This window comes from Channa argus, chromosome 8 (genome assembly GCF_033026475.1).
Source record: "Channa argus isolate prfri chromosome 8, Channa argus male v1.0, whole genome shotgun sequence".
Classification (NCBI taxonomy): Eukaryota; Metazoa; Chordata; class Actinopteri; order Anabantiformes; family Channidae; genus Channa; species Channa argus.
The window spans coordinates 7,382,614-7,454,702 of NC_090204.1; the positions used below are offsets into that span (position 1 = coordinate 7,382,614).

General features: G+C 41.3%; 3 protein-coding genes across 12 annotated transcripts in view; 1 reads left to right on the forward strand and 2 right to left on the reverse strand.

Moving 5' to 3' along the window:
- Positions 1 to 8,999: 8,999 nt before the first annotated feature.
- Positions 9,000 to 36,061, reverse strand: midn (midnolin). Its single transcript, XM_067512678.1, is given in 9 exon segments — positions 9,000 to 12,664; positions 19,051 to 19,374; positions 19,512 to 19,621; positions 21,008 to 21,116; positions 21,119 to 21,419; positions 31,295 to 31,357; positions 31,518 to 31,605; positions 33,284 to 33,512; positions 35,693 to 36,061. Coding segments are annotated over 9 exon segments (1,563 nt in total). The 5' UTR covers positions 35,769 to 36,061; the 3' UTR covers positions 9,000 to 12,401.
- Positions 36,062 to 54,788: 18,727 nt separating this feature from the next.
- On the reverse strand, positions 54,789 to 60,248 carry atp5f1d (ATP synthase F1 subunit delta). Its single transcript, XM_067513464.1, has 5 exons — positions 60,014 to 60,248; positions 59,070 to 59,223; positions 57,207 to 57,295; positions 55,334 to 55,463; positions 54,789 to 54,921 (listed from the first exon to the last, which is right to left on the reverse strand). Exons 1-4 carry the CDS (start codon positions 60,128 to 60,130, stop codon positions 55,341 to 55,343), a joined length of 483 nt encoding a protein of 160 aa, XP_067369565.1. The 5' UTR covers positions 60,131 to 60,248; the 3' UTR covers positions 54,789 to 54,921; positions 55,334 to 55,340.
- Positions 60,249 to 60,875: 627 nt separating this feature from the next.
- Positions 60,876 to 72,089, forward strand: part of cbarpb (CACN subunit beta associated regulatory protein b) — a 17,555-nt gene continuing 6,341 nt past the window's right edge. Inside the window, exons 1-10 of one of the 10 annotated variants that reach the window (XM_067513456.1) lie at positions 60,876 to 61,034; positions 61,941 to 62,122; positions 62,215 to 62,368; positions 63,149 to 63,221; positions 64,914 to 65,062; positions 68,427 to 68,488; positions 69,729 to 69,891; positions 70,341 to 70,512; positions 71,023 to 71,175; positions 71,640 to 71,877. In XM_067513456.1, coding sequence (XP_067369557.1) covers positions 63,174 to 63,221; positions 64,914 to 65,062; positions 68,427 to 68,488; positions 69,729 to 69,891; positions 70,341 to 70,512; positions 71,023 to 71,175; positions 71,640 to 71,877 — 985 coding nt within the window. In that variant the 5' untranslated portion in view covers positions 60,876 to 61,034; positions 61,941 to 62,122; positions 62,215 to 62,368; positions 63,149 to 63,173. Of the gene's footprint in view, positions 61,035 to 61,112; positions 61,135 to 61,940; positions 62,369 to 63,148; positions 63,222 to 64,913; positions 65,063 to 68,426; positions 68,489 to 69,728; positions 69,892 to 70,340; positions 70,513 to 71,022; positions 71,176 to 71,639; positions 71,878 to 72,089 lie in introns of those variants that run through there. The other 9 variants (XM_067513453.1, XM_067513461.1, XM_067513455.1 and 6 more) reach the window with 9 other exon arrangements.

The window sequence follows — 72,089 nt, forward strand, 5'->3', positions numbered from 1 at the left end:
GAGATTTGTCTGGATTATTATAAGGGCAAAAAAGCAGATGTTTGTCTATACGTGTGTGTGTGTGTATAAATGAAGCCGAGCCAACCATCACACAGATCACACATAGTCAATGTGAGCAGTGCTGGATTTTGGGTTTACCCAAACCCTCCTCTATCTGCACACATACACACCTCCTCTTAAGACCCCCTGTAGTCTGTATCTATGTAGTTCTAACTTGCCCTATTCACTATAAGCCCTCACAATGCATATACACACTTATAACCCCTCCCCCATTTAAAGGAGTGTTGTTTTCTATGGATTTAGTCTTTAGCACCAAATGTAACCTGATCCCTACCTTTCTTTGAAACTTCAATTGAAATATACAGGAGCAGCTTTAAGATGCAACAGCTAATTACGAAGAGTAAGGCTATTGAGTGTGGGAGCTGGATAAATATGTATAGATGCAGAGTTTTTAATTAGACAGCACGGGAACAAAGATGAGGCAGGCGGCAGGCCACAGGGGATTAGTTTTCTTGGTCCCAGGTGCTTTATTCTTTGACTGGCAGCAATTCACCTGCTTGAATTTTGGGTGGCCATAGCTCAAAAAATTCTAGTTTTGTGTCTTTACTGATTTATGTAGTAGCAGCAATGACCATTCAACATAAATAGGTCAGCAGAGTGAGTGAAAGAAGCCAAACATATTTAGCTGTATGACTATTGACACACTCACTTTGAGCTGTGACCTAAATAAAATTTACCACATGACGTGTATGCTTCTGTTTTTTTTTCTTCTTTTTTTTGCTCCATCCTAATGCATTTCCTATATTTTGGATATTTTGTCCTCTGTAGTTCACACATGTATCCGATTGCGCCAACATTTTTTCCATTATTTAGATAAAGTCCTGTATCCTCAGTTAGAACTGAGAAAGAACAGGCTAAGTAAACTAAGTGGGTTAGAACAATGAAACACTATGTATTTCACGTTTAAAACTCTGTCATGGCCATATTTTTAATATGGCTTTAATGCAGACAATGCTTTCTAATTTATCATTTTCAGTCAGACAGGGATTATTGTTAATGCTGTCAATACTTTAAATTCATTGTCCTGATTTTTATAAACGTATGGGGATTTTCCAGGACAATTTTTTAGAAAGGCAGGCAAAATATTTGTCTTGTTTCTTGTCATTTTTCTGTAAGCATCTGAAAGTTCCCTGTATCTTTGTTTGTTCTGTGTGTGCTCTGCAGCTGCTGCCTTTAGACGTAGCGTACTAGAAATGACGTCAAAACAGTGAGAGAAGCGAGTATCTCCGGCTCTCTCGCTGCTTTGGTTTTCAGTTTGTAACCATGGCAGCAGCTGCCACTTCCTGCCAGAGTGGGTCTTCCTGTATTCATTCATTTTTGTGTGTACGCTCCAGAGGGGTTACGAAGCGTTGTGTTTACATTACCATATATGGGGTTTTATGAACATTGGGCACAGGGCTTCCCCCAGAGTCAGATAAACACCATTAACGGTATCCACACACAAATACATACACACAAACATACACAGCCATGCATGCACACAGTTCACACACACACACACACACACACACACACACACACAGCCCTGTGCCGTGCTCCCTATCAGGCATTCAAAATTGCACCCATTTGCACAATTATCTCCACTTACAGTTAAATGGAATGTAAATGTGTATGCTACTTGACATGGGATTTCAAGGGACTGTGGATCAGAGGATAAAGCGTAAAGCAGTTTAGGTTAGGTTGGAGTTTGTTATTTGATCTTAATGGTAATTATGCTGGGGCTTTTATACACCACAGAACCCAGCAGGAGGGCAACCTAACAAGATAGCATCCAACCAAGAAGCATTTTTAGAGCTTTTTTCTTTTTTCCTGCCCTTCCTGCGTTTAACTTTGTCTTTCTTTGGAGGTTTGAAATTCACCTTTATTCTGTGGAAACTATTTTAAACCTACACATACAGCCGGTGTTTCGTCACTACGCACACTGCAAGGAAACTAAAGAGTAGTGGTGGGGGGTGGGGACTGAGAGACAACTGTCAAAAAGCATTTTGTCACATTGTTTTGTGTTTGATAGGAGTTGAGAGTTTGGCTCCCACACTGGGATCACTGTGTTTTTTCTAAATGCTGACTACTGTCCCACATACTTTGTGCTGATTAGCAGGATCCCTGCCCGGCCTGGTGTCTCCAAGGGAGGGGCTGACACGGCTCAGCTCAGCTCATTTACATTCAGTACACGAGGCTGCAGGCACTCTGTCTGTATCCATGACCTCAGCTGTTTCAGCACACTGTAAAGCCATTCCATAACTCTTTGCGCCACGCTCACAAATGGGGGCCAAGGGTGGATGGATGGAACGGTGGCCGAATGAGTGAGGTGAGAGAGATCGAGGAGGGGGGGTGCATGGATGATAGCAGGGTGTAAGATGCAAAACTGTACAGCTATCTGCCTCTACCTCTTCCTCTCTCCTGCCCTTGTGCCCTGCATTGCTCTAGCTGCCATGAATACCTGTTGGAGGGCATCCAAACTGCTGGCCTGCCCTTTTCTCTGAGTGCTTAGCACAAGAAATCACATTGTTTGTACAGGAAGCATGGTCAGCATGAAGCAGCAGCACTGCACCTCCTAAAAAATTAACTCAGACATAATTACACAAACAAACCTGAGTATCGGCTGTAGGTGAGGCTCTGGATACCAGGTTTGTGCTCAACTGCACCGGAAAAGCCAGTATTATCATCCTTAGGTTGTTTTGTGCCATACCAGGCTACAGAATATAATTATATATTAGACAATTTTATTGTATTGTGTTGTCAAGGTTCCTTAGTGCTGAGGTATGCTGAGTAATGTTCATATAATTACTTCAGTCTCATTCAGGCTGCAATCATATTTTTGAACAGTAAAGAAACAGTAAGAGCAAGAGAACTAGGATGAGGTGAAGGAAGCTCATTCAATTTCACCCCCACAGCTGCTAAAGGTCACTGGAGCAACAGAGGTCCCTGATCTTCTTCTCAGAGAGTGAGGTGGAGTACACCTACAAAAAGAACGTGTGACAGCTGCCAGGAGCCTCCCATGTGCTAAATCTGTAAGTAACACCTTGTGTGGGTAATGACGGCACACAGAGAAAGCCACAAACAGAAAGTATAAAGTTCTACTGAAAAATCACAAAAGTTGAAGCAATTCTCATTTTATGCTTCATTCCAAAATCAGATATTTTGGCAAAAAAGAATGTTGGATAAAAATTTGTTTTCTGGGAACATTGTATTGTCATTTTCAGTATCTATGTAGTTCTAACTTGCCAATTATCTTACTTGTCTACATATCCTCATTATATTATCAGACAATCTGCTTGGCGCTACACCCCTTGGAAAAATCGATTCATGTTTGTTGTTAGGTTGTATAGAAGGATAACTTTTAGAAAATGGAGTTGCAGTGCACAGTTGTCTGTGATCAGTAACAGAGAACTCCATTCGCTGTATGTAATACTTTGACATTTATAATTCACTCTCACAAGTTCACCTTTGTCTTAAAATAGACACAGAACAGTACATTTGATGAGAGAACACTTTGTAAGCTCCAGTAGCGGCTTTTGTTGCTACGCAGTTTGATCCATTTATATGACAGTACAGTAGGTTTGTACTAATACAGTACATTGGTGGCTTCAACTTCTTTTCCTCACTCAGTTGTGTTTGATTAGTAAGTGCCATATGTCTGGGTGGGTGTACACATCCTGTTTATCCAGTTTCCAGAGCTTATTTTAACAATGACCTTTCTGACATTTCCTCCGGGTTCACAAGGTCAAGCTCTAAGGTCAAGCTCCACACTGATGGGGATAGACAGCTGAACACCTTTGAGTGTAATGTGTGTCTTCATTTGTCCTGCAATGCCCCAATGATAGCCTGTGATAGCATAAAGGAGTTGTCTGTACGTGTTCTTGTGTGTGTCTGTGTGTGTGTGTGTGTGTGTGTGTGTGTGTGTGTGTGTGTGTGTGTGTGTGTGTGTGTGTGTGTGTGTGTGTGTGTGTGTGTGTCTGCGTGTGTGTGATGCCTGAAAAACATATCAAAGGTTCTCTTCACAGCCTCACAGCTGCATAAATATCCATCAGGTAACGTGTCTCACAGAAAGCCATTCTTCTCTTTCAACTGTGCAGGGAACAAACAAAAATAGACAAAAGACAACAAGGTCCCTGCTGACCATGTGTACAGCCCTGGGTCTTGCAGAGGAGGAGACAGTAAGGCCGAGCTCTGATGTTTATGCCATGACCTGAAGAAAATGTTTCTTTGGCGTGTTTGCTTCATTACTCTTTTGTGCAGATGGGGCTTTCATCAGAGAAAGGAGGTTGTTTGTTGTCCTTACATAAAATGATAAAAGCATGGTCTTAAACGAGGGAGCAAATGCATGAAAACAAAGTGTAGAAAGAGCGGGAAAGAGAGGGTTTTGGGAGAACAGTCCATTTACATAAAAGCACTTTTAGCCTTGCAGACAGAGGGCAACACTCTAAGGCAAAGAACCTTAGATGTAAAGCAACATAAATCTGATGATGGCTAAAGAAGTAGTACAGAAAAGTGAAAAGGTAGACATTTCTAAGGGACAAAAACACTTTTGCAGATAGGTTTCTTCACTTTTTATTTCAAAAGTTACATAAGAAGATTGACAAGAAGCTTACTGTCAGTTGGGTTACTTTTTGTAAAGATTAAGCAAGTCTGCTAGAAAGTGTATGTTAAACTTTAACCCTACTACCAAGCAGATGTAAACTTTACAGTAATGTACACATTATGATAGTTTTTGAGCAACACACGAGAAACAACCTGTTCATTAATGAATCACCTTAATAGTTATTGAATAACTGCAAATTGAGGACTTTAAAGTAGATAAGGATGACCTACTAAAAGACAGGTACATACTGTATGTACCATTAGGTCACCATTAATTCCTCAGTGTCTGTGAAACAGAATAAAAAACTAATGTTTATGAAATAACATTTGTGTTATTTCATTAAAATAACATTTTGTTTAATAATTGTTTTTATGGTTTTTATGTTTTTAGACCACTTAATTATTTGGAAGCTGTTGAACCATCTTGGGACATCATGGTTTCCTACAGTTTCCTCCAGATACTCTGGTTCCCTCCCACAGTCAAAACAGATACATGATAGGTTGACTCTAAAGTGGTGACTCTAAATTGCCTAAAGCTGTGCATGTGAGTGTGAATGATTGTCTGTCTGTGTGTGTCTCTCTGTGTTGGCCCTGAGATAGACTGGAGACCTGGTACACCCCACCTTTCACTGGGAGGAATATTTAGATGCACATCATGAAAGCGTTTTTTGGTCGGTCCATGTTTTATAATGACTTACTGTTTCATTCTCTGTTTCTAAAATTTTAAACTGCTGGCACAACAACATGCTGAAGAATATAGGATGTGAATATTCATTTATATAGATATTCTGAGATATGTGCTACTTACTGCCATTTCTACTACTACTACTACTACTACTACTCAGTATGCATAACTTTACAAGTAACTAATGATTAAGTAATGAGTACAAATTTGTTATTATAGTTTTTCCCAGTCTGTTTAGTGTACCATACTGTAAGGTGTTAATACACTTTAGAAAAAGACAGTGGGATAGATCTGCAACCAAGACAAAAATATCACAGCTTATTGAAATCTTCTTTGTTTCATTTGTTGTATAAGGGTATAGTCATAAAACAGGAGTTTTGAAATAAACTGGGGAATCACTTTTTTCAGTACAGTAAGTTGATCCAACCATTTTTGTTCGTCTTGGGTAAAAATAAAAAATATCCTCATCTTTCATTGGTTTTAAACCGAGCATACTACAGTGTGGTTCTTGCAGCATGACATCCTGAAATAATTTTCCATTATACTTGTGTGTGTGTTTAAGTGAAGGGAGGATACAGCTGAGTGAGTCTTATCTTAGATCACACAACAACGTGTGAAACCCCGACTCTGCGGAACTCCTCTCGATCCAGGAGCCACAGGGTTTCAGTTTGTGGTGGCAGCTGAGTCTCTCTCTCTCCTCTGTCTGCCTGCCTCTTTCTCTCTGTCTCTCTCTCGGTTTTATTTTTCTGTCTCTAAAGACAGTTACATCTACAGACAGCAAGCTTGCAGAAAGCAGCGGATAAGTGTGGAGGCTGAGACTGACAGTCAGATGCAGTCAGAAACAGGCAGTGACTTCTCAGAAGAGGCTCTTGATGGTTGCAGTATGACTGGAAGGCATGAGAATTCGTCCATGTGTTGCTGCATTTCTTACTCATGTAATGTAAAATGTAACGCAGAAAACAATAAACAGTCAAACAGAGCAGAGTCAGAGTCACTGGAAGAGGAGTCAGTTATCTACACCTGCAGCATTCATTGTGAAAAATGTGTCAACATTCTGACTTGTGGTTTGTTTTGTTTGAGACCTACCTAAATGAGAGCGGGTAACCTTCTAATCACAGGAGCATACTGGCATTGTAGAGTCGGCTTTGCCTTTTCCCCACATTCTCTTTCTGGCTTTCAAATTTCACAAACAAACAAACAAACAAACAAAAAAACTATGCTTGTCATATTATATGCATTTCTAATTATCAGCCAAGACTGGGAGTCAATCTGACCCCCAACTCAGTGTCACTGTAAAAGGCATCAAATGTGTGTTAATTCGTAGCTGAAAACAGTCCCCAACTCTGCACTATTACTGTCTGACCAATGCTTGGTGACAGCTATGGTGCTGCTTTAGGAAATTCCTTGCCCTTTTTAAGCACAAACGCAAACATTTGTGAGCCATTTTTTTAAGACTGACAGATTTAGAAGCAAAACCATTAGGGAAGTCAATGCAAGACAGACTAACACATTGTTTTTTGGGTGGAAGTATTTTTTGACAAAAAGAGAACTGCATTGGAACACTCGCCTTATCCTTGGCCCAGTGAAAAATACCATTATAGAAAACAAATGTCGCATTAATGGAAATAAGCACAATTCAAGATTGTTTTGTTAGAAACAGAAGACCTCAAAACACCTTAAGCACTTTTCTGTGCTTGAGAATAAAATAGGTATAGCTGTTCATTTTAGCTTACAATTACATTTAGTTCCACTTTTCAGTCTGTTCTGAGATTCACACTGTTCGATTTCCATGCGCGATCAACGTTTCCCTCTGACATTTCCGTTCACACATGCACTAACTCCTGAAAAAGTCCAGATAATGTCAGAAATCCACTGCATGTCTGAAAGGGGCTTAGATATCTATGTGTGTGTAGCTCAATGACTCAACTGTTTAACTTTCAGTTAAAAATAATCATGGTAGCTGTGTAAAGAAGCCACTACACAATATTAAACCAGGTTGACTAACAAAGTGACAGATGTTAAACTAACCTTAGAGAGTTTGGGTTTACCTAAATGGATTGGAAGCTGATAGCATGGATTAGTTTGCTCAATATTTAGTCTTTTTCTCTATCTCTCACTGTGGGTTCAGTGAAATGCATGACCATCGACTAGTTATGAACTAATCAATGAAAGAGTTCTCATCGATATTCTCCTTTGATCAGCCTCCCCTTATCAAACTTTGCTGGCCTTGTTCTCTCCACAGGCCATGGACACGGAGGATGTGTTTACATATGTGCAGAAGGCCACTGAGTAGGAGGTCTTCATTATCAGAATCATCTTTGCACAAAGAGGAAGGGTGGCCAGGCATTAGAAAAGGCCAAGGGACACATTGCTTGTCCTTGTTAATTATGCACACAAGACACCTGGCCTCTCTGGCTTTAAACTTTGGGATTTTTCCAGCTGGTCTTAATAAAAACTGGAGTTCTTCAAATTTACCCACTTTATCAATGTTTTCTAAGGGAGCACAACTACACTGTAAGAAATGAGGGCCACGTGTTCACAGCCTTCATTCTGTCTGAAAAATGCACTTCTAAGTTTACCTGTGGAAAGCAGGAAATCAGGAGGGGCATCCCACGTAAAAACTGTGCCAAATCAAAATGCGGACAATGATCCGCTGTGGCGACCCTGAACTCACGTGATAAGCCGAAAGGACAAAAAAATAAATAAATAAAAAATGCTCCTGCTGTTAAGAGGCACAACTCAAGTTTCTATTAATGCTAGCTTAAAAATTTCTGAACTATTGCTAATGTAGAACTAATGGAAATTGGACTGGTAAATATACATATGATTACTCAAGGCTTCTGGCTAATTAATCCATCTTGTGTAATTCCAAATATGTAAATTAGAGTGCTATATTGCAGCTTCTCTTTGACATATAGTAGGTTTGTGCTTTCATGTTCAATCCTCTTTCAGCTATTTCTTGATTCTGCAAGTCAAGCTCTGTTCTCAGCTTCACTGGTTGCAATAGCGGGGAGCTACAAGTGCTGCTTCAAAACACCTTTTGCTTTAAGTACATGTGTCAGGAAGCGGAGCTTCACATAAGGCACAGCTCTTTCTCCTTCTCCTATCTGTCACTTCACTTTCACACTGTGTCTCATGTGCCGGGCTCCACTCACAAATGTGGAGAATATTTTTTTGGCTCTTTCGTTGAACCGCCTCCCCTATTCAACCTTCCACCCACACACATTTGGTTTCTGGGCTTTTCCAGTAACATTTCACAGGTTAACCAAAAGTACAAACGGCTGCCGTTTGTTATAACGGCATATGAACTTGAGGATTTTGCACTAACATTATATGTGCTAGAAAAAAATTATCTGATTTGACTTTGTATAAGTAGATATCCAATAATAACAGGCATGTTTCAATATTAGAAGGATACTTATATTCTGACTGAGCCCACTGACTTTCCACTTAATGTCACACAAAGACCTCATCATCCCTTCAGAACCTGTATCTGGTTGGCAGGTGGGTCCAGTAATCATCAATTACATTAGCTTTTAATATAGTGTAAAGTAATATTTTATCATTGCAATCTATATCATATTGCTTTGTGAAAAAAAATCTCATGAAATATTAGACTGAATAGGAGCTTTCACTCAATGTAATCACATGTGAAATAATCACTGAGACAACCTGATGTTCTCATTTTGCTTTTTATTTATTTATTACCTAAAAAAAGAAAAATGTTCTATCACAAGTCACACTGAAATGTATTGCTTAAGAAAAAAAAATATATTCATGTTTTTCCATTTTTTTGTTTTTTGTTTTGTTTTTTTCTCTTTTTCAGAAACCAGTTGTTTCCATTATATTCCACCAAAAACAAAATGTTTTTTTTCCCCCCGGACACGAGCGCTGGCTGCTGCCATGTCCGACAACCATCTCCCCCACTTTTTAAAAAAATGCACAAAGAAATACATAATTCACAGTTACCATTTTGGTTTCATAAATTAATACAGTCACACATGTGCTACACCGGTCTAGAGCTAGAACATTGTAAATTGTATTTTGAATCCTGTTATTTTCAATAGTTGGCTACAAGAAAGAACAGGCAACTTAAATGACGTGATCAGAATTCCACCAACATACTGTTTTTTATCCTCTCTGTAATGCTTTTGTCATCTTTTTTTGTTTCATCTTTTTGAGTTTTACACAGAAGTGAGGCACACACAGAGTATAGTTCATACATATACAAAATAAAAAATTAAACAAAAATTTGGGAGGGGCTGGGGATAAATTGTCCTTTAATTATGTTGTTACCAAGGAAACAGGAAGTGCATGTAGTCTGGAGTCCTTAGAGGACCTTTTTATTTTGAATCTGGGCTGTTTCTTACAGTCTGTGGTGTAAACTTATTCAGCTAACATAAGTTACACAGATTTGTTGCTTTTGCAGCTCATTGGTAGGAGGACTGAGTAAAGAGGGATGGATGAGAAGGTCGGACAACGGAGACCAATAAGCATGGCAACACAATGAAGAGGTGGGACAAAGTATTTGAGAAGCAACACCAGTTTCTTAATAGTGTTGGATCCACTCAAACAAGCTTCATGCCTAAAATCTACGACTCTCATGGCTGCAAATACTACAGTGGTGTGTATTAACCAATGAAATCAAGCTTAAATGACACTGACACTTCAAGGGCAACATTTTAAGGCACAGAAGCCTTGACATAATAGAGACTCCACCAGCTAAAAGCACTAAACAACAGATGCCCAGAGTCCTCAGTGACAAAAACTGCGCCTCAATGACAACAAGAGTGATAACGATACACACACAAAGTTGAAAAATAAAATAAAATCCCGCCCCCATTGTCCCCAAGTGTCTAATTTTTTAGTGAAAGGTAAGGCCACTTAAAAAAAAGATGAGGTTCACCAAAAAGGTAATCTCTCACTGCAATCTCTGGGAGTGCAATTGTGGTAGGGTGGTCGATCAGACAGACAGACAGACAGAGACAGATCAGATGCTTGTCTCCAGTAGGTTTGACGGACAGTACTGTAAATCCACTAGTCTGTTGGTTCCCTGCGAACGCTTCCACGTGTCTCGCTTGGCGTTCAGGCTGGGAGGAGGCTTAACAGTTTGTAGGGCGTCTGGGTCCTTGAGAGTCATGGGGGGTAAAACTAGCGTTCAGGGAGTAGAAAGAGTCAGTTGCTCTTTGCTCATCGTCAACTTCATTGTCACACAACAGGAATGTTCAGTGCTGAGCAAGACGCGAGTCCACACTTAACTTCATCTGTTTTGGTTTGCGTTGTAATACTTTAGCAGGACACTGTTGTTCAACATTGAAAAAAAAAAATCAAAAGTTACAAAAACCTAACCAACAAAAGCAGCATTGTTTATTTTCTTCACAAATTCATGCATGTTGTTAACCTTCATTCCCACAGCACCAGTTTCTTTTTTTCTTCCATCATTAGAAAAAGGATGAGTGTAATTTCACACTTCTGCATGCAAAGAAAAGTCACTTTTTCCCCTCCTGCTTTTTTATTATTATTATTTTTTTTTTCCATCTGAAGTCCCAGTGTGTAGCAGCAAAACTGTGAAAGGCCTAACCTGATATGTCAATGAATGTACTGGTGGAGGCACTATATAATGATGCTGGATACAGATCCCACCTCTCGATCTTAGCCAATAAAAAAATAGAGTTGTCTTTATGAGGATTTAGGGCCTACAGCTGGGAGGTTTAATTCTGTTATGCTATAGAGTGGTGACTGATGCATTAACTGCAGCTGATCTTCATGATGTGGGAATCTATAAGGTTATTTAGGAGAAGACAACTTTGACCAAAACATGGGATTTTCGGATTTAATTTACACTAGTAAAGTAAAACACACACACCCTTATCAACCTTTGCCAATTGTCACATTTATGTACATATACGAATACAAAATCTCAACTAGTCCATACAGTTCTGTACCACATGAGGCGGGTTTGATGAAATTCACTTTTAGTAACATTTTTTGTGGCTAGACAACTATAATTGATGAATGAGCTAATGAATGATTAAATGGATGTATTTGTTGGTAGTCAAAGACTTGACTAAAGCCACAGAGGGCTGCTGTTTTTTTAAAACAGCAGATAGGAAGAAAAATAAAAAATAGATTTTTTTTCCATATACATTTAGATTTGTTTTTTAAATCCTCTAAAGCACTTTCTGTTAATATTAATTCATTTTGTGTATTCATTAATCATTCCTATTGATACCCTATGTCACTGAGGTTAATTAATTATTAATACTTCCATATTCATTTTTTAAAAATTCTATGTGAGGCCCCACCTCCTCCTTCTTGCACACTTTGACCAGCTGTTATAAATCAAGAAAATGTGCAAATCAACAACTACTTTGAACTGTTATATGAAAACCTGAATGCTCTGTGAACAATGCTACATATTTTTTGTTTTATAAAATATAATAATATGTTTTAAAATGGAAAAAGGAACAAAAGTTTAACCACCCCATAACAGGTAAAAACTGGACTCTGCTTGGTGAGTTTGAGATCAATAAGAATGCCCATTGGAGTTATCCATAGTTAGGCAGTTCTGCCTTTCTTGCAACTAGGAAACACTGAGGCCTCTGGAGCTCTTGTGCTGTTAAAAAGTCCAGTGTGGATCTCTTCATTGCTGTCCAGAGTGCGCATAAAGAAAAAAAAAAACAATCAAAATCTGACACCACCACCACCACCACCACCCACTGAATTCTGCTATGCTCAAGGTCGGGTACCATCTCTGTGATCATACCCTTCAAAGTGTAGTACACTGTTAAGTCCAGGTTTTGCCTGTCCAAATCCAAGCATTACAAAAAACGTTCTGTTATCCTTGCAGTTTTTCACAAGGTCAACTGTAATGGACAGGATGGGATATAAGTCTGCACGGAGCCTTTTTCCATGTGAATTGATGCCTGTCACAAGGACAACTTTGATTTCCTCTTTGCACAGTTTTTAAATCAGCTCCTGCAAATCCACTTCCCCAAAATATATCTTTAAGTAAATCCCAAGCAATGTTTTACACATCTTTGATTCTAACACCGAGCATGTGGGATCAGATGGTTCAGGCCATGACAAACTCAGACTTCAAGTCAGCTTTGACATCGGGCTTCCACACTGAATCGTCAAAGTCCAGGTCCAGGGAGCCCTCACTGGACATGCTGCTGTTGCTGTTACTGCGTCCAGCTTTACGGTTGGGCAGCCACTGATAAGGAGCACGCTGGTCCCTCCTGGCTTTTCTGCGCAGGCGCTTCTGCTGCATCAACAGCTGCAGGCGTTCCACCTTACAGCGAGTTGCACGGTTCTCAGTCTGACGTACACGGTCACCTGGACAAAAGACAGGAGAGGGGAATATGGTCAGTAGGGTAATTCTTTTTGCATAGGGATAGGTCTATTTAGAGTTAAGAGGTTGGAGAAGAATGTCAGTCTGTGTGTGTGAATGTGGATCAAACAGGCAGGAGATACAGCCCTACAACCTTGATGATAATAACCTTAATTCCCACACACACACACACACACACACACACACACACACACACACACACCTCTGGTCCTCTACCTGCCCCACTGAGCATCATTAGCCAAATCATTACATTTCAGCCCCTTATCATTGGGTGGAGAGACATTCTTAAACATGAATCTCTCTGAACCAATAGCGAGGCCAAACACAAGCCAGAGATGACACATTCAGATAGCTGCCTATGATGTCCGCACACATAATTGCAAATGGCAAGCCGCTGTGACTCGATGTGCTACAAAGTGCATTTCTAGCTGTTGATGTGCCTATAGAGGAATTCAGTCTCGAGGGACAGGCCTCACATTGCACTGCAAATGCTTTCCTACAGTGGCTGAGTCAAGTCTAATTCCATTTGTACACATATTCAGGAGCTTGGAAGGAAGGTAAAGCGACCGCAATCTATTAGCCAGCTGCATTAGTATCTGTCTGGGAATTAAATAATTAAATAATGGGCTAGAATGTCAATAAACCGAAGCACAGCGGCCATTTCGGCTTCTGCTGCACACCATAACACACACTAACACACACACAGACACCAGCATTGGACTACATCCCATTTTCACACAAAAACAAATAGACAATGTGTACGCCAGTGTGCAAATACACACAGCGAAAGACACAGCTGTGCACAAGCTCACGGGTGCGCACACATACAGGCACAGCAACAGCCGCAGTAGCTTTTAACATGGATCGATGGCAAATTAAAAAGACCTATTGATTAAACCTTAGCTCTAGTGCAGCCATCCATCTCAGGCCCAGGACATCACTATTGGCTTTCAATAGAAAATGCAAGCGAATGGAAATAGTAAGCGAACAGAGAGACAGGGAGAGATTGGGTTTTTCTTTTTTCTTTATTATGCCACCATTTCTGTCCCTCGCACACTCTCCCCCCCCCCCCCTCTCTCTCTCTCACACACACACAGACACACACACTGCCTACTCTAGCTCCTGCCCATCTCTCCCTGGAGACAGCTAGGTGGGGCAGTGTAAAGAAGGGGAAGCAAGAGGGCAAAGGAGGGAGGTGGCGGTGTGGGTTAAGGAATTCCTCCCCCAGGGCAAGGGGGGATAGAAATGAGGACAGAGGAAGAGGGTGGAGGGTAAAGGATCGGCCGTAGGTGGCAGTTTTCCAAATCGATCTGGGCCTCCTCTGCTCTCCCCCTGCCATCGGTATGAATTCTGGACTCTGTGTGGGCTTAATTTACCACTTTCCCTCATTTGCTTATCGGATTGAGCAGCATAGCGCCTTTTCCCCAGCTATAAATATTCACCACTGTCTGGTAGTGCATACTAAAGAACTAAACTGCCATTAAATAGCTTTAATGCTGCTTTTTGAGCACAGGTAGCAACAGAGAAAAAACAAACAAACAAACAAACAAAAAAACGACTTCTCCACATATACATACTGGAGTTTTGTACTTTCTGGAAATATGCTCTGTCCCAATGTAAATGTCTGTGTGTGCATTCAGCTAGCGTTTGCTGTGTTTGAAGGCAGCAATTCATCTCTAGGAAACAGGGGTTACATGGGGGGGGGGGGGGGGGGGGGGGGGGGGGGGGGGGGGGTTAGTGGGGCATTCTCCTACATTAGAGCTATTGTTCCACTGCTTCAGCTCCATGTGACAACCATATATGCTGCTGCAAGGCTTTGTTCTCCCTCCAGTCCTCCCTTCTTATTCCCCTGCGCTGACTAGCCAAAAGCGAAACCGCCCCTCGCCTGTGTCGAAATATGGCTGTACACAATGAAACGGCACGAAGCCAACACATGCCTACATACAAGACATTGCCTTTGGGGTGTCTCAGTTTAAATTCTTTGTTTATTATTCTTTTTTCATTGCATCAGAGCAGTTCCTCAACCATGATCCTGTTTTCCAAAGAGGTACATTTACTAAGATGACTAAACAATAAATATGAACAAAAGTGGGGGAGCGCACACACACACACACAGTACAAGGCAGTTTGGTGGTGCTGTAGGAGGTCTTGGCCTTTGGCTTGGCAAGAGCTCTGGGAATGTGCTTGGAGCGCCACCAAACGTGGTGTTTGTGTGTGTAGGTGTGTGCGTGTGTGTGTGCGCGCGCGCGTGGCCATTCATCAACGTCACTACCGGAGCCCTGGGCGGCTGGGCCGGACACAGCTGGCCACAGGGATCTCCAGACTATGTTTATGACAGTAGGGCTATTATTAGGGCTGGTTAAAAAGGACAGACTATACACAAACAACACACAGATACACACAGGCTGGCCTGGGGCCTGGGTGCAGAGACTATGGTTTAATGTGTGCACAACAACCTTAGAGGAGGACCCATGCCCATATGCATCCCCGCACAGAAAAGACTGATGGAGAAGCAACAACTGATGTTATCTTAAAAATGCCCAATGGAAGATACCCAGCTGAAGACAGGTCAAGGGAACAGAGGGGGAAGGAAATGCCAGCCTCCTTTTCACCACTACCTTCCCCTGCCTGCCAGACACACCAAGACTCTATCCCAAAACAGCACACTTTTCCCTTCCCCAAACTACCCTCTCTGAAGACATTGACACAGACCCTCTAAATAGACAGAGCACTTCAGAGAAAGACAGACAGAGAGAGAAAAAGAAGGGGTGATCTATGAATAATCAATGCGTCAGTCAGTTTTCCTTGCCTTTGAGCCCAGCCCAGCAACACAGCAAGGACTGAGATAGGGAGCACACAGGAGGGACGGTAGGAGGAGTGGGTGGGGGTGGAGGAGGAAAGGTAGAGGATGGCGGTAGAGAAAAAGGGAGGAGGACTGCAGTGTGGAGGACACAGGGGGAGATTAAAGGAGCTTCTCCTTTTATTGATTGCATAAAGATTGGCCCTCATTTGCAGTTGTCTTAGTGCTGTTTGTTTGTTTGTCTTGATAAGTCTTGTGATCTTGGAGAGAGAGAGAACATTGTGTTTGCTCAGCATCCAGGCAACCAGGGGAAAGAAGGAGGGGTGGATGAAGAGAAAGAAAAAGTGAGGAGGGAGAAGAAAAAAGAGGAAAGAAAACCACATTGCAGCAAAGTCAGGCTTGGTTCTGAAGAATCTACAAACCCAAGCATTCAAGGAACGGTGGTTCAATGTCTACAGGTACAAAGCTCCATAGTGAATGTCTCTGGAGCCTTGTGCCACTGAAATGTGGATAAAAAACAAGCTCTTCAGCTTTCTCCAGTTCAAAGTAAACAAACAAACCAGAAACTGAAACAACTACTCAAATTGACGCTAATATCAGCATTATAACAGTCATAATGCTGATATTAGCTTCAATTTGATTAGTTGTTTCAGTTTCTTGCAATGACAGCCCTGCAGGGACACAAGCTTTTCAATGACTTTTAGATTTCATTTGCATTGTCTCTCTGTCTTTCTGTCCTTGTCGACAATGAAAGGGCACCTGGTGTGCTCTGCTGGCTTTGGTAGATAACTCTGTGCTGTGCTGCATCACTGCTACATTTGTGGAGTTCCTAGTGCACGTGTGTCACACAAAACCTCTGGGTGTGATGAGAGTGGAGTAAACCCTACCAGTGGATACTGTGCGGTGCCTTGGCCAAGAAGGCCAGAGCTTAAATACAGGATTTGCAGAGGATAAGGGCATGGTATCTTTCTCTGTGTCTCTTTCAGCCCACTTTGGCCCTCCCTCCTCCTTAGGCCTGTCTAGTCCCAGCCAGAACAAAGCTAACATGACCTGACAAATCAAAAGGGACAGGAGAGGGCAAGGGATGCAGAAAAGAGGAAAGGGGTCCTGGATAAGCTTTCTGAGCTAATGTTGCCCCTGCTTTACCCCTCTCTGTGGGCCTGTGTTGAACTAAGACAGCTGCACTGGGAGTGGGACTAAAAGGCAGCCCTATAATCCCAGCCCTCCCCTCGTCGTACTCACAATGGCTCAGCCTGGTGCCCTGTATGCAGCCCCTGTCTCTGGCCCCATGACAATAGATTTGGTTAGGCAGGGGGTTGGGGGCTGCCGGTAAGGTCTACCCTACTCAGTAAAGGAATTTAGCTAACAATCAGCCTGCCAGACCATCCTAAAGCCCTCCTGTTCATATCCAAAACAACTCCTGGACTGGCAAATCTCCACACTCAGCAATACTATACAGCAAAGCCCTGAAACCAAGATAGTCATACAAGACTTTAACTAGGCACTTGTGGCCCAAGTGTGTGTATGTGTGCCTGTGCGCATGTGTGTGCATTCAAGCTTTTTATTTACGCTTGTCTTCTCTCCCTCGCACATGAACTTGCAGTGGAAAGGGTAAAGGCTCTCAGGAGACAGCCAAGCTATGTGACATTTTCAAGAGGCCGTCTCACACTGGGTTTGACTACGCACACACTTTCAGGCACATGGTAAGCGCAGGTTATTCCTGTAACTGAATGAAGGCAGCTTTCTGTGAAGCAGAGTTAAGCTGCACTGTTAAGTCCAGTAAGTCTTCCATAAGGTGTCGGCTGATAAGGCTGTATGTGAGCGCTTAGTCATTGGCTTCCTTAGGACGCTGTGTGGAACAGGATACAAACAGGCATCCAGCCTCTGTCCACACCAGCACATTCATTGTCTCAGTGGGCTAAACTATGCTTGGTTGGCGATAGCAACCCATCACTTCCTGGAAGGCTGCATTGTGAGCAGGAAGTTACTTGGCCGGCAGCAGTAAGTAAGTTGGAAAAGGGCATTAGACAGGCTATTCTTTCATCCATTCTTTTTTATACTTTGCCCTTGGTTAATCAGTAGACAGTCAGTTTGTAGGCTGATGGACAGGATATAAACACCCATATGATGAATGGAGGCTTAGTGTTGTGGTTTTAACAACCACCCTCTTCCGTGTCCTCCTCCTCCTCTTACTGCCCTCGAATTCACAAAGAAAATTCTTTACAGGGCTGCATTTCAGAATAAATCTATTTAAAGGCCGAATGAACACAGACAATGTATTGATGCACAGCACAGACATGGAAAGAGTGGTGGTGGGGTGATTAGGCAGAAGACAGAGAGATGGATTTTACAGAAAAAGGCTGTTTTTGGACAGCAAATGGGGGAAACCAGTGTAGGCTGTTGAGTGCAGATGAAAAGAGATGACAAGAGTGGGAAAAGTGAGGAAGGGGTGGATGCAGGGAGAAGGAGAGGACGCAACAGGCAAAGGTCTTCCCCAAGTTAGAAAAATGAGGCTGTGTCATTCCAACGGTTCGTTGAACAGTTGTAAGGACACACAGGATACTCCAAGAACTCTGCTTCCTATCTGTGTTTAGTTGCTATTACTAAAATTTAATATTATATAATATAATTTTATGACAACTGAGATGTATATGCTTCCCTTTTTAAACAAATAATAAAACACTGTACTTCAGGTCTCTGCCCAACAGCTCACCAAAGGTTAGCATTATTTCCATTATTTAGCAGAGGACAATGCTGTTTCTCTCAGCACAGGCAGCCCAACCTTACAACACTGACTAAATGTTATCAGTTCTTGACATCTGTCTGAGACCCAACATCTTGTGTCTATGCAAGCAAAGGGAGTTTTAAAAACACCCAAACCCTTGTCCCTAAACATTCTCATCAGAACTCCAGCACCTGAGCCAGCCCAGCCTTTGGGCATGTGTATGCCGAGGTTTGTCCAGCCCATATGTGCCCCAGCTGCAGCCCTTCTTTAAGAGGCAGGTTAAGCCACCTGGCCCCTAATCTAATCTAAACATAGCCCAGCCCTGGCTTGAAGGTATTAATCTACTTGGGGCACAAAAACAAAGCCAACTCTGTTGCCTGACGAGCAAAGCCTGACTTAACAGGTCTGGAAAAGCTTGTGTTGCCCCCTGCTCCTGTCTCTTCGTTTTCTCTGCCTGAACACCTAGGGGAGAGATGACTGTTTTTGTTCTTTAATCAGACTTCTCTGTTCTTGCTTTGGCAGTATTTTAAAGAGGAAAATAAGTTCTTCTACAAGACAATGATGCAAAATAACTAAAACAGAACTGAAAGCTAACCATGATGTGCTATGAGATGAGGACAACAGGAGCAGAGCTCTGTAAAATGACAGGCCTTAGATTGCAGTCATTTCATTCCCATACACACCCACACACACCCCTCCAAAGTTGTGGCAACTGCAGGAACATCTGGTTTACAAGAGCTTCAAGGGATACACAGTGACATAATGAGAAAGTGTATTTGTATTTTCCTGTTTTTGTTTATGGTATTCTTGCATGAGTGGAGGGGTTGTAGAGTAGAGTAACTCACCAGGGGGTTTGCACATGCTGATCTGGCTCTGGCACTGCACCAACGGATGAAGAGTCGGCGGAGGGGTGCTAGGGCTGCCAGCAGGCACAGAGGTAGCTTTGGCAGAGAGGCCTGCCATGCCAGCAACTGTTGGTGAAGGAGGTGGCGAGGGGGAGGGGGAGGTGGGAGAGCCACACTGGGTCTGGTAGCGGAGCTGTGTGAGGGAGGGGGGCATGCCCTGGTAGTGGCGTGTAGCGCTCAGGAGGTCATTGAGAATCTGCAGGATGGTACCAATATCTCGTCTGGGACGCCCATTGCTGTCCTGGCAGTTAGGGTGCAAAGTGCCTGAGAAAGAGTGACAAAAACACAAGCCTGCCTTTAATTTTCTGGATAAGTTTTGTGAAAAAAGCAAGTCTATATAAAAGAGGCTTTTCGGTGGACCTCCCTGGATGCATGGTTATTGCTTAGAGCAGCATTCTCACCTGAGAAAGTCCCTGAGAAGACTCCTGGAGCATGATTGACGAAGCTCTCAATGATGGCTCCTGGTTTACGGGAGCGTGGCGAGGGACCGCTGCCACTGCTGGGGCTGTTGCTGCTGCAGTTTGCCTGATGAAACAACAAGACACACGATGAGGTTTTTAACATACAGCTGCTTTTTGCTGTTCAAACACCAAAAAAGTTTCTTGCTGTGTTAACATATATATATCAAATAACATTCACTAATGGTGTGGTATGAGTTTAAGCCAGTGACCTTTCACTTCAAAGTGCTGCACTATTTGCTCTTTGAACTTACATTATCTATATGCGGTGGAGGCTGATAGTTATAGGAAACTCCAGCAAGCAGATAAGCTGTACTTTCTGCCAAACTATAGACCCAAAGGTCTTGGCATATCTGACATGTGATATCAAACCAAACTTGCCAACCCTGCTGCTTCGCTTTGGTTTAACAAGATCCCCTAACTAACATCTGAAAGAGAAATTGAAACCCAGGCAAATGCTTCTGTGTTTCTGCATGTGACACATATGAAAGCCTGATGGGGAATAGCCATTTCCGTTTTCTCACTACTAAACTGGCATGACTTTCTATGTTTTTTTTGTTTTGAACCATACCATATCTTCCACATGGTCCACATCTGGTTCTTATTACATTTCTATAGTCGGGATCTCAGCAGGGTAGAAAGAGTCTAAACAGCACATTTGGTTGGTGGAGATAAATAACTGTGTTTGCAGCTGTTCTCAGAGTTATGCAAAGTTCCAGAGTTATCCAATTCTTATAAAGGTTAATAATGAATAACTGAATAAAGCAAAGTTAATAATTTGACTTCACATAAACAACCAACATGGATTCATTAAATCTGCCTCTCTTGTGCTATTTTTCTCTCAAGCTCTCTTTTATCCTCTTACCTCACATATCTTACTGTGCAGGATGAGATCATGTTAGTGCATTGGTTGTTTACTGGCCAATAGGTACACCCGTACAGTCTAATCCACTCCAATATATCTACACTCCAGTGATGACTAACTGCATTGTGGTTTCGAAGAGCGCACACACATACACACACACACACACACACGTGTGCAAACTTTCTCCAGATCTGAGTAAACTTTCAGTTTTCCTACATCCTTCAGGGATAACCCTATAATTTTATTAATTCAATGGGTGATGATTTAGTTGCGTGCATGGCACTTGGGTTACAAACTCCTCCCTCCATTGTTAAATAAAGAGAGGGCAAAGTGGCTATGATGACAAGAGCTACATATGTAAAAGCTATCTAAAACTGATGACCAAGCTGTAAAAATGAAACTGAAACCTTTCTAATATACTTGAGGCTTACCTCTGAGCAGAGGACAGGGGCTACAGGGCTGACCTGGCCTATGTCATGTCGGGGCTGGCTTGAGGAAGGCTGGTGATAGTGGTGGTGGTGATGATGATGATGGGCTGGAGAGTGGAAAACACCACCAGGGATGTGGGATGGACGAGGAGAATGGGCTGGGGGAGGTGGAGTAGGTGGGTTTAAGGGAGCAGAGGAGGGTGACTGGTGGTACATGGGAGGTAGTGGCTGGTGGTGCGTGGAGGGAAGAGGGAAGGAAGGAGAACCAGGGGAAGAGGGTGAGGAAGGAACTGGGTAAGGCTGCGACAAGTGGGAGTTATGGTGGCTGTGTGGATGATGGGGATGGTGGTGGGAGTGTGGGTGAGGGTGGGGAACACGGGGCTGTCCCATTGGCTGCCCCGCTGAAGTCTCTGCGTTGCCCCGGGTGATAAGGTGCCTGTGCTGGAGCTGGGGGCCGCCTGACTGCTGTGCTGCCAGCTGCAGCTGGACGAACATCATGTGGTCACCCACACGCAGGGCCAGAGTTAGGGGAGAGCGGCCGGACAGGAAGTCACTGACCTGCAGGCAGGAAAAAATGTTTTGTTGTTCAGAAATCACTAAATTTTACAGAAAACAAACTAAAGATTATTGTATACATGGTTTATAGTTACAGTGGTACTGGATTAAAGCAAAGGCATTTCAAAAACACTCCCATGCATACCGACTTCTCTCACAGTTACAGATACACCACATTAGCCTACCATGCAATCGATCACTGTTTTGTAACACTGGCCTATTTGCATCTGTTAGAAAGCAGTGGATGAGAACACCTATTGGAAAACGCACAAGCAAAGCCCCCTCTTGCTTGCTTTCCAATGCCCTCGGTCCATTCTTAGTCAGCAGTGTCATTGAGCTCAGAAACAAAAGCCCACCCTTCTATCTGGCCCATGGCCTGAAAAATCAGTCCCACATCCAGGAAATACACCCCGCCTGCCTCTCAAACACAGAATGACCGATTGTCCATGGGTCTGCAGCGGATAAGGAAGGGCTGCCCATGTTTGGAGCTCTGGCAACCTCTGACAGAAGCCAAGTGTGGAGGCTGCCACTGACCCACTGTGGCCCGGATAAACACACACAAATACACACAGGATAGAGGAGTTGTCATGACTTGGCTGGAAGATTCTCACTAAATAACAAAAGTTCTCTTGTCCCCCTTCTGCATGCCTACAGCTCTGTTGCTGTGTATTGCCACTCAAGTCCCCGTGTGTAGGTTTGTGTGCATGTTTTCTAGTGAGATTCATCCAGGGGTCAGAAACCTTCTTTGGATCTTGAAGATTCAGCAGTAATGACTGCTCAGGTTCTCCCCAAATAGAAGCAAAGAGAAACAACCAGCACAGGCAAATACAGAGTGACGCCTCTGTCCAGAAAGGTTTCAACAACATCTACTGGCTGTGTGCTTTCAGTCCCCAGAGAGGGAGGGAGGGGGAAACAGGAAGCTTCACGAGGTCGAGCATAGAGCACAATGAGGATGGCAGACAGCAAGAAAGAATAGCGATAAAGCAGAGAAAATAAATAATAGAGACATACATACAAAGACAGAAAAAAAAGAGAGCAAAAGCTTCACTCCCTACAGACTCTGCAGCTTTGGAGTGTGCTTCTGAGATGCTGGCCTGTAGTTAACCCTACGACTCACCAGGCTCTGCCCTCCATCACTTCTCTCCCTTTTCGTCTGCTTATTTATTTCTCTATCGACCGCCGCCTCTCTGTTGCCAGGGTGACCTTTGCACACTGATATTGACATGGTGTGGAAAAGAGGATGGAAAGAGAGGAGAGGCAGGTGAAAGGACGAGGGGGCTTGGGACGATCTGACAGCTGAATTTCGACATGTAAAAACCAGTATACACGCGGCTGCAGGATAAACAGAAACTCAGCCTCTTGATACTGTAAACTCAGCTACTAATGGTTTGTTGATATAGTCCACACCCACCATGATTACCCCGTCCTGGTTAGACAATAAACTGACTAGACCCGAGGCAGCGTGTGAAGTGAGAAGGAGAATAGGGCAGGGTGTTACATGAGATGGTTCTAGGAAACTTTATGCACAAAAGGTCACCTGTCTAAAATGTGGTGTGTGTGTTTTTGTGTGTACGTGTGCGGGCTAAAGACTTCGGAGGTGGGGGGGGAGAGACCTTTATAAAAAAAAAAAAAAAAGGAGGAGGAGACAACCCAGTGCTTAGTGGAAGGAAAAAAACTTTTGAGTTCAGTCCTCATAATCTGTATCCAGAAATATCCAGACTGTGCCCAACTGAGACAGCTTATGGTTCACACCTGGCATCAGAATCTGTCTCAAGTGACCATCTGTGATCAGATTTCGCTTCGCTGCTGACATTTGATTTTATATAAGGTGAAACTGCAACTACTGCTAAATAGAAAAATGTGCGTTTGTGATAGAGGAGATGAGTACAGCAGACATTTAGTACTTTGAACTACATCAGGGGATGTGTCAGACAAACTTATTTGTATTCTTATGTACTACATATGTTGAATCCCAGTGTGAGTGAATTTTGAAAGAGCAGTCATAGCTGTATTCATATAACTTTCCTATAAAAGGAATCCTCCAAGATGCCAGTTAAAATCAAGTTTATACAAGGCCTTTGCTTTATCACTGGGTTTCTTTTCTGCACGCGTATGTGTGTATGAGAGAAAGTGAGAGAAAAAGGCCGACAGTGAGTGACAGCAGGAGAAACAGAGAGGAGGCTTGATTACCCTTATAATGACTAGTGTGGATTATTCAAAACCACCGAGATGAAATTCATGTACTCCTACAGAGCTCCCAACACCACATGGCAGCCTTCAAATTAGCCTGTGAGAGAAGCAAGCTTTCTCCCTCACACTTTCTTCATTTACCTCCTCCAGTTGATTTCTCTCACTCCTGGTCTCAAAGTCTCAGTCTTTGACTCATAAAGTCAATTTATAAGTTGTTCACACAAGCCCCGCTTAGTATCACATACATGGGCGCTAAAAACATGTAAAGAGAGCTCCCTCTCTGTAACCAGGCGTGTGACTCATATGGGGTCTCCGTACATACATACAACGCCCACCAAGTCTTCTTTAAGCAAGAAATTAGAAGGCCACAAACCCACATAAACACATAACATCTAATTTCCAGGGAAAATGACAGAGGACAGATAAACTACTATATTCTCATCGGTCAGTCTCATATCTTTGTGGTCAACTTTCTTTTCCCCCTCTAATGATACAGAAAAAGGAGCCAGAGTAAACCTTCAGGTGTGGAATTCCACTCCTTCAAATTAAGAGCTGCATCCTTTGTAACAGACATGCTATTGCTCCAACACTCCCGAATACCCAGCTAAAAAGGGCGAACAGCTTGTGTAGCTTGAACACCTGAAATAGAGCTCGTTTCCTGAGGGAAGGGAGGATGCGGAGGATGATACAGCATGGCCCGTCTGCCTGCCAGAGGCTTGATTGGCGAGACTTATCGTGTAACAACAAGCCTCTTCCAGACGGACAGAGACTTGAGAGAAACAAGGGGAGGGAGTGTGTTAAAGAGTAAGTGTATGTGTGTGTAGGGGGGAAGGGGTTCTCTAGTGCAGGAGAGCTGGCTAGCAAATGATTCCCAGAGGTCTCAGCTAGCAACTCAGCTCCAGTCCAAACATGCCTGTCTGCTCTCAGGAGCACAGCCAAGACAGCCGATGTGGCTGGCTACAATTGACGTCAGGACAAACACCAGATAGAGCTTTCTGGAACATCACAGGCAAACAAAAGAGAGCTTCTAGGCTTGTCTTTAAGTCTGCAACCCTCCTCTTCTTATACCTTTTCTTTTTCCACCTTGCTCCTTGTAGCACACTCGACAAATTCCAGTCCTTTACAAATACAACTCACGGTTGTCCACAGAGGTTTGTTATAAGAGACGCAAGACAAGGAGAGTGGAGGGCCCCACTTTTGTTGTGTTAAGGCAGACAGAGAGAAGCCAGGCCTTCATTGTTCTCTTTCTGATGCAGTAGTGGTATGCAGAGAAGCCTCTCTCCACCCTTAAATCTGAGGAACAAGGTGTGAGTTCGCTGAAGACAGCAGACATTAGTGATTATGCATAGGCAATATCTTGACAGTTTATGTTAAAGAGCTGTACCATGTAATTGCCATTGCTGCACCTCTTTAACTGACCCCAGGGCCAACACCATCAACCATTTTGTTTTAGTTGTCTGGGTTCACAAGGTGGTGTTTTGTTTGGAGGGTGGTTTTGGCCGCTATGCTGTGATACAGGAGAATATGATAATGGCCAGCCAGGGGAGGAGGGGTAAAGCGAAAAGATGAAGGGGGGGCGGGGGGTGGCATGAGAGAAGAAGGGAGCAAGAATGGTGAGGGGGGATGAGGGTGATGGGGGTAGGGTGTCAGAGTGGTGGTGGTGGTGGGTGATGAAATATTCAGTGAGAGTGTGCCTCTGGCTCCTTCCCTCTTTTTTTTTTCTTTCGACATCTATGGCTGACAGTTTTATTTATTGGGGTCCCTGTGGTTCAAGGAACTCATTTGCAGTCGTTCTTCCTTTGCACACTAAGCGAACTAAGGGAGAGAGATAAGGAGTGAGGGAGGAAGGCAGAGGATGAGAAGGAGAGGGAGGGAAAGATAGCGTGTGCTGGCAGCACTGAGCTGACATTCATGAACAACTGAGCAGCTTTGTGCCAGAGAAAAGAGGATAGAGGAGTGGGGGGTGGGACAGGAGGGAGGAGAGAGGGAAGCCATGAGAGGAGGAAGCTGTCTCCCACAGCCACATACTGGCTCCACTGCTCACCTGTCGAATGGCCAGGTGAAAGGTATGGTTTAAAAAGCTGCTTATTAACTCTCCTATCGACCTTGGCGTTTTGATCGCACCACGACAATATTGATACTGTGTGCAGACACACACAGACTAAACGTGCGGCTATTGCTCAGTTAGTAAGGCAGTCGTCCACAGACCACAGTGTCAATGGTTCCATCCCCGGTACTGGCTACATGTCGAAGTGTCTTTGGGCAAGACACTGAACGCCAAGTTGGTCCCGTTGCTTTAGGTGAGGTCAGTGTGTGAGGGTGTGTGTAATTGAGAAGCAGCACGTGAAGTGCTTTGGATGCCATTTAGAGATGTAATAACAGGTCTTCATCAGAGAGAAGAGGAAAAAATTTATTTAAAAAAAATATCAAGTGTCAAATTCAAACCTCAAATCCTAAAAGCAGCCAAAGTCTATTCAAAGCCCCCCATTAGAAAGATGGTTGTCTGTACAACTGCCTGTAAAGAAACAAGGGGGTCTGAAAGGAGCAAGAGAAGACCAGCTGGCCATTGCTGAATTTGTTCAGCGGAGTGAAAAGAGAAAGGCAAAGTTCAAGATGATCAGGTTCCTGCTAAAACGACTCGTCACACTTCAACTCTGCCAACTCCACATCAGCTATATTGAGCCGATTTACATGCACATACGAGCCTCTCAACCCCCAGCCCCCATGCATCCAATTCAAGTCAAGTTACAGCAAAGAACTGCTCACTCATACTTGTCTACATGCTGCTCACTCTCCTCTCATTCCACTGAATGCCTTTTATACCTGCTGATTAATACTATTTAATCAGGATGCTGTGTTGGTGGAGAAGAGCATCACTTAACCACAAGTAGTTTCTGTACCCAGCAACAGAAATCATCTGGAGCAGCATAAAGAGGCAGAGGAAACACTGCATTTTAAACAGACGTGATCCTACTGTAAGTGGGTACCAGTATCCTGAGACAAGGCAGCAGAAGCCACTGTGTAAGCAATGTAAAAAACATAAGTAGTGCCTACTGTGAAGGTGCGGAAAAGGCTGCTGTTCTTCAGAAAACATCCTCTTTGTTTTTGGTATGTTTTTGTGTGTCTGGATCTACCTGGGTCTTTTAACCTCTCTGTTTTAACAGCAGAATATGCCTAATTGACTCGACGCATGATTAGACTTGCTGGTGGCTATCAGACATGATATTCCTGGGCTCCATCCTCCCACATAGTAGCCCCACTAGTCACGATGCCTGCTACTTGAATCACAAAAGCTTTGTGTCGCCAGGGAATGAAAAACAATGGTGGTCACGATTCAAATATAGAGAAATAAGACTCTCCTGGCTGCTGATCGAGGAAACACACATTGATACAGAAATTAAAAATTTATGTTGGCATGTACACACACACACACACACACACACACACACAGTAGGACAATGAAATCTCCCTGCAAAATCCATCTTTGCCTTGGTACCCCACAACACACCTTGAGTCCCTCCGCCCATCTTAGCATCCCCTTCCCACGGTACATATAAAAATCACAAAGGGGATTACACAGGTGCACAAATGCCACATGATCAGCTTATTAATGCAATTTTCAAGGCCAGGATTTACATGAGCAGGGATTGAATGGGCCTTCAGATCAGCATTGTCTTTTATTCCATACACAATTTGATTTACACATTCAGCAACAAATTAATTTCTGTAGCTTTCATTTAGGTAACAAAAAAGCAAATTACCATTCTAAAAGACCCCTCTCTTAAGCTGTGCGCATACAAAAAGCCTTCATTTCAGTGGCACTGGGAAGCCCAGAGGCAGTTGCATACTATAACAAAGGGGAGGAACCTCTTATACTGACCAGCGGACTGACTGAGTCATTTTTCAATTCCTTGCACTTACAAATCCTCTGATTTCTTGTAGTGTCACTCCTACAGATTACCTAGCCTGCAGATAAGGTGGTAGAAAAGGAGTGAAAAAAGACTCATATTGACCATCTGTATTGAGTCCTTTTCAACACATGCATGGGCATGCATACATGTACATTTCCACAATGACAGATCATTGCCATTTCACTTTGTAGTCCTGAGCCTTTTGTTTGGATCCACTTTCTTCTATTAGACTGCCTTTAACATATTTCACCTCTTATCAGTGAGTTATGCAAGCACGTAAAGTAAACCTCCAATTTAACGCCAGCCGACACATGTTACAGAATGACATGTGCAAACCACTCCCTTTCTATTCTCCTCCACCTGTCTGGCCTGCTGTAGCACCCCTTCAGGGAGATAAAGAGGAAATGAGTTTAGGGTGACCCAGAGGTGACTCTCCACAGATTGTTAGAAGCCATTCGTTTGCATCTGTCCACTTCAAGACACAAAGAACCGAACTCTTCCATATCCCGCTCTGTTTTCTGAAGGAATACAACGAGGACAGAAGGGGCTTGTCGGCACGAGTGAGAAAAGTAGAGCAGATATGTTCGGTGAGGAATGCCAACACATAGCCTCCTCGCCAAAGCAATTTGTGTTAGTGTTCAAAGCTAAATTTGTCAATCTGTAGCCTGTTGCTGAGCCTCACTTTGGCCGGGCCATGCATCGATTTAAAACAAAACCGGTCTTCACAACTGTGGCTGTACGCTACTATGACACCTATGGATGTTTGCAGGATGAAAGGGATTGGGGGGGCAAACTTAAAGACTGACCCTCATTTATTGTTGTGCGTTTGTCAGCCGGGCAGGTTTGGTGCTCATGCTTTAAGACTGGAACAAAGCGGTGGCTACATGGGGGGAAGGGTAATGGGGGATGGTAAGGGTGATGCCTGCCTGCTTGGTTGGTTGGCTTTTATTCTAACATCAATGTGCATCAATGAGCAAACGGTCCATGTGTGCTGAGAGGGACACATAATCTTTCTCTTTCTGTCAAATACAAAGATCAATAGATGTAGAGCTGATGTCACTGCCTACATATGTCCAGAAAAAAAGTGAATATTGCTTTCATTTCTTTTTCACTGCTTGTCTTGTACACATTCATTTTGCTACAAGGATCAGACATTTTCTCATTCTCTGAGCAGGATCAGAAATCCTCTTAAATATATCCTTTCAATTCTGGACCGTGTGTATGTGTGTGAGTGCCAGTGCTTGCCTGCATATGTAAGCTGTGCACACAGCCACTATTTAGGAGACAGAATGAGAAGAGAGTGGCACAGGCAACTGTATTTTGATGTGCTGTCAGGAGGCAGTAGCTTAATACAGCTTAGATGTCATGCAAAAAATCTAGTGAGATGCCAGAGGAGGATTTAAGGCAGCCAGGATTGTCCTTGCTAAAGAAGCCAGCCATCACAGTGAAATGGAGGCCGCTAGCCGGACATGCAAACCACAGCACATTTAAACTATAGGGCCCTTGGAGAGCTGTTAAAAACAGAATCAGGAGAGGAAGAAGGAGAAACAGGAGAGACGGGGCAAAAAAAAAAAAAAAAAAAAAAAACATTTTAATAATTGCTAATGCTCAATTACCATAAACCATTTTCTATCTAAGTTGGTCCACAAAAGTCGGAAACAGCCATGGAAGCTCACATTCTGTCTGGTTGGTTGGCCAGCTGCTAGCTACAAACTCCCCCAGAATGCTGATACAGGGAAGACACCTCAGCCAAGTCTTCAATTTCTTCCCTCTACATACTTTCTAAGAAAACATATGACCTGAAAATAGGACCCTACACAAACAAAACTATACGGAGGGTTTAGGAGTTAGAAGAAGTGGGTGCGAACACATAGACCTCCTCTGAGGTTGCCATAGCTAACAATTACCCCACATCTCCCCGAGGCTATTTTTGGGTGTATGGGCATATCAGTTATCGTGTCAGTCACTTTTAAAAGCTAAGTGCATTGATTGATTTTTGATAGCCTCCGAGTTAGGGGGAGAGAGGAAATGAGGGAAAGCTTTTGTGTTCCTATTTTCTAATCTTACCCAGATCCGTAATCTCTCCAGAATCTATATCATTCCATCCTGCTTCATGAATTATAAAGAGGAATCAATTTCTCTGGATAAAAACACTAAAGCAGCTTTAAGCCTTTATTTGAAGCTTTTACTCTGCTATCATTCTTACTGTGCGTTTTTTTCTTTCTATCCTCGCTGCAGGATTATATGATTACCATCACAATAAATATGAATAGTAGACGAATCTAAAGTAAGCAATTCTTGAGAAAAATGCACACATGACTCATACTGAACCTAAAAGCAACATTGTTATATGGCCAGAGAGACACACAGGAAGACGGGCAAAGTGAGAAATCTGTAGGATCTTGTGGGACGGTAGTTGAATTATCATCTGCCTCTGGTAAAAATGACACTCACTCATTAATGAACAGGATAAACATACCATATGATGGACAAAGCTTGCGTCTAGCTAACCACCGCTCTGACACACACACACACCTGCTGTCAGCGCTACGAGACGCATGCTGAGTTCACACACACAAAAAGGACAGGATTTCCACCATAAAATTATCAGCAGGGAATGAAACCAAACTACACTCCACTACATAGCTCAGCCCACATGCTCTGACGAGGAAAAAAGATAATAAAGACTAAATGTACATTATCGTGACTGGACAAAATTCATCTGGACGTAGCCACTGCATTGCTTACACACTCAACTCCTGACATCAGCACTTATCTTCACCATCTTGGACTGTTGTGACATCAGTAAGCAGTGCATTGCTGATGCAGTTACGTACATCTCAGTGTTACCCAACACTCCAAAAGGAAGCTGATCTGAGTCACTCAGTCAGCTGCAGAGTGTTTCATACGTCACAATGTTGTCTGCGTGCATTCAGGCTTATCGCCTCTCGCTCGCATTCTCTCTGTGGCCAGAGCAGAGAACTCTTTGCATTTTTCACTTCACAGTCACTATTGATCAACTTGGTGAGTCATGCCACACTGACTCAAACTTGTACTTTTATTTTAGCAGGCCTGCATAACCATTTCACTGTAACTACGGGGTGTAGGCCTAACTCAGCCCATGCGTGCGAGGCTTCCAGGAACCCTATGCTAATAGTGAGTGAGAAGGCTGTGAACTGATGATCCAGCGCTCTGTTTATGAGTGAGTGAGACCATACTCGATCTCCATGCAGCCACAGCATACTTCCTGGAAACTTGCCTGTGCATGTGTGTGTGTGTGTGTGTGTGTGTGTGTGTTTCTGTTAGAGCATGAAATACAGAAGGAGTGAAGAGAGATCACTGATAAAGGTATAAACAGAAAGCTGTAAGTGAGTGTTATCCTGGCAGCAGTGCACAAATAAGCCTTTCTTGTGTTGTGCTTGCCCTGCTTTCCTTTAGTGGTGTGCACATACATACACACACATTATCCATATGTTACTAGGATACAGGGGGTGTTGCTGCTTATTATATCCCAACAGCTCACACTGGATGTCTGGCTTGGCTTGTTTAAGAGGCTGAGATTAGACAAGCAAAGAGGCTTGTGCATCCTGCTCATCTCATCTCTGTCATATGTGGGCATTGCTCTGTGCTTTCACTTAAGTGCAACATCCTATACCCCCAATGCAAACACACATACCAAAGGCCCAACCCTCAAATAAGACTGCGGTCCTGGTAGGATACCCACTTTGCTGCATCCATATGTGGTGTCAAGGTGAACACAATGAAATAGTCTCTTACCTGAGTTTCTGTTAAGCTCTCCAAAGCTTGCATTACTGACTGTTCGGGTCTGGATGCTTGAGACTGTAAGGGGAAGAAAAGAAGATTTGTTTATGGAGTCTGTTTAAGTGCACTAAAAGTAAGTGGTCCTCAAATGTTTAAAGCAATAAATGTGCAAGACTGCATTTGTTATAAATATCTGCACACAAACACCTAAATAAAACGTGAGCTGGGTAAACCTTACCATTAATCCTGCTTCAACTGTTGGTACAAGTGTTAACTTGCTCCCATCAGAGATGCCTAGATCCTGGAGTTTGCCTGAACTTAGTCGCCTGCAGGGTTAGAGAGAACAAGATAATTAGACTGCGCTGACAATATCTTCTCTTTTCAGACACACAAACACCCTTCAGCCAGGGGGGGCAGACAGACTTCAAAACTAGTTTGGAACAGAGCCGTGGGTGAAAAGCTCCATGAAAGAGAAGTATTGATTGGCCTGTCATATTTCAATTTCAAGTATAGTGGAGCTTGACAACTGCTCGCAGTGGATATTTGGCACCACTGCCACTTGCCTAAGTGGAGGTAAGTATTTTCTTTTGGCATTTTGAGTAGTACAAATGAGGTTCAGAAACTCCAAGCTGAAACCAAAACCACAGTCCTTTTAATAACTGTAAGAAAAGATAAACAGTACAACAATTAATTACTGCAAATCTACTGTTCTAACTTTAAGGATATGTTAAGGGACAGCTAAGAAATACAATGATATTATCATTTCTGAAGCTGTATAAGTTCATGTTTCATGCATAACAGGAGAGTCTGTACCACAAAGAGGAAAAGCTTTTCTCCTGCAGATCATGATGCACTGCAACCACTCACATATAGTTGTAGTGACTCTCCACTTCCTATAGCTTTTAAAGGATGCTTAGGACACCCGACTTTGCTGCCATGACCCAACTCTCACTATATACATCTGAACAACGGCTGCAGGTCCTCAGTTTGAGTTGCACAAGGGAATTATGTATGTGTGTGTGTTGGGGGTGGGGGTTAGGGGATGATGGGATTTATCAGGTGATTACAATGGATGGGTGGGGATGGGGGACAAAAAACAATGCCGACTGTTTCTATGTACTAAAGTCCTCCTCTAATTTTTGCATAACATAACCTTCACTTTTGTTATCTTAATTAATCTGGGCATGTTTCACAGTATCTGCATAATACTGTAAGTTTCAGTTAGTTTTAAATAATAATAGCTCTAAGTACTCCCATGCAGCTTTGCCCTGAAGTGATATTACAGGAACATTTCCTGTGTGCTCCAGAAACTGACCAGCCCATACTACACACCAAGCAATCCATTGAAACCATTAAGGAGTTAGTCTGCTTCCAAAAATACTGGCTATTAACATGTAAGTAGATACACTCTATTCCCAGTACAGGCTACATCTACCATCCATTATACAGAGCAATCATGTTTGCCTGCAGTAGCACAGTAAATAAATTACAGGCTACCAAGTCTGTGACTTTAATCTTAAATGTTTAACGTGTTTCTTCAAACAAGATTGGAAATTCAGGCAGGCTTCAGAATGTATATTAAAGAAGGGCTTAATGAATGCAAGTCTGCATAGCGCCTTGTCAATCCTGTTCCAGTGACCGGTGGGTCCCTGTACTGTGCGCCCTGATGGGCAGTAGTTTCCCTGACTGTATTGATGCCCAAAGCAGACAAGGTTGCGCCCGATGGTCGCGAGAACTCAAGCGCAAATAAATCCAAAGTACAGAATAAAATATAACCGTGTACGGCCGGAGGGTGAATGCACCTAAAGTCAGTCCACATTTTAAACTGCGGATTAGCCTAGACATTACGGCTTCTGATGTTCAGTTTAAAGCAGCTACAGAGTATCGAACACAGAATGATCTTTCAGGACATAATTTAATACATTTTTTTCCTCAATAAATTGGAACAACAGTTAACATGTTTGTAAAATTTGTCAGTATATTGTCTGTATTGGGTGCACTCACGTTTCTTTGTGTAGCAGAGCGAGTCTCTCTTTTGGGACTTTGAGTCTTTGCGACAACCTCCTCTTGAGTCCCTCCACGGTCTCCTCCAGGGGCAGGGAGAGCTCGAAGCGTGTGCCGGTGGTGGAGTGAATGTACAGATTCATGGAGGGCTCAGTCGGGACGGCCTCGCAAGACGAAGCCCCGCGACTGGTGCAGCTTCTGGCGCTGGGATGCTGGTCCATTCGATAACCTGTGGTCGGAAAAGGGGGGGAGGGGGGTGGGGACAAGACGAGCAAAGCCGGGTAAGAAGAGGGGTCAGTGTGGTAGTGGGGGAGATCCGTCGCTTCGACTACCGTCCTTTATTCTTTGTGCAAATCAAAGACAGCATTCAGAGTTCTTTTTCTTTCTCGCGCTCTCCGAGAGTCAGAACAAAAACCAGTCCGTGCTCTCTCCGGTCGATATCACAAGAATATTCCCCCAGGAAATTCACCAACATACGTCTCGCTTTCTCCTCTTTGTTTCATCTATGTCTTTGTTGCCCCCTCCAGCGTGCAAGCAAACTCTTCTTAAATGCTACATATATGTGCAAATGCCAGGCAGAAAAGCAAGTATGTTGTCAGCAACAACAACAACATAAAAGCCACCGACGCTCATTTACGCAGGCGGTTACATTTAAAAGAAAAACAGCAAGGTCTAGTAAAAAATAAGACTAATTCCTCTTGCGGTGGTGGAAGCTAATGCAAGCTTTAGAGGAGAAAATACACTGTCCGCAAAGGTGCAAAGCCTCACACGGTAAGTAGTGAGAGGCTCTCTGCCGCGTACTCCTACCTACGGCAGCTCCAGTGAAATATCGGCGATGAACATTGTCACAAAGTATCCCACTTCCACCATCGATAAAATACGCCTACAGCCCTGATGCAGCCCGGCCAATCACAGGAGAGCTCCTGCAGGCCGCTGCGGATCCCAGCCAATAGAAGGACGAGTTCAACACCCACGTGGAGGGGAGGCAAGTTTAGGCCATTCATAATAAATTACAGCATAGAACAAAATATGTGTCTTTGCCACAGTAGCTTACAGCCACTGTCCATAAACTCAAGGTCCGCGGACCTTTAAAGGTCAGATTGTGGTTTAAGGAGGATCCAATGAAAACAGGAAATTGTTTACTTGTGGCGAGCACTAACTCGCTTAATATTAATGACGCATTTTTACCGAGCATGTGGAAAACTAACTGCCCAGTTATTTAAAAGTGCCCTTAGAGAGGGAATTGTGCAACAGGCTTACATAAGCAATCATTAAAATGAAAGCTTCACAACTACACACAAATGTTTTATCCGAAGAGCTATCGGGAGCATCATAATCCACATATAGACAGAGTTTGGATTCAAGGGAAATATTATATTTAATTACTCTTCTATTAACTGGCACTAAACAGTGTTGTGATACCAAATGTCTGCTCTCACTGTCCTTTCTGTTACAATAGGCTCTGAATCAACAGCTCTAATGTGGAAGTAGTTATTTTAAACATTGGTATAATCACACTCTTCGCTAGTAAATCTAACTTATCAGATGGACGGTAATGGCATTGCTCGAGCTGACGCCACACATATTCCCCTGCTCTCAGCATTATGCAGAAACCAATAAAATGATCGCGAAAAGTATGCAAATGACACACAATTGAGGGGGGTGTTCTCTTCAGGCAGAAGTATATGCAAGAGCCCATATACATGTGCCAGCAAAAGCAAACGAGAATCCAGTATGTAAAGGCAGTAGATAAAGGTTATGTGACTGGATATTTTCCACCATGCAACTAGTTGCAACAGCGCCTGACGCTACCCATCTTTTCCAGTCTGGGGCGACCAAAAAGTGCCATTAAAGCAAATTCAAGAGCACAAATCCCCAAATGAAGCTAATTTACATACAGATTACGAGTGATTTATGTGAATAACATGTACAGTCAGTTCAAACTAACAGAAGCTTCAGGCAAGAGCAAAAAAAAGAAGATGCTCGGTCGCCACCCGGTGGGCAAACAGGAAACTTTCACAATCAAAACCTGCAATTGATTCACAGTTTTCATAGTGTCTCACAATAATCACAGATAATGTAGTTCAGAGTATAGCAAGTATAATAACATTTACAACAATAACAACAACAACAATAATAATAATTTAGACGTTTTTGTAATTTACAGTAACAGTGTCACCCAGGTCTTATTATTAAGTTAATCATGTCAACTGAATTTAAACGGCAGCTTGCTCATCCAATCACTTGACAATGCTTTTATCGATCCTTGATTGACTTGTCGTCTCCTATCGCCCTACCGACACAAATAGCCCACAAATAGCCCATGTCAAACTTTGGTCAGGGAGCTTAAGCATCTCACCGACCAGGCTGAAATGTTTCACTGACACTGTCAAGTTACAGTGCACTCACCAAATATTGTGGCGAAAACTGTGAAGCCTCGCGCAAGGGTCTGTCGTGATCCACTCTGTTCCCCCAGCTTTGGCATGTAAAATAAACCCAGGCACTGATGAAAGTCTTAGATAAATCCAAAAAGTTGAATATCCACAAGATGTTTCTCACTCAGGACCATACGCTGGACTCCTGTCCAACACGGAGCTGTGGTTGTGTCCTGCGGTGTCTTCCCGCCTACTGTCTTTCTCAGTACTAGGAGCGTAATCGGGAAGGTGAGACACCTCTTAACACACTGTTCTCGGATATGGGTGGAGAGTAATGCTCGTGTTATGTCAGCATGTGCGTTAAGGTGGTCCTGCTTCGCTGTACCCGCCTCTGTCCAACATGTTCTGCTGTGTGGGAAAGAATGTGCCTACGCAAAGTGGCTCTGGATAAAGATATCTGAGTGTGTGGACGCCGTGCTTCTCTGAAGTGCAGGAAAAGGGGCTTTTAATGGTAGCGGGTACCTGAATAGAAACAGATCACCGCCACCTTAACAGCATGTCAATGAAATGAACGCTTTGGCGATGTTAGGGGTGTTGACAATCTTTGACGACAGAGAGAAAAATGTCACCGGGCAACGGAACAGGTAAACAGGCTCCCTGGATACCGGAGCACGAAGAGCGATAAACAAAAACTTTACCTCAAGATGCGTCTGTGTTTGAAGAAATGCGCATCTGATCACAGCATGATGGACAAGTTGTGTTTATTTCTCACAAGAAATCACTATGGTTTTACTAGAAAAAGGTCCAGTTCTTTACTCCCGGGTGTTGCAGGCAAAAACTTGATAATGTTATAGTGCTTCTTTTGTAAAAAACAAAACAAAACAAAACAACATCAACAACAATCAGGAGCGATGGAAGCATCAATTAATAAGTAGAAATTCCACAATATACTGTAAAGAAGAATCTGTTCCCTCTGTGTTTTGTCGTTAAATGTACTTTAGCTCATTGTGCACATCAGCACAAAAATAAGCACTAAGAAATGTTTCAGATAGTCAGAGTAAGGCTATTTTCTAACCCTCTTACATGGTTTATTATTTAAATCTATGACTATGCACCAAGCATATGTTTACGTTTTGATTAGAATGTTGTCAAATTATAATCTGCAAAGTGTCTATGCTAATGACTATGACTGTCAAATAAATAAGGACGTGAAAAAGTACAATATTTTCCTCTGAAGTCCAGTGGAATAGTAGTATAACATACCACACAGTCGACCCACTCAAGTACAAGTATCATACGCTTGTACTGCACTTAACTGCTTCTACCACTGAATGAAGACATACTAGGGCAATTTATTCTAATGTGCCTGTGCAATGATTACATCCATGTAGCTCTGATATGTGATTATCACGATGGTGACGTTCACCTCAAGGACGAGAGATGTTGTGCAATGTGTTACAGAAAAAAAGGCCTAACTCTGCCACGGGAAATGCTAACGTGCTCCAGCCAAGAACTGTCCTTCCTTCCAGCGTCAGGACCAGCACAGACTGTCTGTCTGATTACCCAGACACACTCCTCCCTGCTGTGCAGGGGACGTTGCGCCTCACCAGTATATTATCACTGTCTGAGAACTGAATCAGCCTTGTGTATGTGTGTGTGTTTGAGAAACAGAGAAAACAGTGTGTGTTCAGATAAAACACTGGCATTATCTCACAGGTGCATGTCTTTGGCTGGCCCCAACTGCTCCCTCTTTCTCTTTATCTGCCTCCATCTCTTTATTTCTATCTGGGAGATGCTGACTCAGTGGAACAAAGTGAAAGGAGCTGCTCAAACTCCCTCCTCTATATGAAACACAACCCTTTGTTTGAGTCAAAAGCTGCTCTTTTGAATTAACTCCCTCCGTATTTTGTTTTGACGCTCGTCATGCTGGCAGCAGCACATTACAGGATCTGTGTGAGTACAAGACCAAAGAAGTTAATCTGCCCTGCATTGATGTTTGTCACTTGGGCCGCTTGAGAGTCGAGTTCTGCTTTAAGCAGAATGAGCTCGTCAGCACGCTTAGTCGTCAGCATAGCTCAGGTCATGCAGAACACTCTGATCTTATTTACCCGAATTAGACCTTGTGGTGTTTGAGCTGACAATCCCATAACCTTTGACACTGTTTTCTGACAAAAGTCTAACTCTACATTTACAGTAATCTTGAACTTGACACTATAATCTAAATGGCACTCTTCAGTAAAGTGTAGGGTGTTAAGTGTTTTTGTAGAGACCTCCTTTCACTATGTCGTTTGTTTTAATCTTCAGTGGCTCCAGATAGTGCGTCCCCTCATTTTATCTGTGCTAATGTGACAAATCATATTCTGATTAAGTAAAAGGACTGTGTTAATGCACAGGTTTATCATCACACAGCCTAGAAGCCAAATGGTTTTCACTGTGAGCTGCAGGGTGCAGTAGGATGCACATGGATAAGCCTGTGATGGAGGATGCAAGAGCAACCCCCATATGCAGCCGTGTTCATGGTAATGCATCACACATACTTCTGGGAAGAGTTTATTGACAAGGGAGGAAGGCCGCGTGGGTGGGTCGTAAACATTTCACATTGGATATCAGATCTTGTGGGACAGAGCAGCCTGTGTGTGGACCCATCTACGAGTTTGTGTATCTGTGTCTGTGCGTGAGCAACAACCCGCAAGTTGTTGTGTGAGAGCCTGAGTGTGTGGGACATGTGTAGGCGTGTGTGTGTGTGTGGGTGAGCAGCATTCCTATCTATCAAAGTCACAAGTGGGCCGCCCTCTGCCTGGGGAGAAAAATTAACCATGCCAGACACATTCAGCCTGCTGCTGTTGTTCTCCTGCCACCATTTCCGTCTGATTCACCCTTAGTGGCTGTGAGTAGGACAGACACACCTCACCGGCCATCGCCACAAAGTGCTTGCAGTGTTACCAGTGGAAGCTTACACATGAGGATGCTCGCATACCTTGCATGCTTATACAAACGGCGTGAATTATTAAGCTGATCATACCGGGTGCGTCTCTCTCGCTCTCTGACAGATGCGAGGGTGGCTCTGAAATAGTTGGACAGGTGTACTCATACAAACATGCACTACAAATACAACAGACAAAGAAATGTGTGTGAAGTGCATGTTGGATCAACATCCCATGTGATGATTATTTATTTTGTTATATATTATATGTTATTTATTTGTGTTATTTTCAAGCTAACGAGGACAAGATCTTTTTGTGTCTCTAATTCATCGACCTTTTGTTTGAGGCAGTATCGATTAAAACATAAATGCCTGATACTGTAAATGTGAAAGGTTTCTCAATCATTTGTACATTTAGCTGTTAGAATGGTGTTTGCAGGCTGAGTGGTCTCAAAGAACCAAGGAACACAGTAGTAATAAGGGTTACTAGATAAGGGGACACTAGGTTAGAAGTGGAAATGCAGTGACAAAGGGAGGGGCACAGAATAATTACACAGAAGAATACAGAAAGTGAACTTAGCAGTAAACTTAGCACAGATATTCAGCAGTGAACTTAGCACAGATATTCAGAGATAACACATTTGTCTTAAGAAAGGGAGGTTTTGTCTGAAGCTGTATTTGTGGCAAAATCCCATGACACTAAATATCTGGAGAGAACGATCTAGTGTTTTCTAACAGAGTAATACAAAACATGTAAAAATACAGATAAAGGGCGTAACTGAAGCCGTGGCCCTATTGTGATTCATAATGCAATGAATGTACAAGGCTCAGCTGATTATTTCACCATAACAGAGTTTACAGTGGATTCCTTTTTATTTAAAACTACTCATCAGTATTTCAAAATATCCATTTTACAATGCCTTTGTTTATTTCATAATGTTGATTTGGCCATTTTTTCATATTCAGATGACACAGTGGCTTTTATACTACAAACCAGATCATACCCAATTTGAATCATGATGACAGGCATGCTGCTGTTGTAAGCGATTCTGACAATCAAATTTTTTATAGATTCACATTCACACAGAAACATATAACCATGTGACATCACACATCAGACATGTGAGTATGTAAAATCAAAAATAATAACAAAACACAGTCTACTAGCCCAAATTCCAGTCAAAAAGGATGTAACAGTGACCTTTGTGTGGCCTTTCAAATGCTAAATGCCTTGCTGAAAAACAGATTGCCGAAATTCAAACAAAACCTGGGCTGCAGGAGGCCTGTAAGATTTCTATACTACTATTATTATTATAACATATTATATATAAATACAAATACCTGGTAAGCTACAGATATAGATAAGTTATTAGATAATTATCTAGCAACATATCTTCCCAGCTGGAAGAGACGTGGTCATACTTGTGGTCAGTGGTGGAAAGTAACTGACTATATTTATTTAAGCACTGTACTTAAGTAAAATTTTGATATATTTCCACTTAAGTACTTCCATTTTCTCCTACTTAATACTTTGACTAATATATTTAATAGGCAAATATTATTCCTCTACGTGTATTTAATAGCTGCAGTTAGTACTTCTGTGGTAACTTTTTACTTACATCATAGAGCATAATAAGAATGCATTAATCCCTGGCGTGAAATTGACAAACTGCCCATGATCATAAAAACACTGTATAAAGTTTTTCAGTTATTAAGCTCAATTATTACCAGCTCCACGAGTCTTTCTGAATAATGAGTACATTTACTTATGGCACATCAAAGTGTGTTTTTAACTTTTGAACTTGTACTTATTTTCAATGCTTAGATTTTACTTGCAACAGGGAATTTTTACACTGTGTATTGCTACTTTTAGTTAAGTAAATGATGAGTACTTCTTCACTGAGCGATGAGTGAAAAGAGGTACAATTTAGGGTAAGTCATCAGAGAGCATAGAGATGAGGACTTGCAGGGGAGTGGGAAGGATTTCATTGTGGACAGGGCCTCTGATCCCACACCTGCAGGAGGAGCCCTGTTTGAAGTTCCCCGCACACCCGCACACCCTCCGGGCTCACAGCACAGATGACTGATGATGCATCCCAAGGCTCTGCGGCTTTACACACTAAAACATACAACGTGCCAGAGAGAGTGTCAGCACAAGAAAGTAAGAGAGAAAAAATGTGCCAAACGTGCAACGAGAGGGGACAAGAAAAGAAAGTGTCACATCAGACTATGATTTTGTCACAGTCACAGCTTACAGTAACTTCTGAACATCCAAGCCAGGGACATTTCAACCAGTCCCCCAGTTAGAGCATCCTGCAAACTTTTTATTGTAACTTTCTGTGAAGATGCTACATCTTGCAATTTCTACATGTAGATTTAATGACTCACAAGTGAATCTGAACATCATCAAGGGTACATATTTCAAAGTTTACGTATTTCAGTTACTGCTGAATGAGTGAGTTATGACTAAAGTCAGTAACCTCTGAATAGCTCCCTGTGGCACACTGGATATCATCCAGATATTTCACAATAAGCTTTGCTGTATTCATTCACTACAGATGGCACATTTATCATACAGTGTGTGTGTGTGCATGCAAAATGATAACATTATGTGCTGTTTGCTTTTATATCATGTTTAGAACATGTTAGTCATTCATTTATCATTGAGGTGGCAGGTGAAGTTGATGAGATGTACACTCCGTACAAAGTCTGTAATCAAATGCCATTTCTCGTGCCTCAGCATGTGAATGTGTGGGTTTATCGATGTGTTTTTTTAATCAGAAAATGTTACAGATAATGATCATAACGTATAATAACTTTTTTTTACAGTAGCATAACTGCATTTTGATTATGGTGTTAATTAATTCACAGGTTGCTTTGTACACAGAAACACTTCAACATTACTTGGTCTGTTGCTGAGAGTTAAACAGCAGGGGATGTAACTCCTATACCTAAGCTAAATACATTGCTAAAGCCAGGACACAGCATAGTTTAGCATTGCAGCAAGAGTGGAAACAGGAACAAACAGCTGGAGTGCCTTTGAAGATTATGTAAAAAGTTTTAAAACAAAATGTTGTGGTTTAATTGCATATTTGTTTTGAAGTGACTCAGGCTTTGTTTTTCAGTTTCTAGCCTAAGCTGAGTTATGGTCTCCTGGTATAATTTCATATTCAGTGTAAAGACATGACACCAGTATCTGTCTTCTCATCCAACTCTTGGCACGAAAGCAAATAAGTGTATTCCCCAATCTCAAACTATTCCTTAATGCAATGTATTTATGTATCTATAATTAAAACCAGTGGCTTGCAGTAGCTTAGTAATGTGAATCATCCAACCATTGTGATGTGAGCCTCCGCATGGATCTTCGGAGAATACGATGTACTATTGTGAGAATGCGATGTACTGTTAGGGCTTAGCCTATCACGTTTGTAACAGGATAGTTCACACTGCGTTCCATATTCTGCTCATGTGTGCCGAACCATTTGTCTTCACAGGTTCTCTTGTGTCGTGATGCTGCACGACTCATAGACTACTACTGGTGCAGCACTGTAGTCCCAAACCCCATACCCAGGCCTGTCAACCACTAACTGCAAAGCCTGATCCAAATGGTGTAAATTTGACACCCCCACAAAGTGGACCTGATAATTGCTGCCTTTTACAGAGCTGGTCTGCTCACACTAAAAGGCCCACAATAGGACTCAGCCTGGAACTGGGCTGAATGTGCTAAATAAGCTAATGAAATCCGCCCACAGGACACAAGCCGGGCACGATAAGAACCTTTATAGCTGTGAAACTCATCCAAGATGGGAGGGTGTTAGGTCTGTTTATTTATTTGTCTGTTTGACAGCCCACAGCATAGTGCCACATGGACTGGTGGTCCGACGAAGGTTAGATGTCGGCGTGGAGTGTATAAAATAGAACAGAGCAGAACATGTGTGAGAGAGAGACAGAGAGAGACTGGAATAAAACTGGAGTGAGAGAGAGTGGAGGAGAGAGAGACACGCAGGGCAGGAAGTGTGGGTGGCTGGGTAGGTGGTTTTGGCAATGTAGAATGGACTTCTTGCGTATTACTTCTGGTAAAACAAAGATATGACTTTTGCAATGGCTCAACCCATTCACTGAGTACTATCAGTTGTAAGAATTCTGCTCTTTAAGGTGTAGAGGAGACACCAAATCAGTTTAAGGGCAACATCTTTTGATGTGCACCAGTCCTCCCAACACTTTTGCGCTGAAAGAAAACAGATAGGAGATAGGCGTGTGTGTGTGTGTGTGTGTGTGTGTGTGTGTGTGTGTGTGTGTGTGTGCGTGCGTGCATGTGTGTGTGTGTGTGTGTGTGTACAGTACACAGTGATGAATACCAGATGCAGGCATTTCCTTTGTTGGTGCAAGCAAGTTCAGAACTTGCCAAATAGCCCTGCTCTCCTCCCACATGGTTGAATACTTCCACACACACCCACACACACTCCAGAATGCTTGCCCACTAATCCTCCTCCATCCTAGGCTTGGGGGTAGCCTTAGCTGTAGGCTAACTGGATCTTGGCTGGTGCTCTATTGTTTTATATGTCTCCTGTTGTCTTTCAGTTCTCCACCCTTGGTCTTTGCATTCACACTCTTGCTTAATTAATTGTTCTTTCTATCTGTCCTTCTGCTTTTACCACCAACAACCCCCACTTCTTTTCCAAAGTGAAAGACTCTTAAATGTTCTTTCTATCTTTGCTGTCCTTTTACTTTCTCCTGCAGTTTTCTCTGCAGCAGTGTATCTGCTCCCTACAGTAGTTCTTTGCCCAGCAGTTGCCATGCAGTAATCTATTCACTCCTAGCAAAGGTCATTATGGGTCACATGATCGGGCTGGCAGGTCATGCAGAGAGTTGATCTTGTCTGTGACGTTAGCCCAGAGGAGTGCGCAGCAACGTTCGCCCTATCATATTCTTAAAATAGCCCTCCTTCCCCACTGACTACGTCATCCATTCCCGTCTCCCTCTGGCTCTGCTGCCCCCTTCCCTGGTTCACTCTCTTGCAATTGCACTTTTTCTCTCCCTCCCTCTTTTCCCCACTGTCCCTCTTTTGCTCTCTTTTTCCACCCCCACCTTCTCTAAGTTTCCAGGCTTTGCCCCCACCCTCATCCCCTTTCTTCCTCTTTTCCATGTCTGTGTTTGTATTTCATGATAACAGCAGTAATTCCACATAAGAGAGTTCAACGTACTTCGTGCTTACTGCTCTTTAGCAGACACCTATCTCTAACTGGGGGTCTAAAATTTAAAACATGTTCAATAAAGTAAACCTCCATTCAGGGTTTCCTCCGAAAAAGATTAACAGTAACATGCAAATGAATGTGGCCTTTTCCCTGCATGCCACTTTCCTGGCACTTGATAAAAAACCATTGAGCATTATTGTTGAAATCAGTGAAATGACAGCATCATTTCAGAGAAGAGGTGCATTTAGATACGGAAAACAGAATGCCACCTGTGATGTGTGGTTAAATATTTACTGTGCATGGGTGGAATACCATGAGACAAAAATGAGTCACACAGAGATGGCTGCACTGACCCTCTGTATCTGTATAACTACTGATCAAAGGAGAGGCTTCAATTTAACCCCGTCCACAAGCAAGGCAGCGTTTGTTCTGCTGCGACAGCTCCACCGCCCACACAGCGGGTAGCTTATCCTGTTGCTCTTCAACATGAACCAGAAACTTTTACTAAAATGTAGTGAGCTTATAAAACCAGGTAGTGATCCCAAAGCGATTAAAAGTCACGGCTGCTGAGAATTAAGAAATAAATTCATGATTGAGCACTCTGAAAACATGATTACTCTTAACCATGTGACTTTTATGATTGGACAGTGATTCTAATGCGTTGTTTTTTTTCTCCTGGAATGAGTGCAGTTATACTCAATCAAGATACTTCCATTATTACGATAAACAAGTAAACACTAATTAAAACACATATTCCTAATACAAACATTCTGTTGAGCTATGTTGTTATTTATCTTTGTTTGTAGCCACCACTTTGACATTAGCCTATTATGTTACACAACAATTAGATGAACTGACAATGTGAACAGACATATGATATGTGGTCCCAGAAGGATGAATGCTGATGATTTTGGTGAGCCATTTTTTGTAATCTTAATATTTACGGACTGGAGTCATTTATATCAACAGCTAATAAATGGATTGACATGAAATTCAATACAGAGCTTAAATTTGTGCTTACGATTAAATATTTGCAAATCTAATGACATTCCTACATCAAATGTCAGAATGCTAACGTGACATGTGAGCATGTTAGCTTTCTGGCATTAGAATTGCGCTGAAGTGCAGCCTCGGGGAGCCCGTTGCATATCTGTATACTATTATTCTTGTAAAAACATATGTACAATTTAAATAATAATAATAATATAATAATAATAATAATACGCATTCAGTATTAAGATTATTGAAATAACTATATTATTAGCCTGAATTGTGTATATCAAACAAAGATTACCCAAACAAACGCAGTCATCATCACTCCTTTATTTGCTTTATTAATGCTCGCTGTATCGGTTGTCTGACACTACAGCATGAAAGGAAGCATGGGGCTTATAAAAACAGTCTTTCAGAGACAGATCTCATCAGTCTTGATTCAACTGACTGCAGTTGTTTGTCATCTTGGTCCTGTCTCTCACCATCATGTTGGCCTTAACCTTCATCAACATGCCTGAAGCACGTAAAACCAAACGATAACTAACCTTACCTCACTCACTCCACCAGTCTTTGGCCTTGTCTATGTTTAGTCATGTATATTATTTCTGTTTGATGTTACACGATACAGCCACTCAGCCAACTATGAGTTCACAGTCAATTAGTCAGTTGTGTCTATTTATACCAGCTGATGTGTCTGGTGTTGACTGCTTGATAAGGACGTGTTTATTGAGCATTCACCAGTGTTTGTTGCACAAGACTGTGGATGAAAACATTTATATAATCAGACACATTTCTTGGTGGGATGGCTGTGATGTGCCAGTTCAGAGACAGTCTAAAGGGTAATATGACACTACAAATGCAAGCGGGGGCAGCATTTTACTGGTACTAGCGTTTCATCATAAAGTTAAACGTTTTGTCAAGATCAGGTGAATTCGGCCTCTGAAGCTTGTGGATATGTGTAGATTATAAAATATAAAGGTTTTCTGCTTGAGCTTTTGAGGGTGCAGATGAAATGTTTACATAATTATAAAATATATCCATCTCAGCCCCGATATCAGTATTTTCATGGACTTACTGAAAAAACCTTCATGATTCATTGTTTAATGAGATCATGACTAAGGTTTTCCAAGTCTTTGAATCCAAGAGTGCAAACACCTTTAGTGGCTTACTTCTCTTCATGTGACGCTTTTATTGTTGATGTTCAGTGTGACGTCAGCTGCAATCAATATGATATTTGACCTCTGAATTGTTGACAGGCAGTAGACTACGTAATAATTAACTAGATGGTTAGGCACATACACACATAGTTTGTGGCGAAAACATTTTTGGGCAATTGCTCGACTTAATTTAAAATTTTATTTTTTGAATAATGCAATGGAGTGGTTTGTAAACATTAAATTAAACAATATCAGACATAGCATGATCTCCTATGTTCTCATGCCAAAATAAGAACTGACTACATCTTAACGTGGTTTAATCTCATAACTAAGTACACCTAACAATTCCTGTACCATGTTTGACAAAAGTTTTCCTCAAACAAAAATATGCTGATGCTGATTAATGATTATGACCATTAAAAGATACTGTACAGTAGAAATGCTTCCATACTGGAGACCATCTATTTGACCTTTCAGAGCCATTCAGAAAGTGCTTTGGCCTTCTATTTGGAGTCATGGAACAACTCCACCTCCCATGTCTCCACGTCAGTCAGTGACTGCATTCTGAGGATGTCTGGCCTTGACTGAACTCACATGAAACAGACACTCATGCAATAAGAGCTAGTTCTTACATAGACTGCAAAGTTACAACACAGCAGCCAAAAGCAGAGTTACACAGACTATTGGTGAAATGGAGGAAAGTTAAGTTTCAGCCTCTGCAGTGTAAATGGTACAGTGTATAATGCTATGCTGCAAATATTTTAAATTGCTGTCATTGACATGACTTTTCTGTCCCTGATGCTAAAAGACTGGAAAGTCCAATGTAGAAGAGAGAGAGGGGTCAAGGGGGACAGGAATCCAGCAGAGTGTCAGCAGGAATCCACGCTGGCATTTGGTTTTAGGCAGAAAAGGCAGCATGAGTGTGTGGTGGAATATTACAGGTATGTTACAGCTGAAAAGGAAATGATGGTGTTTGTATAAGATAAAATTAACAAATTTGATCATTGTGACATATTATTCTATTAATCCATCAGCTATGCAATCTTAAGGTTACACATAGATATAATTATTCTCCCTCATCACTTTTTCAGTGTTTAAAATTTTTTTGTTGGACGCTTCCCCAGCTATTCGTGCTGCTGCCCTAGTGGTTGAATCCAGAGCTGGACCATGCGTGTTAAGGCAGTTATTCCTGCCTGCTTGAGTGCCCGAGGTGGAAACTAGCTTGTTAGCATATTTTCCTACAGTGTATCAGCGAAGAGGCTTGTGACTATGAAGCCACAATGAGTTGTCAGTCACTCTGGGGACAGAAGCATACATAAGTGAGAGGACTGGGGGGATTAACGCAATTGGTGAAGGTTAAAGGGGAACATGTTTACACTGTTCATCTAGTGAGGTGTGTCACATGTAGTTTTGGGGGATCTGCTTTGGGATCTGCGTTTTCTCTAATTTAAACTTGCCAGTGGCATGAACTGTTCCGAAGGTGTTTGAAGTTGTTTTCCAATTTATGAGCCTCACATTTCCGGTGATGAATTACATAGAATGAACATTTCAGAGGCCCTTCCTAAATACGCTATGCAAAATGAAAGGTGGTGAATTTTGTTATGTTGTTATATTCAGCCATTTTTTTAGATCCACCAGGAAAATGTTAAAGACAAATGGTACAAATGCTAACCTCTAAAAATAATGTTTACTCATCCCGTGTGTTCTTTGCAACCTACTTTGTTTATGACTCAACAGAGCACCTGGCTTACATGATGCTAACTGGTTATAGTGCCATTACTGTCTTTACAAGAATAAAGGCAAATACCTTTCGTTAAAGGGTCATATTTTAACTAAGGATTTCTCATTGCCTTGTAATGTGACATCACTAAGATTTTAAGAAATCCTGTGTCAGTTGGAAAGTTTCAAAACAGCACAGGTGGCGGAACTGATACCATGACATGAGGTTTCAATGCAGCTCAAGAGGAAGGAAAGGCAACCCGGAGGTGCTCCTGTGGCACACTGCCTCAATTCCCCTTTTGGCATGTTGTGGTTAAGCACACACACACACACACACACACACACACACACACACACACACACACACACACACACACACACACACACACACACACACACACACACACACACACACACACACACACAGGTATATGTCCGGGCCACCACCTGTGCTAACCATGCAATTTAATGAGAAACAATATAACCAGCTCCACTTTCATGATAAGTGTGTGTGTATATGTGTTCTCAAGTGTGAAAGCGTCCTCACGTGCCCAGACAGATCCAGCAGATGTTTTGGAAACATGCAACAGAGCAGTTTAACCAAGCTGAAGACACACTATAGGGAAATGTGTGTGAAAGTGTTCCAGAAAAACACGTCCTGGGCCTGATGGACAGATCACATGGGACTGACAGATCAGAACGGAGGAGAGGGGAACGATTACAGGAAAATTACATTCATCCAAGAGATGACTAACACTGCAAATAGACAGTGGAGCAATCAGTTGTTATTTGAGGCAAGGGATCAGTGTTTGGTCGAGTGTCTAGGCCAGGATTAGTGGCATTTGCTGAGCATTACTGTTAGTTATGATACAGCTGTGACGTCAGGCCACTGCAGGGACTTTACTGTAACATAATGTGTTACACAGGTGGCAAGTGTACTACCTGTCTGCCAAGACACGTAAGGTTGCCTGTTCTTGTAAAGCAGCATTTCCCCCAACTGGTCCTGTTACATCAAAACAAATAACCACTATTTATTTCAGCCTCCTATTATAACTATTACTATTATTAACCATTAAATCGTTAAGTTATTTTGTACTAAACAATATCAGTATTTATTCTGTGTCTGTTATCAGTTACTTTTGAATATTTGCACATATATCAGTTACTTTACTGTTTTACTTAAGGTTTTACTTACTTTCATTTAGATTACATTTTCAAGCATTTCTCAAGCATACTCTATTTATATGTCCTTACCTTTTAGCTGTTTCAGTTTGTTTGCAAGTTTGTGCTCACACCAAATGTGTTCAGGTTCAGAGTTTTCATTCCTACAATTTTAAATGAGCTGAACAATTTAGATTACTTGCCCATAGCTAATTCCCATCTGTATAAGTACTTACTTGGGTACAAGCACCAATAGGAATCACCGATGTTTACAACAAATTGATACTGCTCAGCATCATGTGCTAATTCCTCACATCTGATCTTAACTGAATACAGGACTCATGTCTGTCCCACAGTCAGCTGACTGCAGGACATTTTTCCTATTACCCCTCCCCAGGATACCAAACCTTGTGAAAACCACTGCAACTTTCTACCATCTGTACAGGAGCATTCAAGGTCCAGTTTCCTACATCCTGTTGGTGAAACAGGTTGCTCAACGTCCTCCTGGATCATGTTTTACATTTGTTTATAAGTACTATGTTCTATAAAAACAGTATCTATTGGATATCTGATCCCTTCACAGTAAATCCTTTCAGAGGATTCTTGTTTTTCCTTTAAAATTCCCCCTTGTTGTCTTTAGCGTCTTTGTGTGTGTATATGCAAAGTGAAAAACTGTTTGCAGCCTCACATACACATCTACTCATATTGTAGTGTACACACAGATTGGGTCCCACCCTGCTGATGCACCCATCTGAACCCTGCAGCATGTGACACCTCTAGATGGCATGCCAAACAACTACAATTGTGACTGTCAGCAGCTCCAGGGGAAAGACAGGATTTTTTACACATCTGTACTGGCTCAAGTCAACCGCATGTCATTCTCACATTCTCTGTTACACACACACACATACACAGCCTTCTTTAGTCAGTCTTTCTTCAAAGGAAGATTTTATTCTACTTGCATCTCCTGTGATTGCATCCTTTAGTTATCATTTATGCATATAGTAAGGCTTTAGAGATGTGCATGAGACCACTCAAATCTGCTAATGGGGGCCTTGAATGTACAATAAAAGCAAGAGTGGATATTTATTTCTTTGCTAATGTGTAACTGAGATCATCAAAGCAGTGCACAACCCGAAACATAGGGGGATATGGAATAACACTAAGTATGATTAAGCAAATCTGCAGCATGTTTCACGCCTCTTATGTAAATGTGCCTCACCTGAGCTGTTTCTAGGAAGTGGAGGCCTTTTTGTGTCTTTTTAATTCTTTGCTAGTATTGCTGAGTTTCTAGGACAATATATCACAAGCATGGACATCTTTGGTTTACGTATTTTAGGGAGTTTTTTGGATTCTTATTTTAGTACAGACAGTGTTGGTTCTAGATATGCAGTTATCCATGACTACAGTGGTACTTTTATACATCTGTGTCTTTGAATGGCCTGCTCATTTCTGTGTGAAAATGCAGAGACACACATAAGGATGGAAAAGCACTCTTACCCCCTCCCACAAAAGCACTCAGTGCAGTGATTACCTGCCTTGCCACTCAGGGGCCATTTGCTGTTACCGCAAAGCTGATTATCTCACCCCTACAGCAGGCTGTGTTTGCGGCTTTGCGATTTTCTCCCAAATGCCCACATTGCTATTTGTAGAAATGTTACCTAGCTGGCACAGGCTGAAATATGTTTGTGTTTGTGTGGAGGTTTGTGTCTGGGTGTGTGTTGTGTGTTTGGCGGGTGGGTGGGTGTTTGTGTGGAATGGAAGACTGTAAAAATGGAGGGATGGATGACACAAACAGGGCAGAGTGGTGGGAGGCTGGTGTCAGGGCCCTACTCCCACTACCAGGCTGGATGCAGTATCTGACAGCTGACTGAGAGTCTGCAGGCCCTCTCTTTACACAGTCCCACCAAAAGGTCAGCACTTCAATCAGCTCTGCTTTCTGGATGCCTCTCTTACAGCTGCAGAGCCTCCATTCACTCCCTTGATGCACACTTAGCTGTGCTTGACCATATCTCATAGGTGGTGCAGACACATGCAGTTTTCATGCCGAAGAAAACTAAATTTCAACATACACGGAGCATTAAAGTCTTAAGGCAGATGATTATGAACACTTCATGATGTATGTAATTTTGGTCCTTTTAATTTTGGAGTGTGGAAAATTGCCATCCCCAAAGTCATTGCTCGCTCATCGCTCAAAGCGTTTAAATATCCTGGACCTTTAATTTCCTCTCAGTTTCTTCTCAGGTCTCTAATTTGCCTTCACACATCAGGCATTCTCAATATCCTGTCGCCTACCACTACAAAAAATTAGATCTCTGCAGATGATTAAAAATTTAGGATAGCTGGACAAGAAAGAAAAGCAAGACAAACAACCAAAACTGACAAAATGTTTCAGCTCATCGTAAAATCAAATAAAAAGCATTACTTCCAGTGAGGGATTAATCCAACGTGTGAAGTCTATTGTTTCAGTCAGAGGTGTGTGTCTTTTTGCTGAGTCACTGAACATATTTAAAAATCTGATTGCTCTCCCCTGATGTGTCATCTGTCACTTGCCTGCTCTATGCCGTTTTATTTTTTCATAACCGTGCCTGATAAATTATTAGGCCTCCCGGTGCTGTCAGCTGCATGAATTATCATTAACATGAGGAGTGAAATGTCAATGGGGGTGCATGTGAAGTGTGTCCTATGATTTCATGAGGCTAATAAGAGCTTTGATATAAAAGAGATGAAGAGGGTTTCAGTTTGAGTATTCACTGAGAGACTCTCATCTGCTGAGGTTACAGTTACTCCATATTCTGATCCATACAGCTGGTGACTCAGTCTGAATCAAGACGCTCTGAAGGCATACAGGAAAATATCACACAGTCTTACCCAGTGTGTCACCGTGGAACCTCTGCCAGTACATTGTGCCTCAGCTCTTTCTTTATGATTAATTTAACTCCCTGCTGCTTGACTGTGGTTTTAGTGCAGCCTGGGCACAAGCCTAACTACAACCCCAATTTCAAACAAGTTGGGAGAAAAATAGAAGTGCAACATTCCTCTCCTAAAACTCCAGCAAGTGGTCTCCTCACTTCCCAGAGATTTACAGACAGTTGCTAAAAGAAGAAGGGAAGTTTCCCAATGGTAACCATCACCTCATTACAACTATTTTGGGGATGTGTTGCTGCAATCAAATTTAAAATGAGCTAATATTTTCCATGAAATGGTCAGATTTCTCAGTTTCAACATCTGATATTTTGTTTATGTTCTACTATAAATAAAATATGGGTTGATGAGATTAGGAAATCCTTGCATTATGTTTTACACATTGTCCTAACTTTTTTGAAATTGGGGTTTCACATCTATTTCCAAATTTCCCAACCCAATTTGAAATCATCAGTTTATTTTAATCTGATGAAATTAGATAAATTGCTGACCATAAGAACAGTAGTGTACTGTATTGTAATGATCAATGAACTGTTGAAGTCAATTATGAAGATCAGGTCTCCCAGTGAGGCTGTGTGAGGAGCTAAATGCTAACATGGTAATGCACCACAGGAAGTTAATCTTTGCTAATGCTAATTATCACCACTTAGTATAATGTGTAGCTGATGCTAATTGTTTGTAAATTGTCTGGCCAAAGCTTTTGTTATTGATTAACAAAAGCTAACTTAAAATATTAAGCAACAAAAAGGTTTAGTCGATCAAAGCTTCTCAAATTCGAGGATTTGCTGCTTCTGTCTGTAAGATTGAAACTCTAGGTCAGATAGCAAAGGCAACTTGAAGACTTTGCTTTTGATTTTAATAATCTGTAATTGGCCTTTTTCACTGTTTTTTGCAAATAATCATTAAAAATGTTTGCAGTTTACAGTAAATATTAGTGTTGCAACTATAATTGCAGCCCTAGTTTGGTCTGCCAATCTAATAAAGAAAGATTAACATACAGACTTCAAAGAAAAACAATAAATTCGCATTTTTGTTCGATAAAATATTGGTTTCACAGACTAATACAAGTGTTTAACCTTAAACTTGTTTAACTGCGTGTGACACCAAAGTCCCTTATGGTCATGAGCTCTTTTGAAGCTGAAATCTCACAGAACAATAGACACTCAGCTCTGCTATCAACTTAGAACTGACATCAACCTAAATATGATGATTCACTTGGGCAGGTCTCCTTTATTCCTGCTTTGGTTGGCTCATAAATATAGCCCATTGAGCTCTCACAAAGCTGGGAGATGGTTTGTGTTAAAGTACCACTCAAAAGATGACACCCTGGATTGTCATAGCATGTATCATGTTATTCTCTTCTCGTGTGCAGACGGTGGAAGATTTTAATTACAGTACATGGTCATCCATGGGAGATAGACATTGACTTAATATCATAGGTCTTATCAACCCTGAAACACCGACAAGTGGCGCTCGAGTAAGGGCCCTCACTGGATACTCAGCACCATTTATCTATGTACTTCAACACTCAGGTCATACAGTTCATTTATGAGACTTCCACTTCATTAGGCTGTGTGGCAGGAAGAAACTGTTTTAGTGACTTCGACTTGAATCATTCTTTGTCAATTAAAATGCATCCAGTGCTGGTCTAAGTCCACCAAAAACTAAAACTGGATGTCCTACCAAACAAAAGCCTGGTTCCTCAATTACAATATCTTCTTTTCCAGAAAAGATGGAACATCCTACTCTTAGCTATATGGCTGCACACAAAGAGAACAGAGCGTTCACATAGAAAGCACATTGTCCTTTACTTCCCATTGACAAGAGCAGCATTTTAAGCATGCAGCAGTATAGAAAATGCAGTAGACTTTGTTTTCAACATTCTTTATCATAAATCTGGATTAAAGAAGTGGTGGTTTGGACATGAACGTTTCATCTCACATCTCTAAGCGCTGAGGCTGACTGATGAGGGAGTATTGTTGTGTGTGTGTGTGTGCATGTGTGCGTATGTGTATGTGATGAAAGAGACTGGAAAAGAGAACAGGATGTGTGAGAGGTTGAGTACTACTTTTTTTTTTTATTAATGGATCCTGACTCAAGTCACACAGTCTCCAAGTCTACACAGCACACGCCTAATCAGTGGAAAAATATATTTCAACACATTTGATATTAATAACTGGCGACTGCATTAGTGTTCACAGATCATAGAAGTGTTATTGGCTTTCTGTAATGAAAGAAATGTTCCTGTAAAGAAGAAAGAAAACTACCCAACACAATGTTTAAAACCATCAAAGTAGCAGTTTCACCATGCACATCAGCACAGTCATGCAAGCATTTCTGAGTAAACACTGGTACTTCAACTTGACAAAAGGCCCTAGAGACATTAAAAATAAACTGCTTGCGGTTTCTGCACTGAAAGCCTCAAGTCAGCACGTGAATGAGGTCAGCAACTCCCAGAGTGAGTCTGAACTGAAACCTCTGGTTATGAAACAAGAGAAAGGCCCAGTTTTCCACAGGATGGGCAGCGAAGGACTTTTCCTGGCTTTGTCACAGACGTCTGAGGTCATCACTCACAACAAGCAAGCACTGCCAGCACATTTAAATCAATGCAGCAACTGACAGCTCCAAAAAACCCACAAGTGGGTCTGCAAAAGTCAAGTCTTCCCCGAATGCAGGAGTTGACATGCAGATTCAAAATATTATTCCTTCTTTTATGGAATTTTTTGAAGGCAGTCACAATCAGCAGACAGTCTATGACAGATTATGCATTATTCCCTTGAGATATAGTTTGTGTGAAATTGTCTGATACAAAATCCAGTTGTCTGCTGCCCCCAAGTGGCAAGAAACAGTATTTAGAAAATGCACTCTTGAGTTGATAGCAGGTCTTCTTAGTTGTAAATGTTTTGTAAAAGATACATGTGCCTGCTCTAAGTTACCAAACTGATTCTCTTTACAACAAAGATGTCAAACGAGAAAATTAACAGAAGTCAATTGGACTGCACTGATTATTAATCCTAGCAGGGGAAGGCAAAGGTTTAAAGAAAACACCATGTCCACTTAATTCCAAATAAATTTATTTTTAATTTCATCCACTGTACAAAGCAAGCATGGAATCTTCTGGACACTGACGTGACTGAACTGGAGACAGATGGACCACTGAATTCCATCCAGGAAATCACAAAAAGATACCCTAAAGAGAGGAGAAAAAAGAAAACCAAAAGCATCCATTCAGTTTGATGAGACTGTAAAAACATGACGATGTACGGTAAGGTGAACAAGTTTGCACGCCCTGATACTGAAGTTGCATTTATTGGAGTGCAAACTTAACCCTAAACCTAGCATAACAAAAGTGCACCTTTAGCTCAAATATTATTAACATCAAATATTATCTTGATGAAAAACAAAAAGATTGTTGTTTTGCCATTTCAAAAAAATTATACTGCAAACTTATGCCCCCAACTGTAAATGACCACAGTTTACCTGGCATTTCTGCTTTTCGTCATCAACAACTATGAACATTCTCATACAATTATCTTAAACTGCATTCAACAAAGTAACAAAAGTAATATTGAGATCATGGTACTGAGGCTGAGGTGTCATACCACAGGTCTATTCCAGGGCCTTCACGATGGCCTCGTTGGCCTCTATGCTGATCAGAACTTCTGCCCTTGCTGCTTCATCAGATGTGCTGGCTAAGTCAGACTGGGCTTTCTCCAGGTTGGCCCTGGCAGCCTAAAAAATAAACAAATGAGTTAAACTGATGAATAACAACAATGCAAGGAAGTGATTGCTAAAGCCAAGTATTTTTATATTACTAGAACACAAGCTTTGTAAACCTTGTCATTATAGGTTACATTTTTGTGTGATCTGTAACTGCCTCTTCCTGTTTAAAACCTTAATTTTTGATTGCCACCAAGCAATACCTGAATCACAACAAAACAGAATAAAAACGCCTAATTAATTCAAATCCTCCTAAAAACCCATTTGGGGTTAATGGGGTGTTAAAGTCACTACACCAAAGTTGAACGTGAACGAGTGAAAAGTGGGGAGCAAGATGAGCACAGAAAATTTCCACTGCCTCTTGTGAAAGCTCCATTTGTCACAGTAGTGATTAGAAACAAGAAATGCCAAACATAGCTGGAAGTTAAAGGTCTCCCAGTAGGGATTTGACACATCTGCTATAACTCAACAGTGACTGACCTTTCCTTCCTTATTAACAGTGTGGACCCATGTGCATTGTTACCATAGAATGGAAGATGATGGGGAGGAAAAAAATAACTTTTATTATACATATATTTAAAAATGAATAAAAAAATAATAATAATAAAATAATAATAATAATAATAATAATAATAATAATAATAATAATACAGACAAAAAGTTACAGTGTAATTGGGATCGCCGAAGGTCAGACACCCCCAATGTGTGAGCATAAATACAAAGCCTACCAGCAAGACACTCCTAAAGTCTCAATGCTGATGTTCAACTACAACAGTGATAAGTGGAATAATCATCAGCTGGGAGGAGCTCATCAACACAGTGTATCCCAATGAGGAGAAGAAATGTTAACTTGCAGACACTGGCTTATTCTTTGATTACTTCAGGCCTTTTACATGTTACCATTCTGATTTCCCTCTTAATGAATCTATTAAAACCCAGTATGTACCATACAGGCCATTTCTCATTCTTATATCATTTAAGGGGCTTTTGGAAGAGGGAAGGTTTAAGGACAAAGGATGTTGTAAATAAAATTATAATGTTGTAATAAAAATTATGTAACCCGTAACAAAAATATTGATTTGTTATTATGGGGTACATAAATAAGATCTCCAATTTTATTGCAGTTTTAATTGGAAATGTGTAGGGAAATAAAAGATGCTCAGAAATGAGACTGTGTGTCCAAAATGTACTTGAAATATTTCATGTTCTAACATTTAAATAAAGTGATAAATTAAATCAAACCTGCAGCTACAAACATAATAAACACATAAAAACTATTTAAATAATAATATGAGACATTATTCTTTGCTTGTCTAAAAAATCCAAACCAATCCAAAAGTGATTGCATACCAGCAGAAAAGCTCAGGCCTAAACACTGAAGGTCTTCACAGGTTAGAAAGATAATTGCTGCATGTGATAATGCAACCAAGACCATTAGGGTTTTTATACATTCCAATGCAGAAATTCATCTTGATAGAGTAAACATCTAGAAAATAAATAGAGAAAATATCTATGGATCAAAAAGGGAAAATGTAAATGTGTCTTTTCGGCTAAAAACCTGCCAAATTTAAAATTTCATTACACTGACGCAACAATCCTGACATCACCACGTTGTGAGACAATGAGTTATAACATTGGTGCAAACTGTTGAGAGTCGGAAAATATTTAATTGCATGGTGGTTATTGTGATCAACATTTTAAAAAAAGATGTTGTTCTACTGTGCACGACTTATATGAAGTGGATATTGTACTCACTGCAATGTCCAGCTGGTCTAAGGAAACAGCCTCCTCAGCAAGCAGCTGCACTGAAGAATCAGCGTTGACTGTTACTGATCCACTGCTCACTGTACACAAACACACACACCCAAAGTATAACTTAACAAACAGACCTGTAGATTTCGAACAAATGATCTACTATAAAATTTTGAAATAAATTTTGTAATAAGATACATTTGTTTGCACAGCATACAGCATTTTATATACAGTTGCTGCAAAAACATTTGATAGACAATTGATTTGGATAAAATAACGATTTCATTAATCTGCACTCAGTAAACCATAATGACAAACTGAAAGTGAAAAACTACATTCTCTCACTTACAAAAGTATTTACATCCTTTGCTGTGGCGGTCAAAAATGTGGTCAAGTGCATGATTGACCGTTTTAATTTTCAAAAAGACTTGCCTAGATCTTGACTGGACCCACAGCACTACATTACTGACAAAGAAGGTTCAACAACACCTCCACTTCGTACGTAGGCTGAGAAGAGCAAGTGCCCCCCTCTCATCATGGCCACTTTTTAAAGGCAGGTCATTTAAAGTACCTAACAAACACCACCACAATCTGGCAAATTGCAAGATCTCAGACCCCACACCCCTACAGAGGACAATGACTATAGCAGGAAAAATCATTAGCACCCATCTCCCACCAAAACAGGATGCATTGCAACTAAAATGTGTGCATACAGCCACCAGGATCAGGGGTCTTCTCAATTTCCTGCTATCTGGACAAAGGTACAGAGGCATCCGTACCAAGTGTACCAGACTCCTGTACTTGAAAAATGTACTTGAGAGATTACATTTTTTGGTTTTGAATACATTTGCAAAAAGGTTTGTCGCTTTGAAATTATGAATTATTGAGCAGAGGTTAGTAGACAGAACGTAGAAATAAAATTTCAAGTTGTTTAAATTGTAATACAACCACGGGGAGCCAAATGTAAAACAGTCTGAATAGTTACTGACTGACTTGGTTTTTCATATGCAATGCAACATGAAATTCCTGAATTTCCCAGAGGATCAGCATATGAGAACACACGTCCAAATGAGGGTGCTAACAAAGTTTCATATCAGGAATGGCTTCTTTTGTTTTCCGATGACCTGTTAACAAAACATTTCTCCCCATTTCAGCTTTCTGCTCTGACCCGACAGTTTTTCCACGCATGAGAAGGTCTCTGACAATACCCTTCTGTGTGTTACATGTTAAATGACAGCAGGCCCTATTCACCAATATTTTCCCCAAATGTTTTGCCTTTGCTTCAGGAAGTCAACTGAAAGTGAGCAGTCATATTTAGTAGCATCAGTGGTGGATATAAAATAACACACCAAAAGATGCATTGAGCACTATTACCTGCTGAGAAGTGGTACACTACGCTTCATGGTGATGCTGTGCAATGTAACCTGAAGCGTAGTATTTTTTTATGACTATTTTTAATTATTGTTATTAGACAATTGAAACTTATGAAAAATTCTTAATGGTAAAAATTCTATTGTGTAATTGTAATTATTGTAATGTAAATCCTCTAACATTATAGAACTGTAGAATCAATGAAAACCCAATAACCATTTTACAAAAACATACCAGCACTCAAAATGTGTGTAACATTAGGTCTACTGTGCATAGATCTGTTCTGACCTAAGAGCAAATCCTAAATTAAAAAAGGTTGGTGAATGCCAAAGTCTTTGTAAAAACTCTGAATGTGTTTTAACAGACATCATATTCAAATGGTTTTAGTCAAAGCATAGACAAAGGATTTTATTATTCTGTGATAAGGAAACAACACCCTGGGTGGTTGGCCTGTCCACCATTGTTGTTGTGAGATTCTGTAAAGCACAAACTTACCAAAGTATTTGACAGAGGACCCGTCATCATTAAAGACTGTGACAACGCCGGGCCTGAGCACCTGCAAGGTTGGTACATGAGCAGGAAGGATACCGAACACACCAGTAAGAGTGGGCACATCCACTTGTTTCACACTGGCCTCTTTGAAAAACACCTGGAGATTGGAAACGAGATGGACAGATTTGTTCAGTGACTTGTGAACAGCCCTGCAACAGTAAAACAAGAACAAGTAGTGATAGATCAAAAAAAAATGCAGCCGCCTAATTGGGTTTGAGCTTTATCAATAATCACAACAATGTGATATAACGTCAATTTTTATTGCACTCGGTATTGATCATCAGTGTTGGTTGTCCATATATGTAATCATCTGCATCCAATAAATCAGATCTGCAGCAAGGTAAGTAATAGACCTGCAACACTGTATGAAACTGGACTCCTAGATCTTTAAGCCAGTAGAGTTAATATATTAAAACCAGTGAATGGGGCGGGATAGCCTGACCAATAAGACGTTCAAGGTTAGAGAGCTCTGCATATAACATACTCCTGCTCAGAGAGGGTTCCGCAATGGATCTACACAAAAGTAAACGACACAAGTTTGAAATAATATGGGGGGAATAATGCACTTGAAGGTTACTGATACAAAACATAGTAAAGCTTTGGTTGTACATTCTCTACAAGTATGTGTGTTGGCCAAAGACACAGAATGACAGCTAGGTTGGCTAACGTTAGCTAGTTAAGCAAACCCATTTCTCACAGACCGTATCTGTTTACTGCATGCCTACATTAACCCGAATACTACTAGCAATAGAACCAGACTCTGCAATAGTAAAAATACCTTTGCGCAAACTGTGACTGTACATTTCACGCGACATTAAGTTCACTGTACAGCTAACTGGGCCCGAGAAGCCTACCCACTAACGCTAACATTACCAAGCTAACATTACCTGTGTCGGGGAGGCAAAAGTGAAGGACATCTGCGGAGAACCGGAGACTACTTCGGCGTAGGAGCGAGCTTGCCTCAGCACAGGCAGCGCACGGCGGAGAAATCTTGCTGCTATCATGTCTGAAAATCTACTTTTATTTCAGTAAAAGCAAATGACAGAGATGCACTGGCCTGACGACAGTCGGTGTGCGTTTGGTAGGACAAGGACGTTGGTAACCTACCCATAAGACTTTACGGTGGCGCAAAGGATACAGGGTAACGTAGTCTTTAATAAAGCAAACTGAGACGTCCAAGCAACAAATCTGGTAGGTTCGGGTTATTGTTCGTTAAAGCCATTTTCTATCTTGTTAGTCAAGAAATAGATCAAACGTTTTTTTTTTTTTTGTTTTTTTTTTTAGGAAACAAATTTAGGCTTCGATGGACTTAAAGGACGAAGTTCCCACATTCACTTTTGTTGTAGGAAACTACTAAGCATACATCGCCAGTAGATGGGGCCAAACTCATTATTAATATGCTACACATCTTACACATGAACACAGCCGCTGCTCTGGTGTCGGATTGTTGGTCTCGTGTGCCACATGTGTTTGGGCCTCCCAAACTAGGACAAACAGACGTCTGAGCCTGTTTCCATCGTCCTCAACAGCTGCACCAAAGTGGCTGCATACAGCGAGCGAAGGGGATGATAAGAGCACAAAGGAGATTTACAGTTATTAAAATACATATGAAAAAAAGGAGAGATAGTATTATATTTTTCATTCAAACTTCGCCGGTACTGAAGAACTGTCAAATTACAGCTATGGGGACTTGAATGAGCCTTTGGAGAAACCCTTCAATCAGCCAGCTCTTGTTCGCCCATCGAGTCACGTGACGCCCTGCTAACTGGGTGGTGGGCGTGGCCTAAACAGTGGGGTTTCATTCATAAATACTTTTAGCTTTAAAAGCCACATTAAAGTGTTCACAGCAGAGTTTCGTGCTATTGGCTTCGCCCCTCCACCCCTCCTTGCAGCAGACTAGTTGAGTAGGTGAGTGCTACCTTCGCTGCATGCCTGCCTTCAGATCGTGAGTTGTCTCCTCTGTCGGTCACAGGACTTATGAGAAATCCTAGGCGTTTGTTAAATATCAGTATGCTATTTATTAAGCTTCCTGCGCTGCGTATAGTATAGCTGTTTTTTGTGTGTGTTTAAGTGTGCTGTCAGCTTTATTTGAACACGTAATCTAAAGTGATTTACTTGCAATAGGTTTTTCTTTTTCCCAGCTAAACCACAAGGAAACAGCTGCCAGTGCCAGAGTCGATGTTCATTATTTTGTTCCGGGGAAACAATTGCAGTAACGTTACCAAGCAATAAAAAACGTGATGCTCTCTTATTTCCCATTTCAATCACATTAAATTAGCTATGACATGTCCACGATGGCATTAGTAGACTACTTATGCGGTAGATTAATTATGATTAGGTATGGGAAGAAATAGGACAACGAAGCGATCACTGCCGAAATGTTGTTAAGCATGACGGGATATTGCGTGGTTGGGACATCGATGTATTGCCATCTGCCGAGCCCAATAATTAATAAAGCAATCTTTAGGTTTTGCAGCACCACAGTAGTGAACAGTGCTAAATGTGCGTTATAGTTTAATTTTTATGAATATGAAGATTTTTTCACGAAATTTCTTAATGTTTTACTGAGCAAAGCCATTTAAGGCTACCTGTCGTTTGTCCCACAGTGTAGGCTATGATTCAAACAGAACAGTGTTGTAGATTAAGCTTTGTCCAACATGTATTTATTGTCTCAATTTGTCATGAAGTAAGGTCATCATTACTTGAAGGGGTTCCTGTGTGTGATTTGCATTTGTTGAATGCTTATTTAATGTAAAACTTATCCACACACTGATGTGAATAATGGACCAGTCATTCCGCTATGTTTGTTATCAGCCATGCTGCACTGCCGTCCCATTGCTCCAAGGCCATTGGGCCAGCCCTGAGGGAGAACACTGCTGCTCAGACTCAGTTGGCTGGGTGGGCTGAGGATGCAGTAAGCGAGCTGAGGAGGAGACTCTTGAGCCACAGCCTGACACACACATCCAAGCTGCTGCTGCACACTGCCCTCCATCAGGGTAAGACTACTGGGCTGTTAGAAAGCAGGATGTGGGTTAGGTGCTGCAAAGGAAAGCTTTCTGGTCACAACCCGATGTGTTTCCCGTAACAGTTATCATGCTTGGATGGTAGATGCGAGGAATTAGCTGATAGCAAAGAGCTGGGCAATAGCTGACAGGTTGTGGTACTGAAGTTGAATGCTGCAGTGGCTGGCAGGCGAGCAAGGAGTGCTGAGTGCTGCTGGCATGTGGCTTCTCCCCTGCTGGGTGAGTAGATCTTTCTGTGTGTGTGTGTGTATGTGTGTGAGTGTGTGTGTGTTTTTTTTGTGGGGGGCGGGGTTGGAACAGTTTGAACAGCAACAGTATTAATGGCTATGATCTGTAAAAGTGAGCACACAGCAGCAGCATCGGTAGTGGAAGTCAGCTGCTGGAGACAGTGTTTAGTAAGAGCTGGTGTGTGTGTGTGTGTGTGTGTGTGTGTGTGTGTGTGTGTGTGTGTGTGTGTGTGTGTGTGTGTGTGTGTGTGTGTGTGTGTGTGTGTGTGTGTGTGTGTGTGTGTGTGTGTGTGTGTGTGTGTGTGTGTGTGTGTGTGTGTGTGTGTCTGTGCGCGCGTGGGAGGTAGATAGTGAGTTTTAAGGCTGATAGGGAATCATTGGTGATGATTTACAATCGAGATGTTAATATTTGCATCTTCTGTGGAGGTTTAACGCATTCATACAAGCGCACACACCTTACACACATACATTAGGGTTTTGCTTTTTCCTACAGTCTTTCATGCCTCTGTGAGATACAAGATTTTTCTGCTGCAGGCAATATCTTCTATCACATTACACACAGCGTGACATAAATGTTATCTTGCTGTGTTAGTTGGCATTGATGTGTATATTGGACCATCTTAAAATTCTTTAGTATTCACATAGGTTATCTTTTGTTTATTTGTACAGAACAAATACGTGAGCACACGTTGGCTGACTTTGTGATTTGACAAAGAGCTCCAGTAACAGTCATTTCCTCTGTGTGTTTGTGTGTGCCTGTGTTATCTCTCAGGGGGACTCTGAATTTGGCCTGGACCATGAGCAATGAGTCTGCCGTCTGGAACAACCTACCAGAAAACTCTACCGTAAGTCTGCCTTTCACCACTGGCTTATTCTCAAACTTCCTGTGTGTGCGTGTGTGTGTGTTTGTGTTATTTCTATGTTGTATCCAGCTCACCATACTTTCCCTCATATTCTTCTGGCCGATTGACTGGCTAATAGAGAACATCCTGACCTGGACTTGAAATAATTAAATCTCCGATCTAATCTCTGCTTTAATTTCCCCTCACAGAGAAATTAAAGTGCGACATTGGAGTCTGGTGCTCATTAACACTTGCTGTGCTTTCTCCCTCATAATTCAGCCCAACAGTCTACCTGTAAGATCACCAAACAATTTCAATTAGTGCACTATAGCCAACAAAGAAACCTTTGGAGAACACTAATTTACTTTTGAGGTTTGATTATTAATCATAATTCAGATGATTTTTCAATCAATAATGATTTTGATTTTTCAATCAAAAGGAAATTTAGAAAGTGTTATATATTTTAAATAATACAATAAACTAAACCACTTTTTGTTGCATTGTGTTAACAGCATTTGCACTTCATTGTGTGAGCATTTTGATATTCCATTGTCACATCTCCTGTCTTAATTGGTTTGACAATTTTATAGATTTTTGTTGATACTTTTATTTATACTCTCATTTAAATCCTAATATTCATAATGTGTTTTTCCACATTTCCTACATAAATAGCTTAATTCTTACATTACTAATGAGCTAGCTATGAGTAGTGAGCTGCTAATACTAATGTAGACAATGTGTAATAGTGCACACCATATAATATTGGAAAACAAAAGCATAATCTTTCCTCTCTCTAGCACATTATATTTTACAATCAGTAGCATACTATGATTTTTTGAGATGGAGATTTTTCAGAGAAGGAGAGATTTTAAGGTGTAAAGTGACTGTTTATTTTTTATTAAAGTAAGTGAACATTACTGTTTAAAACAATCAAGCCAAGGGAGTATAGTATACATTCTTTAGTGCTGTTCCATGTGTGTTTAATCCAGGTTAGTAGTTCTGTCATTCACTGATTAATTGCACTGTTGCATTTACAGATTCACTTTATGCAGGGCAAGCAACCAGTAGAAGTAAATCAGTCTTTTATGATGCATGGTAATACTGAGAAGGCAAAGCAATCCCATCTAGTTTACTGGATGTGTCACATGTTTCATGTTGGAAAAATATATATCTCTGATGAGTGCACTCTACTGTACATTGTAGCATGTTTGTGCAGTTGTTGGTAGTTTTATTGTATTAAGATATGATTATATGAGTGGTATACTGTTAAAAAAGTTTTACTAAAATGTAACTTTCCATATTTAAAATCTAGGCTGGGTAAGAATAGGAGTAACAGGTGAAGACTTTGATTAAGTGAAGAGTGGAGGTGTTTTTTTTTTTTCCATCTTTATTCATCAGCTTAGAAAGGCGCTGCATTAACCTTACATGAGTGGTTTCGGTGCTTTGATGTTCATGTGGGAAGCTTTTACTTGTGCTCTCTCACTCTTAAACCAGTATACTTAATGTCCATACTCAGCACAGGAAGACGCCCACCTCTCTTCCTGTTATCTACTTTACTTCTCCTTAGTGCCTATTCACAATTTTGAGTTTAATCAATCAATCAATCAACAAATCAATCAATAAATCAATCAATCTGTCTGTCTGTCCATCTATCTATATTTTACAAATGATCTTTCTTACTTCTTTGTTCCCAAGGAGATCCCCTTCAAGACAGAGGAGCAGCAGGATGGCTATGTGCTCGTCCTGGTGATACTCTTCATCTTCCTTGTGGCAACACTGACCTTCATCTCTGTCCTCCTCATTGCCTGCCGACGCTGCTGTCGAGGAGGACAATGCTGTGCCAGGTGAGATGTAAAAGCTATAAGTTACATTTAGCATTTCAGCACTTCATTTGACACTCTCATCCAGAGTGGCTTAGAAACAGTTTAAGCAAAAACTCATAAGGTAACACTATAGGGAACCAAGAGTAAGGACTGATATTAAGCATGGACTTATATAAGCAGCAGCTGCACGATTTAATAAAAAGAACAGTGTAATAAATGATAACTTTTAAAGCCTGTGATGTTCAGTGTTGTGACATTGTGCCACAAAGATGCTCATTCAACTCTTGTCATTTTGAGGCTACAGAATGTGGTTTTTGTTATAAACTACTGTATTCTGTTGCCTGGTGGGCCTGTTATTTAAAACCTCCAAACATCCTTCACACAATAACACTGAACTCTACATCCTTGTAAAGGCACACCAACCTAAATCAACACCACTCCTACGCAGTTTCGACAAAAACCGAAGATGTTTTGCTTCACAAAGGTCCAGGTGCACAGGTGAAACATGAAAGTGTTCACACACACAGTTTGTTGACTGACAGAAACTACTCTTTCTGAGCTTACAAGCAACTGTAGACACAGCACTGTACTTACATTGAGTGTGTATACAATTCTTACATGATTGATAAGGTCTGTTGCAATTGCAAATTAAGCTAACTACTTCCTGTGGAATCATCCAGTTTACTCCACCCAGTGGCTCTCATCTTTTGTATGATTCCATTAACAGAAAATGCAGTGCACAGCCCAGTGCACTCACTCACTAAACATGCCAGATGTTTGAGTGTCAGGGCTCCCCCATGGGGCTGTTATGAAATCACCTTGGTGGAAACACATTCAACATTCATGCTCATTTATTGGTGATTCATCTTTGTTCATTTATTTAAACATGGCTTCCCTTAAGATGCTATGTGCCTCTCTACAGCAGCACGCATCATTTCACACACTTGAATATATGAGACTAGATGATACAGATAAACAGAGAGCACAGGGAGTGAAGCGTGAGAAGGCAAGGCTTGCCGGGGGAGAGCATAAGGAGAATCGGGCAGACTGGTACAAATGATGAGTGTAATGAGAGTTCATAGCAGCCATCGGCAGTGATTAATCTCACGTCCAACCGAACACTGAAACTCGCAGCATGGGGAAGCAGTAGACACAAAGGAAATAAAAGAAAAGAAGTAGCACAGGTTTTGCTGGATGGAAAAATTCTTCATGTCACTTCACACCCACATACACAAACTCACATAAATACAGACATAAAATTCATAGCTCTGCACAAATAAATTGGAGAAAGACGATGTGGTAGCGATTTCAGTTTCTTTCTTCTGCCTCATCAAGTAAATCTTGTTTGATCGATACATGAGATATTAAAACAGAAAGGTTTGTAGGAATAAAATATATGACAGAATAATATGCCCTCCATAGCTTAAACAACGAGTGGACTAAAGCAAAAGGACTAAAAAGGACTAAAGCAAAGGACTAAAGCAAACTTTTTACTTTACTAAGTTTAGGGTTAAGTTTGCATCCCCTAACATGTTAACATTGCACATGTAGCTAGTACAAATCTTCAACATCAGAAGTAACTGTATGTTTAAAAAAAAAGTTTCAATAAAAATTTTACTACTACAAAAGTTTGCATCACTCTTGATAATTTAATCAAAAACGTAATTCATTTTTGTTTTTCTCTTTTTGCCATTTCAAAAAAAGGGGGTACTTACTTTTGCGCGTGTCTGACTAAAGTATTAGATACTCAGTTGCTCTGTGTAATAAATCTAACTTTACTTGTTGCTTGGTCTATCTGAAAACTGTCTGCATGTAATCTTTCTTCAAAAAGTCTGATCGAAATCCATTAAACTTTAGCAGCTACAGGCCAATCAATCATTCATCTGTGTTTCATTGCTGAGCTCTTTAAAAAACACCAAAGCACTGAGAATGTGCTTATTGGAGTTCTAAATGATTTCAGGACTGCTGAATTAGGTCCCAATGACCTATAGTGTTTTAATACTCTTACAGTATTCTCTCACTTTACATGGTCCCACTCTACCACATTATTTGCAGACACTGCATTTTTTTCTATCTTTATGCACATGATATGCAGCTATATGTACCAGTAAAATATGAAAATATGTCATTTAGAAATTTATATACAACATAAAATTTAGACGTCTACAAATAATCCTCATTTAAATTCAGAGAAAAGCGAAAACCTTTTCAAATACAGAACTAAAGACATCTTGGCTCTGGGTTTTTTTCTAAAATGTTCAAAATCTGCATATTGTTTTAAATCACTTTAAAAAACATTCACGCTAATAAATTCCTTTATATCTGGTTAATACCTATCAACTGTGTAAAAATATTTGTGTATTTTTAAACATACATGTGTATTTTTTATGCATCTACAATGTATTGCAAAAGTATTCATACCGCTTGAAAGTTTCCACATTTTGTCACATTACAACCACAAATGTAAATGTATTTTATTGGGATTTTATCTGATAGACCAAGACAAAGTTTTGAAGTGAAAGGGTGGTTTTCAAATCTTTTTTACAAATAATTAACTAAAGTGTGTCGTGCATTTGTATTCAACCCCTTTTACTCTGATACCACTAACTAAAGTCCAGTGGAAGAAATTGCCTTAAGAAGTCACCTAATTAGTAAATAGATTCCACTTATGTGTAATTTAATCTCAGTATAAATACACCTGTTCTGCGAAGCCCTCAGAGGTTTGTTAGAGAACATTAGTGAACAAACAGCATCATGAAGTCCAAGGAACAGGTCAGGGTCAGTTGTGGAGAAGTTTTAGGCAGGGTTAGGTTATAAAAAAAAAATCCCAAACTATAATCTGAAAATGGAGAGTATGGCACAACTGCAAAGCTATCAAAAGATGGCCGTCCACCTAAATTGACAGACCAAGCAAGGAGAGCATTGATCAGAGAAGCAGCCAAGAGGTTTATGGTAACTGTGGAAGAGCTGCAGAGATCCACAGCTCTGGTGGGAGAATCTGTCCACAGGACAACTATTAGTCATGCACTCCACAAATCTGGGCTTTATGGAACACTTGCAAGTGGGAATGCCATTATTGAAAGACAGCCATAAGAAGTCCCCACAAGCCATGTGGGGGACACAGCAAACATGTGGAACATCTGGTCAAATGAGACCAAAATTGAACTTTTTGTAGCACTTTGTGTTGGTCTATCATCTAAAACCCCAATAAAATAAATTTACATTTGTGGTTGTAACGTGACAAAATGCAAAATATTTCAAGGGGTATGAATACTTTAGATTGGCACTGTATGACTCTTTTAATCATTTTCTGTAAAAAAAGCACTGGTTTAAAAAAGTGATAATCATATCCCTGCATTAATCTGAATGTTTTGGTGTGCCCTAGGGCCAGTGATGACCCTGAGAAGACCAACACCACCTACATGGAGGAGTCTCAGCCCACCCATGGTAAGTCAGAAATGGGCAGAAACAGGGGAACGGAGAAAGAGCCAAGTATCTGAGGGTAGGAGGAGTAATGGAGACAGTGGGGCTGGGAGATAAAGTGATGGGACTCATGGAAGCAGGGATCATTTTTGTGCATCAGCACAAATGTGTAATATCTACTCCATTAAAATATTGTGATTTCGACCTAATTAGTTTAAGTGTCCATGCCATTCCTGGAACACATTTTTGGATCAATGAATGTCTCTAGTAAAAATAAGCAGTTAATAATATTGCCATACTTATCCTCCACAAAGCAGAGTCTGAACATCAGATTCTTTCTTTTACTTATAAAGTCAGTAAAAACATAATTCTGGGCATTCTTGCATTTACTAAACAGTTGTTAAATCAATGATGGGAAGACATGATTTGAAAGACTTGCAACAAAGGCTGCTGCCAGAGTTGAACAGAGGAAATCAGGGATCACCAAAGTCAGCAGGGTTCATCGTCTGACAAACATAAATGCTAGTACTGAATTTGGTGCCCATCTATTTAGTGGAAGTTGAGATATTTTCACACTAATTCTGGATTACAGCAATTTGCCCTACTAATTATGGGATCAGCTAAGTCAGTAGGATTTATTACATTGTTGAGATCTTTCAGTCTAAACCAAAGTGGTAGAGAGAAAACCCAACAGTCCAGTGTGGCCACTCAAAGCCACTCTAAACACACAAACTTATTATAAATATATTACTAACATTGAACAACAAATTGTTATATTACAACCCCAATTTAAAAAAAGTTGGTACGACACATCTCAAAAGTTTCAACTTTTTTAAGATGTGTAGCTGCCATTAAATTCAAAATGAGCAAATATTTTCCACGAGATGGTAAAATCTCTGTTTCAACATGTGATATGTTGTTTCTGTTCTATTGTGAATAAAATATGGGTTGAAGAGATTTGCAAATCATTGCTTCCTGTTTTTATTTAGGTTTTCACATCTTCCCAACTTTTTTTAATTGGGGTTGCAACTTTTTACCCAATCATGATGTAATAAGGAAAATTATTGTAGTATTGTTTTCTGATGTTTTTAAATTGTAATGTCCAGTGGGTCTATTGTTTTCTGAAAAGTGCCACAGATACAAAAAGAATTTCCAAAACGACAAACAATAACTAACCCTAAGTGCTCATTTATCTTTGCCATCACCACTCACCATCCATTTACCTACCCAGCTGTCTGTCTTTTTTTCTTTGTATCTCTGCTAGAAATCACCATCAGGGTGGATGAGTCAGACTGTTTGTCATTGGCCAGCTCTCAAGACCAGGAGACAGAGCGTTTCCTGTCCACAGGCACCACAGGCCGCCGTGTCTCCTTCAATGAAGCTGCGCTCTTCGATCATGGCAAGAAAGCCCAGGAGAAGGGCCGCAGGTCAGAAACCCAACTCATGCACAGAAGCCTGCATTTGCTAATCCCTATGCCTTTTTTAGTTTTTGCTTCTTATTGATGTTTGTACACTTCAGCTTTACCGAAGTCCAACATCCAAGGATGTACATGTTTGACATTCTTGCCTCTATGTCAGTGTAGGGTTAAGAATTAATTCAGAATGCATTATGTATGCTTTAGTCACAATGAGTGCTCACCCTCTCTCATTATTTCAGTGGCCTACTTTTCTCTTTAAAGCCTTGAGCTGGATATGCAAATTCTTTTAAAGGATTTATCCTGCGAAGCAAAATGCAGAAATCAGAGGAGTTGTGATCGGTTTGTCAGATATTTCCCTTTGACTGTTGGTCTCTTGCGAAAGTTCCATTTGCCTATGCAACTTGTGTCATCCTGTGCTGATATTATAGCTTTTGCATGCGCCCTGTTACACATCCCAGGTATACTCTGACCGAGGGAGACTTTCATCACCTGAAGAACGCTCGCCTCACACACCTCCACATCCCTCCCCCTGCCCTCAAGATAGTCACCATCCACGAATGCGACTCAGCAGAGAACACTATCACCATGACAACGCGCCCAGTTGCAAAGTCAGCACTTTCCATTTTCCAGGTGACAGCCCTGACCTGCTATTATATAGTCCTGATGCATCATTAGTCTTGAGATCAACTGTAATATCATTTATCGCTGCAAAAACGTTTTACCCAATGAAAAACAGATATCAGGGATAATATTACAAATGCATTTTATGTATACAGCACTTGTAAGAATTCTCAAACATGCTTTACAGAGTAAAAAAACTATTCTTACACAGACACGGACACACACACACAATTACTGTTCAAAACAGATGACTGAAAAAATAAATTAGTAAAACAGATAGGATTTTAAAAAAGGAGAGCAATCACTCTTCAACATGCCCTGTGTGTTGATTTCTCATTAGGGTAAACCTGTTCAATTTACAGCAGCTAGACTGGAGAGAATCTGAACATGAGGTTGCAGTACAGCAGACTGTAGTCTTGTTGATTGGCTTAGTTCAATCTACAAGGCTTTGTAGGGAAAAAATGCTCAAGAACTAATTCAACATATTAAAATCCTAATTTTGATCTTGCTTCTCTCTAGCCGATGCTGTGCCCCTTACCACAAACGGCACTGACCAACCTCAGTATCAGTCCCAGCTGTGCGCTCCCTGGAGATGCTCTCAACTCTGTGGTGTATACCAGCTTCACTGAGAACACTGTACCTCTCAACACTAAAGAGCCAAGTCCCTGTTCTGTATGTTACCTCCAACCACTATATAGTATAATGTATTTCACATAAGATAGTATTGTATTATCACGGTTATGACAGAGAAATTTCATGTTTGCAGAAACACAGCAGTTTAAAAAACATCAATACAACTAACTCAATAGTAGTGAGTGTGGATACTGTAGAGTTCACTTGTAAAATCTCATGTTTTTAAAAACTAAGCAGAATGTAGGTGAAGCTGGGTAAGTTTATCATATTAGAGGGACAATTTTTTTTAAATCAGTCAACCAGTCAGTCAACAAGCCAGTCACCCAGTGAGTCATTCATACTGACATTAGAGGGTTACAGAGCCTGAGGGAGGACAGACAAGAGTGATAGTTGATGGGTAAATAAGAAAGCCTGTTTGGAGCATCACTGTCAAAGAGGATTATACAGAGACCGCTAGTCTTGGCAGGTTTTCTTTCTAACCACGTTTCTCTATCTTTTCTCAGATTGAGATGGTAGGAGTGGGGCCCTGGGGCCGACACAGCAGTGTCAGCATTGGAGAAGGGGCTGCGGTAAGGAGCGGCACCCCTCCTGCTGGCAGTAGTGCAGGAAGCCAGGGGCCTGTGCAGCAGTTCTTCACTAAACTACGGCGCCACGCTAGTCTAGAGGGAGCCAGTCCTTACTTCAAGATCAAGAAATGGAAGCTGGACAGCAGCCAGAGAGCCTCAAGCCTTGACACCAGAGGTAATGGGTCCTTCATGGTGTAAAGTGTATTTCTGTTATATTATTGTTAGAAACAATCTGGGCTAGTGCTGAAAGGAACCTAAGCAAATTGCTGTGATTCTCTGTAAGTCATATTTTTAGCAGTTTCTTTCTTAGATGTTTTTTATATTTATAGTATTTGTCGATTTAGAATTTTTGGCGAGATTTTGTTGTGGTAAACAGACAGTGGTTAA

Bases quoted from the DNA above. Each gene is read 5' to 3' on its own strand.
- atp5f1d (XM_067513464.1), bottom strand. From the start codon at position 60,130: ATGATAGCAGCAAGATTTCTCCGCCGTGCGCTGCCTGTGCTGAGGCAA. The intron at 57,296-59,069 runs GTAAGTTTGTGC...GTTTGTGTACAG, and splicing joins GTCCTCTGTCAAATACTTTG to TGAGCAGTGGATCAGTAACA. The intron at 55,464-57,206 runs GTGAGTACAATA...TTTATTTTTTAG, and splicing joins TAGACCAGCTGGACATTGCA to GCTGCCAGGGCCAACCTGGA.